The sequence below is a fragment of the Hevea brasiliensis genome, chromosome 17, assembly GCF_030052815.1.
Source record: "Hevea brasiliensis isolate MT/VB/25A 57/8 chromosome 17, ASM3005281v1, whole genome shotgun sequence".
Lineage (NCBI taxonomy): Eukaryota > Viridiplantae > Streptophyta > Magnoliopsida > Malpighiales > Euphorbiaceae > Hevea > Hevea brasiliensis.
The window spans coordinates 17,422,510-17,494,598 of record NC_079509.1 but is presented as its reverse complement, the minus strand read 5'-3'; the positions used below and the strand labels follow the sequence as shown (position 1 = coordinate 17,494,598).

The 72,089-nt window shown below is 33.7% G+C and overlaps 7 protein-coding genes and 3 pseudogenes across 9 annotated transcripts in view; 5 read left to right on the top strand and 5 right to left on the bottom strand.

Annotated features, from left to right (window-relative positions):
- Positions 1 to 18,121: 18,121 nt before the first annotated feature.
- Positions 18,122 to 20,182, bottom strand: LOC110642767 (uncharacterized). The gene has a single exon (XM_021794903.2). The coding sequence runs from the start codon at positions 19,918 to 19,920 to the stop codon at positions 18,370 to 18,372; it is 1,551 nt and encodes a 516-aa protein (XP_021650595.2). The 5' UTR covers positions 19,921 to 20,182; the 3' UTR covers positions 18,122 to 18,369.
- Positions 20,183 to 26,562: 6,380 nt separating this feature from the next.
- LOC110650542 (tubulin beta chain) lies at positions 26,563 to 30,330 on the top strand. Its single transcript, XM_058140297.1, has 3 exons — positions 26,563 to 27,189; positions 28,536 to 28,805; positions 29,468 to 30,330. Exons 1-3 carry the CDS (start codon positions 26,796 to 26,798, stop codon positions 30,136 to 30,138), a joined length of 1,335 nt encoding a protein of 444 aa, XP_057996280.1. The 5' UTR covers positions 26,563 to 26,795; the 3' UTR covers positions 30,139 to 30,330.
- A 3,252-nt stretch (positions 30,331 to 33,582) lies between these two features.
- LOC110650546 (putative germin-like protein 2-1) lies at positions 33,583 to 34,342 on the top strand. The gene is made up of 2 exons (XM_021805551.2): positions 33,583 to 33,694; positions 33,775 to 34,342. The coding sequence occupies exons 1-2, from the start codon at positions 33,583 to 33,585 to the stop codon at positions 34,308 to 34,310; spliced, it is 648 nt and encodes a 215-aa protein (XP_021661243.1). The 3' UTR covers positions 34,311 to 34,342.
- A 1,374-nt stretch (positions 34,343 to 35,716) lies between these two features.
- Positions 35,717 to 36,720, bottom strand: LOC110650544 (putative germin-like protein 2-1). Its single transcript, XM_021805550.2, has 2 exons — positions 36,557 to 36,720; positions 35,717 to 36,400 (listed from the first exon to the last, which is right to left on the bottom strand). The coding sequence occupies exons 1-2, from the start codon at positions 36,666 to 36,668 to the stop codon at positions 35,865 to 35,867; spliced, it is 648 nt and encodes a 215-aa protein (XP_021661242.2). The 5' UTR covers positions 36,669 to 36,720; the 3' UTR covers positions 35,717 to 35,864.
- Positions 36,721 to 37,179: 459 nt separating this feature from the next.
- LOC110650543 (probable hexosyltransferase MUCI70) lies at positions 37,180 to 41,422 on the top strand. Its single transcript, XM_021805549.2, has 6 exons — positions 37,180 to 37,883; positions 38,428 to 38,642; positions 38,802 to 38,978; positions 39,061 to 39,216; positions 40,340 to 40,616; positions 40,957 to 41,422. The coding sequence occupies exons 1-6, from the start codon at positions 37,340 to 37,342 to the stop codon at positions 41,187 to 41,189; spliced, it is 1,602 nt and encodes a 533-aa protein (XP_021661241.2). The 5' UTR covers positions 37,180 to 37,339; the 3' UTR covers positions 41,190 to 41,422.
- Positions 41,423 to 42,187: 765 nt separating this feature from the next.
- On the top strand, positions 42,188 to 44,254 carry LOC110650540 (probable protein phosphatase 2C 58; annotated as a pseudogene).
- Positions 44,114 to 45,218, top strand: LOC110653172 (probable protein phosphatase 2C 28; annotated as a pseudogene).
- Positions 45,219 to 54,659: 9,441 nt separating this feature from the next.
- Positions 54,660 to 61,655, bottom strand: LOC110650541 (histidinol dehydrogenase, chloroplastic-like; annotated as a pseudogene).
- A 1,713-nt stretch (positions 61,656 to 63,368) lies between these two features.
- Positions 63,369 to 70,097, bottom strand: LOC110650570 (uncharacterized). Its single transcript, XM_021805600.2, has 5 exons — positions 69,479 to 70,097; positions 67,831 to 68,043; positions 65,596 to 65,744; positions 65,431 to 65,499; positions 63,369 to 65,331 (listed from the first exon to the last, which is right to left on the bottom strand). The coding sequence occupies exons 1-5, from the start codon at positions 69,677 to 69,679 to the stop codon at positions 63,606 to 63,608; spliced, it is 2,358 nt and encodes a 785-aa protein (XP_021661292.2). The 5' UTR covers positions 69,680 to 70,097; the 3' UTR covers positions 63,369 to 63,605.
- A 1,144-nt stretch (positions 70,098 to 71,241) lies between these two features.
- The window catches only part of LOC110650572 (probable 3-hydroxyisobutyrate dehydrogenase, mitochondrial), a 12,333-nt gene continuing 11,485 nt past the window's right edge, over positions 71,242 to 72,089 (bottom strand). For all 3 annotated transcript variants that reach the window (XR_002493995.2, XM_021805602.2, XM_021805603.2), the window contains exon 10: positions 71,242 to 71,647. Coding sequence is in view for 2 of the 3 variants with exons in the window: in XM_021805602.2 (XP_021661294.2) it covers positions 71,560 to 71,647 (88 nt within the window). In the remaining variant the exon portion in view is untranslated. The remainder of the gene's footprint in view (positions 71,648 to 72,089) is intronic.

Sequence of the window (72,089 nt, the reverse complement as noted above, 5' to 3'; positions counted from 1 at the left end):
CTCATAGTCAGTTGCTTTTCCCTCTGAGATTTTGCTCATAATAGCCATTAATTTTTCATCTGCCTTTTGCCCATCTAAAATCTGTATGTGAGTTTGGCCTCACTTGCAACTCGGCCAAAATAGCTCCATCTCGAACCAAAGATAGACGGGCATTCAATGATCTCAAAGCTGTGATGGATTTTCTGCTCAAAGCATCAGCAACTACATTTGCCTTCCCAGGATGGTAGTCAATTACACAATCATAGTCCTTCAGGAACTCAATCCATCGTCTCTGTCTAAGGTTGAGCTCCTTCTGGGTTGGCAAGTATTTCAGGTTTTTGTGGTCTGTGTAAATGTAGAACTTTTCACCATACAAGTAATGCCTCCATATCTTCAATGCGAAAATAATTGCTGCAAGCTCTAGATCATGGGTAGGGTAATTTTGTTCATGTGGCCTTAGCTGCCTGGAAGCATAAGTGACCACCTTCCCCTCTTGCATCAATACACACCCTAACCCATTATGAGAGGCATTACTGTAGACCACAAAGTCCTTTCACGACCTTTGTGCTGCTGGTGCCTCTGTCAACATAGCCTTCAACTTCTCAAAACTGGTCTAACACTTGTCATTCCAGTCAAATCTGACATTCTTGTGTAACAACTTGGTCATTGGAGCAGCTATTAAGGAAAATCCCTTCACAAATCTTCTATAATACCCAGCTAGCCCCAAGAAGCTTCTGACCTCAGTTGTATTCCTGGGAGGCTTCCATTCCATCACTGCTTCTATTTTCTTGGGATCCACCCTAATCCCATCCAAGGAATGCAATCTCATTCAACCAGAAGTCACACTTAGACAACTTAGCATACAGCTTTTTTTCTCTCAGGGTTTGCAAAATAATTCTCAAATGTTCATCATGTTCTTCCCTGGTCTTGGAATACACCAAAATTACGAACCGATCTAAGTATGGATGGAAGATACAGTTCATAAGGTCCATGAATGCTGCTGGTGCATTTGTTAGGCCAAAGGGCATCACTAGGAACTCATAATGCCCATACCGGGTCCTGAATGCAGTCTTTGGCACTTCTACATCCTTCACCCTCAACTGATGATACCCTGATCTGAGGTCAATCTTAGAAAATATTCCTGCTCCCTTTAACTGATCAAACAGATCATCAATTCTAGGCAACGGATATTTGTTCTTCACAGTCACTTTATTCAACTGCCGGTAATCAATGCAAAGCCTCAAAGTCCCATCCTTCTTCTTTACAAACAGCACTGGAGCTCCCCATGGTGACACACTGGGGCGTATGAACCCCTTATCAAGCAACTCTTGCAACTGAGTTTTTAACTCCCTCAATTCAGTGGGTGCCATCCTATAAGGAGCAATAGAAATGGGTCTTTGTGCAGCGGTGTCTCAATAGCAAATTCGACTTCCCTTTACGGTGGCAAACCGGGCAATTCTTCAGAAATACATGCAGGAAGTCTCTTCACGTGGGTATGTCACGGATCCGGCTTAGCTTGCCTAGTATCCACCACATGAGCTAGGTAGGCTTCACGACCTTTCGTCATTCTTCTTGCAATCGTGGTTGAGATAACATTGGACAAGAAATCTGTCCTTTCCCCCACAACTGTGATCTCATTACCCTCAGAAGTTTTCAGAGAAATTCTCTTCAATTTGCAATCAACTATTACCTGATGACGTGACAATCAGTCCATTCCCAAAATCACGTCAAACTCATGGAAAGGCAACTCAATCAGGTCTGCCAAGAATTCATACCCCTGAATCCTTAACGGGCAACCCTTGTACACTTTGTTCACTATCACACTATGGCCCAATGGATTAGTGACCAGAATGTCTTGGTCACTCTCCCCTACTAGTATCCCCCTTTCTACGGGTAGATTGATGCAGATGTATGAATGAGTGGATCCTGGATCCACCAATGCATGCACAGGTGTATTGTAGAGGGAGAACGTACCCCTGATGACGTTCGGGGCATCTTGCTTTTCCTGAGTTCTCATGGCATAAGCTCAGGCGGTGTGGTGCATTATCGGGCCTCTCTGGCTCGGTGCGAGCCTCTGTGATGGTCCCATCTGCGTCAGTTGCGATTTCCTACCCCTTTGTGGTGCGGGAGGCAGTGCATGCTTGTGTTTGGCGGTGTAGTAGTTCTGTGTGGACAGTTCTTCAACTGATGCTCTGTTGACCCACACCTTAAGCAGGCACCAGTCACTCTCCAACACTCCCCCTTATGCCATTTTAAACAATGTGGACACGCAGAAGATGCTGGGGCTGGTCCCCTGAACCCCATCCCTGGAGAGCTGCCCACTGATGGTGTGGACTGACCTCTCCTAGGGGTAAACTGTGGCCTGGGCCCCTGAGACTGACCCTGACCTTGTGGTTGACCTGAACTCTATGCAGGTGGACCTTTGAACTTCTTCCCAAATGTAGGAGATGAACTAGACTGACCTGGGCCCCTCTTCTGCTGTCTTTCCCTTCTAGTTTGCTCACTGATTCTTACTTTTTCAACCTTTATTGCAGCTTCCACTAACTTAGTGAAGTCGGTAATTCCCAAGGCAGTGATCATGATCTTTATGTTGTCATTTAGTCCCTCTTCAAATCTCTTACACCTTTCAGCCTCATTAGGGACTATCTCCCTTCCGTAGCGGCTCAATCCAACAAATTCCTTTTCATACTCGGCAACTGACAGCTGTCTCTGCCTCATATTAATGAACTCTCTTCTTCTCTCTTCCAGGTATACACTACCCACATATTTCTTCTTAAATTCGGAGAGAAAGAAGTCCCAAGTTACTATTTCTGGCTGTACTTCACTGGACACAGTATCCCACCATTCATATGCATCATCTTGTAATAGAGATATGGCAGCTTCTAGATTTTGCTCTGGAGTGCAGTGGAGTTGTTTTAAAACTCTACATTACATTCAACCAATTCTACCGCAGAATCATCATCTTCTCTCTTGCCAAAGAAGTCCACTGCTCCAAACTTTCTCAATTTTTCTAGATGTGATTTTGGTTGTGGAGGTGGTGGTGGTAGTGGCATTACCCCAGCCATTTGTTTGAAGAATTCGGCCATTTGTTGGAACACGGCCTGTGGAGGCTGAGCGGACTCTGCTTGAGCTGGCGGAGCAGGTTCTCCCATACCCTCAGTCTCAGCTGCTGCAGGTGGAGCATGACTCTCCACTTCCTCCTCAACTACCCTCTGAGATGTAGGGTCCATATCCTATTCAAAATAACAAAGACAAACAGATCTGCATTAGTGTCACCTCGACTCTTACAAATGCAATGCATGGTATGGACTCAATCTAGGCCCAGAAACGCCTAAACCGTGCTCTGATACCACTAAATGTGACACCCCTTACCCGTCTACAGTATATCCGAGTAAGTTATATCACACGGTGTACCGGAACACTCTATTCTATCTTAATTAATTTTTATCATAGTTTTGAATATAAGTTGTGAAATATAATTCATTTAAGTCATTTATTGAAATTATAATTTATTTGAGGTTCCAAAAATTTTATAGAAAATCCGGCAGAGTACCGGCTAAAAATGGAGAAAATAGTTCTTCGGAACCTATGAAAAACACTTCCAAAAATCATATTCAATCATCTCAAGCTCCAATATCAAAATCTCAACATTTTTCAATTTCATTTCTCAATCATTCATCTCATGTGATAATCATGTATAAATCACAGATAAACATTCAATTTTCCATTCACAAACACAATTCTCATTATTTACATGAACATCAAAATACATTTCATAAGTTCAATTACATATGAGAAAATAAAAATTAGTTACAAAATATCAAAATGAAACCTAGTGTCCTACCAATGTACTGAAGATGGTGAGGTGACACGGACACTATGTAGAGCTGCAAGATGGACTCACCCAGTCTATGGTCTACTGGGCTCTCGATCAGTATCTCCAGAACCTACGCGTGGCAAAAGCAACGCGCTAAGCAATAATGCTTAGTGGTGTAATAATAAAATAACAGGAAATAATAGAAAATAAATATGTATTTAATGTATATGTCTTATTTGTTTGTGTTTGTTATATTCATTTATTTCGTTAACTTTGTCCACTTTCATTCTTTTGGTTGCCCAAGTAACCTATACTGAATGACTGGACTGGATAAACGAGTATACTGGCGCTGGGTATCTAGTACCTCGGGCCGTCACACCATCGGTCACATGTGCATCTCCCGGTGTGCAACAGAACAGCGGATAAGCTGTAATGACAATAGGCACAAGGCCAAATATCAACACAAAGTCAGAATGGCTAAAAGCCATGAAATCACAGAATGGCATAATGCCATGTGCAGTACTGCTAACTGAACCCTATTGGCATGCCAAACTATCCAAACCAATCTTGTTAGGTATACTAGGGCATTTGATACTTTTGAATTCTTCAATTTTTGAATTTCAAGTTTTTGTGTCACTATTCACCTCATTGGTTAACAAAAATGTTGATTTTTGGATAGAAAATAGGTACATTGGTTTTGGCACTCCCAACATACCACATTTTGCATTCAAAACTTGTTGGCATTAATCACCAATACCATTTCTAAGCTTAAACTAAGGGAGCAAAACTTTCAGTTTTTGTACCCTAACTTTACTGTTTCATTAGTGACTGTTAAAGTGGAAATTTGAGGAAATGGTAAACATGAAAGTTGTTCCTTATTTTGTCTAGTTGAATTTCTTTTTTTGAATCACTCCATTTGGAGTTTTGTAGCTCCAGATATGGTCCAAAAACCACAGCTGGCCGGATTGTAAAACTGCAGAATTGACCATATCTACAGTGCAGTGAACAGTGACTGCCACTGCCTTGTTGGATAGGTTCTGATCATAATTTGGGGTAGGTTTCTTCATGAAAGTTGTTTGTCTATATCTTAACTTGTTGCTGTAAAAATTTCAGGTCAATTGACCCATTCTAAAATGAGTTATGGCCAAATGAACAATTACTGTTCATTTAGTCATTCTGCAGATTCTGGTTGCAGGGTATCCAGATTGGGGTCAGTTTTTGGTCCACTTGCTTTGGTCTTTTGGGCATGGTTTCTTTAGCAAAATTGTGCCATTATGTGTCTAGTTTCATGTCCAATTGGCCAAATACCAATTGAACCTACACAGCCAAAGATATAGCAGTCCAAACAGGCTGGACTCACAGTCTTACCTGCTGCTGTCACTAGGCAGCCTACCAATTTGGTTTGTAACACTCTAGTTCACTTCAAATTATGGTCAACTTACCTCAAATGGTCACTAATTGACCATTATAATGTTCACTTATCATTTCCCAAGCCAAGTCCAAATTTCACTCCCAAAACCTTAATTTCCCATTTTGATTCGCACCACACACCTTAGTTAACACTTTCATTCCTTATATATATATATATATATATATATATATATATATATACACTTTAAACACCCTCTCTAATCCACTCTAAGCCCATCTAAACCATCAAAGTCATAACCCTCACTAGGCAGCCGAATTCCATGGTATACACACACATGAGTTTTAGTCCATTTAATTCACAATTTCATATTAATTTCAAGTCCCTAACATGGAATAAAAGAAATATATGCATAAATAAGCACTAACCTCTTGTAGGGCAGAATTTTCCAAACTTAAACTTCACTTTCTTTCCTTTTCTAGGCTACCAAACACTTTCCCAAGAGGTATGGACAAGTTTTAATGAAAGGTGTCTAGGGTTTAGTAGTGAAACAAAGAGAGAAAGGGAGCTTTGGTTGAGAATCAATGGAGGGAGAGGGGAGAAGGGTTTCGGCTGGCTGAAGGAGAAGAAGAAGACCAGAATTTTTTTTGTCTATTTTGACTCTTTTAAGTGTTTTAAGAATGCTTGCTAACTTGTGATTGGTTGGGAGTAAGATAATGACATCATGTGATGTCATTATCCCTAATTTTCTTTATTTTTCTTTTCTTTTCATCTCTACTCATTTTCAATTTAATTTTTAGTAAAGTTTATTCATATTTTATGTCATAATAATTATTTACTCAACTGTACAAGTCGGCCAAAAATCGTCTCTGAAGGCGAAATGACCAAAATGCCCTCCGTTTGGCTTAACGGGTCTAAATTGTCTGTACCGATTGAAAAATTTTTCTAAATATTTTCTTGGCATTCTAATGCCATAGGGACCTCAATGACCCTTCTCTGGAGTCCCAAAAATTATTTTATGAATTTTTCCCCGGGTCTAGGGCTCCTAGTTGCGAGAACCGCAACTTCCCTCTGGATTACCCATCGCTTGGGCACCGGCTCATTTAACTTGATTGTATTTTATTTCTAAAATTTTTTATAAATTTTTCTTATTAATATTTGAGTTAATTATGGTCCCTCACTTTAGTTTAAATATTTTTCCGGACGTTCTAGTTGTCCGGACCGACACTGGTCACTGGAATAGCAGAATGTACGGAGTTGCTACATGGAGGGTGTTACAAAATATAAGTAGAATTGACAATTTTAAATTTATATTAACTTTAAAATTAAGAGTTTTAAAGTTATATAAACTTTAAAATTAATTTAAATAATAAAAATATAATTGTAACTAATTTTAAGTATGAAGGGCAATTTTGGCAAAACTAATATTCTCTCCCCTCCTTCATATATTTCCATATAAAAAATAATATAGATGTAGATAAAACAATTTTTGCTTAATTATAGGAAGTTGGGTTTTAATTTACTAATACATAAAAATCGTAATCAAATCTCACCATTTTTTTTTTTACAATTTCTCATTGATACTTAAACTCAAGACTTTAGTTTTAGAGATAACTTAAATACTATTGAAACTCATTGGTGAAATCTCATTATTAAAAAGGTGAGTTGGTGATGCATTACTAATTCTGTCTGCTTTTATATTTCACTTTTCAAAAATTATTTTTTTAAAAATATTTTTAAATTATCTTTTAGTTTGAGAAGATTACGATGTAGTAATTAATTTTTTTTAAATTTTATCTTTATTTTTACTAAGTACGTAATTATCTCTGTAATATTTTGTAACTCATCTTATCTCTCATTCTTTCGTAATTAAGTGAGATAAAAGATAATTTAGTTAAATTATAAAGAATTTTGTTATAATTTAAATAATTTAGTTATTTTCTTAACTATTATGTAAAAATCTTAAACCACAAATAAAAGAGAATGAGATAGTATTAGAAGAATAAAAAAATAGGAATATATATTATGAAAGAGAAAAGAAAGAAGAAAATGGCAGGCCGATAATTATCATTTGGAGAGGAGTAAGCTATTGTAATATGTATTACAGCCGGCTTACAGCCGGCTAAACCTGAATAAGCCAAACCCTCTTTCCTATGCAAATTATGATTTTCTTGGCCGGCAAACACCTTCATTAAAATGACTTGGCATAGGCCTAGCATCACCAAATTGGTTCTGCAATCCACAAACACAGAGCTTATTTCTCAACTGTTAATTCTCTTCAAAAGCTATATAATATCATGATACTTTCCAATATTTTCTTCTGCTTCTTCGTCATTTTCTTCCTTTTTATTCACAACTAAGATGATCTAATTAGATAGAGAGGGCAGATCTAGGGTAATGGAAATCCCCATTTCTCTATTGAGCTCACAGCCAATTGCCTTGCCCTTTAGGGTTGGCACTTACTTTTGGGACTCTACAGATTCAGGTATTTTCACTGTAATATATCGCCATTTTTTTTTTTGTTTCAATAGATTTGTATGTAATTCGATGTGTGTTTCAATGCTTCATCTTTGCAGTGGAGCTCCAATTCCTGCTATATACATGGTTTTTGCAATGGGCATTAATATTGTCACTGATGCCAATGCTGCTTTGAATCCAGTGAATCAATGATCAAGGGCATAATGTAATCACCATGACAGAACTTATTGGGAGAAATTGTTCTTTGGTGTGGCCATGCAATTTTGGGTTAAAATTTTGTTTACTGTACTGAATAAAATTTCACCTCTCTACCAATGTGTTTGTGCTTGATGGAGTTGTCTCGAATAAAATACGACATTGAATACAATTTAAAATGTCTGATAAATTATTTCATGGATCATATTCTACCAGAAATCTGAATGCTGAATGCCTAGATTGATACATAACCAGTATTAGATAGAGGTGTATTTTTGTAGAGATAAACGTTAAGTGTTGTTACAATAGCTGTATCATAACAAATCTTATCTTGTAAGGGTTATTTATACCCAAGATCACAGTTTAATGAAATACCTTTTCTGAGATTGCCTTTATGCGTATTTTTGTAGAGATAAACGTTAAGTGTTGTTACAATAGCTGTATCATAACAAATCTTATCTTGTAAGGGTTATTTATACCCAAGATCACAGTTTAATGAAATACCTTTTCTGAGATTGCCTTTATGGTATCAGAGCACTCCTAGGGTTTAAACACCTTTCTTGTTAATTCTTTCTTTCTTTTTTTTTTTTTTTTTTCGTTTTTCATCATGTCTACAGAGTCTGCTCTTGATGAGTCTCCTTCTCCTGCTGTTATTTCTTCTTCTTCTTCTTCGATTATCTCAAATTCTTTGACTACTATTCCCAATGTTTCCAATCAGATTCATGTTAAGCTTACTCCTCTCAATTATGTTATTTGGAACACACAGATGCTACCATTATTGCGTGGCTATAATCTTGATAAACATATCGACAAAAATTATGTTCCACCGAATCCTACCCTGCCTGATTCTAATCCCAATCCAGCTTATACTATCTGGTTTTGTGAGGATCAGATCGTCATGAGTTGGATTCACGCTTCTCTTTCTGAAGCTTTGTTATCGAGTTCAGTTGGTGCTACATCTGCATTGGAGATTTGGACGCAATTAGAGCAGAGTTTTGCGGCTGGGAATACTGCCCAGGTGCGTCATTTAAAACACGCAATTCATCATTTGGAACGTGTCTGACTCGATTGAAGTCTATATGCAGCGAGCAAAATCCCTTAGTAATCAACTTCTTGCACTTAATAATCCGATTTCAAGTGATGATCTTGTTGGAGCGATTCTTGATGGGTTGGGACAGGACTATCGTCCTTTTGTGCGTTCCATTGAAGCATGCCCTCTTATGAAGAATTGTATGGTTTATTGTTGTCTCAAGAATTGCGGCAAAAAAATATGAAAATTCTAGTTCTCCAATGCGATGGGGTTTTCTAATTCGAATGGTCGTGGAAGGCGTGGTGGTCGAGGTAATCGAGGCGGTAAGAGTGGTGGTCGGTTTCAGAATTATCAGATGCCTACTGTTCAACCACAGCAATCTCGAGGCCGCTTTTTTTCTTACTTGTTATAAGCGTAATGGTTCGGTCATATTGCGGACAATGTCCAAGTCAACGCCGAACGGGTTTGCCACCACCACAAGCTTATCATACGTTCTGTTGGTTCGGCTCACGCTTGGAATGCCGAGTTCACGGATATCTTGGATTGTTGATGTGCTACACACCATCTTACAGATCTCTTGGAAACTTAACGATTGATTCGAATATACGAGACCGTATGAAGTTAAGCAATGGTAATACAATTCCCATCTCACATGTAAATATTGAACAATAATCATGATTTTCGTTTGAACAATATTTTGTTTTCTGCTCAATCTCCATTTAGTTTTCTAAATTTTACAAATGATAATCAAGTCTCACTTGAGTTCTTTCTTTCTTATCAAGGATATCCCCACGAGGAAGGTTCTTCACAAAAGTCCAGTTGAACAAGGTCTTTATAAACTTTATCTAGTCTTCTATGCATCATATATCTTTCCGTCTTGGCATTCTACTTTGGTCATGCTCATGATGGAGTTATCAACCTTGAAGCATAATAAAATTATTTTTCTTCCAATAAAAAGAACTATGTTCATCTTCTTGTGTTAGTAAATCACATCGTTTACCATTTTCATTGTCTACTTTTAATCTCCACTTGAACTTATTTGTTACGATGTATGGGTCCTTCCTGTTCCTTCTATTAATGGTAATCGTTATTATGTTCTTTTTATGATCATTTCAAATATTCATGGTTATATTGTCTCAAACGAAAATCGATGTAATCTACATTTATTAAGTTTCAAAATTTGTTGAGACTTTCTTTGATCGCAAAATAAAAATGTTTCAATGTGATTGGGGAGGCGAATTTCTCTTGCTACATACTTGGTGATAATGGGATTTCACCGTTTGTCTTGTCCTTATACGCCAAATGGTTGTCAAGCATAGGCACATTGTGGAAACTGGTTTGGCTATGTTGAATTTTGCTACTTTACCATTGGATTACTAGGATTTTGCTTTTGAAATATGTGATTAATAGGATAGTAACTCCTTTAATACATAAATCGCCTTATGAAAAATTGTTTGGAGCTTTGCTGATTTGTCCATCTTCGTACTTTTGGATGTCTTTGCTATCCTTATTTGCGTCCGTACAATAAACATAAGTGGAAAATAGGTCTTCACCATGTATTTTTCTGATTTGGTGCACAAGGGTACAAGTGCTATGATTTTTGGCAAAACGGTTGTATATATCCGGACATGTGGTATTTGATGAGCATAATTTTCCTTTTAAATCTCTTAAAGTGTAGGATAATAATGTTGCACTCAAGCGCGCGTATTCTTGGGCCACCACGGTACATTTACTTCCAAAAGTGTCTTCTCAACGTGAACCGAATGTTGTTTCTAATCGAGATTATTTCTGCATCGAGTTCCTACCGCTCCTATTTCGAATTTGTCGACACGCAATCTCCAATGGTACAACCAGATCGTCGGTTATAGTTCTTCCTCTAGGAATACTCATCCTATGCTTACAAGGTCAAAGACAGTCATTCAAAGCCTAGGACATTGTCGATTACACCACCTCTACAACAAAGCGCTTTAAAGAATGGCGTGAGGCACTTGATAATGAGATTAACTCATTAATTCAGCTTGGGACTTGGGAGCTTGTTGAAAAACCACCACATGCTAATGTAATCCAAATGGGTGTTTAAAGTCAAGGAAAATTCAGATGGTTCTTTGGAACGCTACAAGGCACGCTTGTTGCAAAGGGGTTTCACCAACGACCGGTGTAGATTTTGGTGAAACTTTCTCACCGATTGTTAAACTTAGATTGATCTTGAGTCTTGTAGTCTCTCAAAAATGGTTTGTTAAACAATATGATGTTTCTAATGCCTTTTACATGGTCAATTAGACGAACCGTCTACATGCAAGCTTTATTGATGATACAAAGCCAAACCATGTTTGCATGGTTTAAAACAAGCGCGTCAATGGAATACTTAAAGAAGCTCTTCTTCACTTTGGCAAGCTTGATACCTCTCTATTTATTTTTCGGCAAGGCGTGATGTGCTTTATTGCTTGACATATGTTGATGATTTTCTCATGACGGAACTAGTGAAATGTTGGAAAAGGAGTTGCCTTGAGGTCGAAATTTTTGCTCAAAGACTTGGGACGTCTACACTATTTCGAATACAGCGCATTGGCGTAATGGTTCGTTACTCTTGACTCAAAAAAAATATATTCGATTTATTGAAGAAATGCAAAATGGAAAACTCCAAATCTGTTACACCGTAAGCACCAAGTTCCATTACAATGTTCTTCTTACGGTTTTGGAGATCCCATGCTATACCAAGTACCATTGGCACTTATTGTATCTTCTCTTCACTAGATTTCATTAAATAGATTAGCTATGCATCGACCAACCGAGGAACATTGGCAAGCGGTGAAGCGTGTACTTCGTTATTATATGGCCTACTTCTTCGACCATCATCTGCTTATGAAATCTCTGCATATAGTGATTCGATTGGGCGGCATAGAGGATCGCAAGTCTGATTTGCTATTTATCTTGGAATCTAGTCTCTGGCCCAAGAAAAGTGTTTCGCGTTCATCAACCGCCATTGCAAACACAACTTCTGAGGTACTTTGGATTCGAAACTTGCTACAAGAATTGGGGGTACAAACTAAAATCCCTGTTCTTTGGAGTGATAACTTGGGTGCTACAAACCTTACGGTAAATCCAGTTTATCACAGCAGAATGAAACATGTGCAGATAGATGTACATTTTGTTCGTGATAAAGTTCAGTCTAATGATATTCAGGTTCGATACATCTCTACAAAGGATCAAATCGCTGATGTTTTAACAAAGCCGTTGACTAAAGCTGCGTTCAACAATTACGAACCAAGTTGACTATCTTCCCATATCGATAGTTCAACTTGAGAGGGTGTATTAGATAGAGGTGTATTTTTGTAGAGATAAACGTTAAGTGTTGTTACAATAGCTGTATCATAACAAATCTTATCTTGTAAGGGTTATTTATACCCAAGATCACAGTTTAATGAAATACCTTTTCTGAGATTGCCTTTAACCAGCTGAAGCTCAAAGATTACAATTTCTTCGTCAATGGAACTCAGCTCTACATATAGTCCTGAATTCCCTTCATGTGAACTATTTTCATATGTATCAAATCGATTCCCTTGTGGCATGCGCACTGTAAGATGGTTATAAGTACTTTTCTGGATGATTGAAAAGCCTTTTGCAATATTATCCTTTTGAAACTTACCACAAAATATCAATGGATGAATAATATATTACTAAACTCCATTAATAAGATACAAAGTCTCCAATCAAAAGAAATCAATAATCCACACTCTATTTAGAATTGTCAAAGAGTTCATTTCAAATACTATAAAAAAAATAAACAGAATTTCACTAGGGGAAGAAGAAAAAAAAAACTGAAAGAACAAGACCCCAGTATTGATGGAAAAAACTCAGATTCGTTGTTAACGAACATGAATCGGAGAAGAGCAATCTAGATCTATTCCAAACCTAGATCACTAGCTGCTGTTCAAGAAAAAAAAAATGAGAGGAGAAGAGAAAAAGGAGAGATAGGAAAGTAAATAAGTTAAAATAGTTATTCAGGAATCCTTCCAGAGAGCTTTATTTTGAGAAAGGTCCAATGACTCGAGCAGTGTTAAATTGCTGATGGGTGATGATGGAGTGTGACCAAAAAGAACATTATTGGAAAGATTTAACCTGTGAAGCCCCTGAAATTTTCCAATAGCCTATGAAATTTCTCCTTCAAATTTCTCTTTCAAATTTCTCCTTCAAGTATTATATATAATCTCTTTATATATTGAATTACATTAATTATTTAGTACTTACCCTTTTTTTTTAATTTCAATAAAATCAGAATCCTTTATATTTCTATTTTTACTTTTATTAGTTTTATTATATTATATATATGTATATATTTAAAAGAGAGCAAACTTTCACTATTCTTAAAAATAATGAAAATGCCCCTTTATCCCTATGTATCTTTTGTTCAATTGGTAATTATAAAAGCCTGCACTTTTTTTTTTCTTAATTGCGTCTACACTTTCACCATCAATTTTATGGACTAAACTAAAAATGATGATTAGATGATGGACAAGCGTTTTTTTTACTTTCATTTTTTTATCTATTATCAGTTTTTCTTTTTCTTTTTTATAATAGTTTAAGGTGATAATAAAAATATTATTTTATAAAATTGTAGAGTTTACAAAATTATAATTAATTTTTTTAATTTAAAAAATATATATATATAATTAAAAAATAAAAAATTTATCATATTAGAATATTGAATTCAAAAATTTTCTTCTAGGGTCTCATGCATCATGTAAGATTCATTATGTACCTAATTGATTTCAATGTTCAATTACATATTAAAACACTTTTAATATGTATTAGGATCTATATTTGCCATTTAAGATTTTAGAATTAACAAATTAATTCATTAGAACCCTAGATTAATACAAGAATATGTGCATTAACCTTTTGATGCACTGTAGATGTGATTGGTATCTTTGTGAAGCACCTAGAACTCTAAATATTGTCCCTCTAGCTTGTCCACACCAAAATCATCAATTGCAACCCTTTGAACAGCTTCTCAAGTCTTGCCAACCAATTAGAAATTAGTGATTTGCCTTTAGGAAGGTTGTAGATGTATATAGGACACTAGAAACAATTTCTAGCAATTTTAATTCAAGAGAATATGGGCAATTCTCTTTTGAATTGATGAGAGAAGAAGAAGAGAGGAAGAAGGCCCTATGGGTGGTGGCACCTTTGAGAGAAAATCAGAATGTTATATTTTAGTTTTCATTCTTTCCCTTTTATAATTAGGTCATCACTCAAAACTTTTGCCACATGTCATCTTCTGATTGTATCTTAGTTTAATTGACCTAATCACATTAAGCCAGATGTCAAAGCTAAATTTAATATTGACTTTGATTATCATGCATGATTGGAAGACAAATGGCAACCTTATATGGTGTCATGTGTCACCATCTCATGGTGCCACATGTCACCCTGTGAAATGACCAAATTACCCTTGCGTTGTAATTTTGAGTTCTCAACTCAAAATAATTATTTGTCCTCTTCTAATCAATTTATATCAAATATAAATTAATTACTTAATCTCTATTAATTAATTTCTCATAATTAAGTTCATATTTAAACACTTTAAATATAAATTTAACTTATACTATATATCCAATAACCTATATTTGGTTTCAAGTAATGCTAGGGACTTTGCAATCTTATTGCAAACCAAACCTATTTAATTAATCAATTAAACTCTTTAACTAATTAATTAAATCATATTTAACTGGGTGATTACTTGTGTATGTGTATGACTCACTAGGCTCTCACTAATTAGCAATGAAATATGATATCAACTCTTAATATCATTAGAACTTTTTCTTACCATAAATGATTTCTCTAAATCATTTTAGGCACCTCATAGACCATGGTTAACACCTAGCATAGCAAGCCATGGCCACCCAATCAGTAATAAGGAATACCTTAAAAGAACCTATAATCATATGTTACGATGCACTAGAATCTCTCTGTTACAAAATCCCAATTCGAGCTGGAGTCATGGTTTATGTCAAACCCCATTTGCTATGAATATTATGTTCTCTTTTAATTCTAATTCTTGATTAAAAAAAATTTCTCTTCAGAAACTCTTTTCTGATTAAATCTGTCTGTCCTGGCCCGGAACTTGAAACATCAAGAATAATTAAATGAACATAGGATTTTATCCCTGTTTACTTAGGGTAACAGATTCCATCTTGATCAACACCTACCTCCATATATAACTAGTAGGAGCTAACACATGCCCATATACCCATACACAATATAAGTATGAAAGTTGTATCAAAATCAACCACCTATATACAAGATAATTGTGTTATCTCAGGTCTAAAGATTATATGCACTAATATGATTTATGATAATGTATTGACAAGAGTAAACTCCACGTGCTTGTCATAAGTATTACTAGTTCGGCCTATTTATTATGTATAAGTGCCTATCATGTTTATTATATGGCATGAGACTCACAATTTCATCTTATTTATATCTCATATAAATACCTTGGGAATAAACATAAATATAATTTTTTTGGATAAGTCATGTCCTGTGTGAAGTATCTTCAATTATGAACCAATTTATGATACTTTATGCTAGAAATACTGTCACTCATATTCTTAACAATTTAAGAATAAAAGTTCTAACAAAATATCAATGGACATTTTCTATTACACATAAATATATTATGTAAATGGAAAAATGAAATTGCCTTTTATTAATAAAATATGTACTAGATACATACTAAATGATATGATCTAGAGCATACTACTAACACATGACTCATTGACAATAATCTTGTGATTTTCAAAAGATGGCCACCGGATAAATCAATCAAATAGATCGATTTCATAACAGATGGCTTCTGGTTTCAAGTACATGGCTTATTTCCGAGTATTTGCAATGAAGAAAGTGTTAGAAAGATAGGAAGTTTATTTGAAGGATTGATTAAAATTTATGATTTTAACAAGCCTAATGATTGGCAAGTGTTTTTTAGAATCAAAGTGTGGGTGAATATGTTGAAGTCGGGTTTCATATGGATAAGGCAGATGGGGGAAAGAGTGGATTAGGATTAAATATGAAAAAAATCCCTTCTGTGATAGAATAAGGCAAATTCTTAAAACTTGTTATATACCTAAATATAATTAATTTTAATATGAAACAAGTAAATATCTTTTTAATTTAACTAATTTTTTTTCAATATGTTTCAATTTATCCATTTTGAGAAATTTTATCCAAAAACAAACAGCCAAAGACAGTGAGAGAGTAGAATCAAATAGTTCAAATTAGGGCTATGCAGTTTTTAGTGTGAATTGAAAAACTGAACCAAATCGAGCAATTTTGGTTTAATAGGTTCGATTTTTTAGTTCTATCAGTTCGGTTCGGTTTGAAAATTTTATTATGTTCGTTTTTTGTTCAGTTTGATTTTTTATCGGTTAAAACCTATAAAACCGATTAAACCGAATAGTAAAATGGCCCAAATAATTTTTCAGTCCAAGATGCATAACCCGGTCCAAGATGCATAACCCGGCCCAAAGAATAATATTTTCGGTTTAATGCAACGGAACCGAACTGAATCGATATTTTTCGATTTGGTTTGATTCGGTTATCCTTATATGATCGGTTCGGTTCAGTTTATATTTTTAAGAGATTCGATTTTTCTATTTTTAATATTCGATTCAATTCGGAATCGAACCGACCAAATGCTCTCCCCTAATTCAAATAATAAAAAAAAATACATAACATAGCAAAGAATACCCAACATCAACAGCAGGCTTAAAATATGGAAAAATTAATCGACTGTTTCATCTGCATTTCACAAAAAGATGATTCGGCTTGGCATGGGCATTAACCTTGCCATGATCTTTCATCTCATGATGACTGAAGTTGGGCATGAAGCCAGAGAAGACGTGTCCCTGGGCAGTGAATGAATTTCGCATTAATATTTCCCAATGCCGCGTATCTCCCAATACCCCAACAGCCATCAAAATCATGATATGCCCCATATGCAATCGGCACTTTCACAATATTCCTCAAACAGAGAACCCATAACGTCAAATTTTTTCTACCAAGTCCGCGCCTAAACCATCACAACTGGTCTCACATTCCCATGCCCATGCCCCCCTCACATGGAACTGTCTTGTTAGAGCTTCCTCCAAAAAGCCCCACGCCCATCAAAGCCCCCCTCTTGTATTCTACAACAGTAATACAGGATCAACACTAACCGATAATTATACCTACCCACTTCGCACTAGCTCTATTCAAGGCTTGTTCGCGTTTACGTTGGATTCCCAAGGGTAAACAGTTGATGCCCATGTGATAAAAACTGGCTTAGACTGATGCACGCCTCTTGTTCGGTACGATGTCCAACAGACGCATTGCTTGCTGGAAATCGCTCACGGGTGCTTACTGTACCGTACCAGTTCCAATTCACTTGCTGAAACTATGGTTTTGTTCAACAAATAAGTAGATATATGAATGTGTTAAGAGAAAAATAAGATCACTTCGGTGATTCTATTGGCAGCTTGTGCACAATTCCAAACAGATAAGCCACTAGATTTTGCTGGCAACATCTCTGAGCAGATCGTTGAAAAGGATGTTGTCAAGTGGAACTTGATGATGCATGCTTATGTCAAGGCAAAAACGTCCAAAAGGATGCCTTGGAACTTTTCAAGAAGAAGAGGGGGGTGATGATGCCAGATGAAGATACATACATAAAGATGGTTAATGGGTACAAAAACACAACGAACAGCATTGATTGTACCTAAGGCAGAGAAAATTTGACCTATCATGAGAACCATACAGATAAAAAGGCTTGAAAGCTTGTCCCTTTCTTTTTCCGACTTTAAGGGATAAAATCATGTTTCATGTGCACAAAGCGTGAATTGCCCCCTCCAGGAAGAACCATGGGAATTAAATATCAAAGGTCAAAATTTATGATGGAGTCTGCAACAAAGTTTGCATGAGAAATCTAGATACTTTTATACAGGAATATCTTTTAACAGTTTATATGTGGATTTGCAAACTCCATGATTATATAATAAGGCACAACTGAAAATCAAAGGTGCCTTGTCAAATTTGTAGAAATGATTGCAGTTCAAGGTTACCTTATTCAGGTTTTAGCATAATGGGTTTCATTCCCATGCCCTGCTTAGGTTATGCAATCAAACAGAAAGTTCAAGGCTAAAAACGGCTAGAAAGAATAGTCATGAATTTCATTGGAGTCTAGCAGAGTAGTGCTGCATACACAGGATTGCAAGGATTGATTCGCTAAGTCGATCAGTGAAGTACTTATAATTTGTGAATATGTGTAAAATTTACATTTCAGGATATAACCCTTCAGGTTTGGAATGCCAACAAGACGATTGGAATTCCATACAATTACCGCATGGAGAACAACCCTCCCGTATGCAGTAGCAAATACCACAACAACACTCAAAAAAGAAGAAAGAAATATCCTCTCTGAACAAATCCTAGCTTGATTCTGATGCAGGGGAAACATTTGCAGGCTTATTTTTTGCATTTCCTACGTCTCCAGACCAACTTTAGCATGGAAAATGATGCAACTGTAATAACAAGGGCTAGCACTCGACCCCCGACAAGTCCAGCAAGAACGATAAGAAAGAGGATCGGATAACCTGAATTGCCTCCCTTTTCAATATCCACCCTTTCCTCCACCACAATCATCCCTGGCTTAGTGTGCAATGTCTGAGTAGAAGTAGAACTTCTAAGTTCAGTCTGCAATGCCTGAGTAGAAGTAGAACTTCTAAGTTCAGTCTGCAATGCCTGAGTAGATATAGAACTTCTATGCTCAAATTCTTCCTTTCCTCCTGTTCTTAATCTTTCTCTTTCTTCTTTTTCTTCTTCCATCAACTGCCATAGCGTTAATTTGCCTTCGCAACCTAAATCTTGTAGATCAAAATTACATTGCCCTTCTGTGTCTTCACCCCTCCATAATTTATCCTCTCCCCAGCAACTAGACTGATCACTGATGAAATTTGCTTCCCTCTCCTTCCCCTCTTTCCCTTTCTTTACAGTACGCAATTTCTTTGGCACCAGTTTCTTGATGAATTTTCTTCTGATTTTATCATTACTCCGTCTATGCTCTTCTGCACAAATCAAAACTCCACCTTCAGAGTCCTCTGCCACCACATCTCCAGCCACACTATCCCATCTCTTATCATAATTCAAAAAATCATAAATAGTTTGACTTTCTGTTCTCTCATTTGCTTCAACTCGTCCAGCCATATTAACTGTTGGATCCACAACTTGAATTTCCTTGACAGGAGTGTTGGATTCAAGACTCTCAACCAAATCAAAGGCATCAGAAGCACTATCATCTTCCTCTACATTGATCAATCCTTTCTTGGAATCTCTCCTAAGTGGAAACAATGAAAACACTCTTCGGATTAAACGTGGAAAGGGCAATAAGCATGTTTTCAACAAACAAAAGGGACGTTGCCCGACATGTTCAAGAAATAAGAGAATAAAAGCGGACATTGTTATCCCAACAGCAATTCTTGTCGTGCTCAAAGCCAAAGCCAACACAACAAACATCTTCAAAACTGAAAATAACAAGCGTTTCTCTTGTGTATTCGAGCCAGGATTACCATCATCAACAACAACAGCACACCCCTTAAGACCCTGATTAGAATCAAGAAATCGATCTTCGCCCGCTAAAACTTCACATCTATCAAAATTTTTATGTTGACGCTCCACATTCTCCGGGCTTTCACACTTTTTATCGATATTAACAGGCTCCACAGTCAATTCTCTATAGTTCGAGAAGCGTACGGGATCGGAGATTGCAACCTCCTCAACCACGCGCGGCTGAATAAACTGTTGCTGCCGATGACTATGGTGTCGTTGCTGTTGCTGCTGCTGCTGCTGCTTCCTCTTTTTGATGGGTTTCTTTAATCGTTCATGGTTCTTGACGAAAAGATCAACAAGAGAAGTAGGGAATCCGGTCTCGACAACAAGTGAATTGGGTTTGGGTGGCTGGAGATCCGCAACAATACGAGAAATTCTTGAAACTTTGGCCTTCTTCCACGGCCAAGGCATGATTGGTTATTGATTGAACAACCCAAAAAACAGGGGGAATATGAGAAAGAATGAGAGATGGGTAAATTTTGTTGGAAGCGAAGGGCGAAGAAGAAGGTGTACAGATATTTGATGGCGTTCGAAAGGAGAAGAGAGTCATTACAAAAGCGAGAAAGAAAGGAAAAGGGCGAGAAGTTTACAGGCAATTGTGGGGAGATGGTGATGGCAATAAATGCGAACAAATTACGGTCAAACGCGTGCGTGAGCTGGTAGGGTGGTTGTAACCCTGAAGCTGGGGAAGATGTGGAGAAATTGCAAGATTTTTTTTTTTTTTTTTGAGGGAGGGAAATTTGTGGGTGAATATGTTTTAACTGTGTTTTCTGTTTTTACCCACCCGGATGTGGCGAGATGTGGTCAATTCAAAGTAAAAAATTACTGTTGGAGAATTGACCTACTTTATCTTTTATATATTAAACCATGGATCAAATAGACAAATTAAAGATTGAAGGATAAATTCATTATATTTTTATCTCATATTCAATTTATTATAATAAAATATCTAATTTTAAAATTTATATATTTTAATCCTTAAATTTTCAAATTATTATTACTAAACATATTTTAATAATCAATATCTAATCATAATAATTAATAAAATAATTAATAATTACTATAACAACTAATTGCTATAGGTCCTTATAGTATAATTGATTAAATGTCATTATGTCCTTATTTTTTAAGCATCAAAACCATGTGTCACACAGTAAATTCCTTAAGGTAAAATCATTTAATAATTAGATATTTTTTGAACTTTGATTAGGCTACCAAAAAAAGGATAGGGAAGATTTTTGGTCATTAATCCATAATATTTGAAATTTCTCAAATAATTGGGAAATAAAAATAAAAAAAAAAGTAGAAAATGACATTACTATAGTTAATTAATTGAATTAATGCGCGCAACTGTGAGAGCGAGTTACGGCAGTCAAGAGTGGGACCCGCGTGGGTTTATTTTTTAAAATTAATAAAATAATAAATTAATAGTAAATTATTAAATATTAATTATTTAATGGAATGTTTATTAATTAACTTGTCTGCCTTTTAATTATCATTATATTTAAATTTTTTTTAAAAAAATCAACGAAAAATCTCGCTCCCTCCCACTTTCGGATAAAGAAGTTATCTTCTCAACCCTAATCTCATGAAGCAATGAGTAAACCTAACTAACTTTTTATTTTTTTTTTTAATTGCATATTTCATTGCGTTAAAATCCAAAGTATATATTATATAAGAAAGGTCATGGCCTAAAACTCAAATATACTTCCCCTATCCAAACAGCAAGCCCAAAAATACAAGCCTGTATCCTAACATCAACCCTAGCTAGCTGAATCTTCCAAGCAAAGAGACCCAAACCACTGTGTCGCCTTCACAGGAACCGAGCAAGAGCAACCCACCATAGCCGGACATTGAGTGACCTTCCTTCAACAGATAGCTGTTATAACAAAACTAGGCTCACCACCAACGCCATACTTACAAATCCAACTCAAAATTTTTATTTTCAGGAAAATTAAGCACAAATGTTCAAATGGCTAAACTCTACAAATCTTACTTTACAAATCCAACTCAAAATTTTTAAAATATATATAAGAGTACTTATATTAACACTAAAAATTAAGACATATATGTCACTAATTTTAAATTATAATATATGTATGATTCAAACTACTAATCTCTGTCTCTAAAAAAAAAAACACTATTCCTCTCTGAAAGTGCTACAAATTTAAATTTTTAATGGTATTTGAAAAAATTAATCATGTAATTAACTAATCCTATCTCCATGTATTGCCCAAATTATTATTATTATTATTATTATTATTATTATTATATATATATATATATATATATATTTTTTTTTTAATGCTGTCTTGAATATTGCTATTATATAAAATGAAAAAACAAATATATATAATTTTTAAATATCGAAGAAATATAACTGAATGATGCGTTTTAGACTGTTAAGTAGAAATTTGATTTATCGAGTAAGAAATGAACTCATTTTTTATTTAAGTGGGAGGAGTTCTCTAAACATAAATGAAATCAATTACAACTCTAAAGTATCACCTCAACGAGTTGTTAAAGTGTAGAGCACTCACTACGCTACCGGACTATGCAACCAGACTTAGTAGTCAACCTATCATTTATTTTATTAGTATTTAATTTTAATTTATATATATATATTTTTTAAATTTTTATAAATAAAAATATTATAATATTTTAAATTTTTATTAATTATTTTAAATTTTATTTTTATTATTTTTACCTCATAAATTTTTTAATAAAAATTTCATAATAAAAATAATTAAAATCTTTTTATATAATAATAATATAAATATATATATTAATATATTATAAGTTGTATTATAATAATGACTGTTTATTATAATATTATAAGAGGTAACTATTAAATAATTTATAACTTAAATTTAATATGAAATATTATATAGTAATACTATGAAAGAGAATGTCACGTATTAGTTATGTGATAATATTATAAAAAAGAATATCATGATTCAAACGAAAATTATCCATATTAATATACGTGGCTATTAATAATTTTAATTTTAATATATAAAATTAATAAAATATTTTGAATTTTTTATTAATTATTTCAAATTTTATTTTTATTACTTTTATCTCTCAAATTTCTTAAAAATATTTCATAATAAAAATAATTAAAATATATATAATATAAATATAAATATAAATATATGTAATTTACGTTATAATAATAGTTATTTATTATAACATTAATAATTAATAGAATTTAGTAGGGTTTTATAAGTAATTTTTAAATAATTAATATAATATATTTTAATTTATTATTATATAAAATTTAATAAAACTGTATTTAGTAGGTCCAATTCTCACAATCATTTATTATAAAATTCAATTGTATAATTCATATGATATACTCAATATAATATATATATATATATATATATATAATTTTTTTTTTTTCAATAACAACTTAAACGGCGATAACTCCAACGGCGGTGTCCACTCGTCTTTGATGATAATTAGTCTCCGATAGCGTGTGTGCGTGTCGCTTGAGTTCATTGACCTTTTAAAAGGGTTTAATCTCACGAATTCAAAAATAGAATTTAGATAAAAATTTATAAATTTTAATTTTATCTTTTTTGTTAATTCGGTTGAATTATTATTTATATAACATTTATTTAGTTTAAATTAATTATTTTTATTAAAAATTAAAAAAATAATCCCTTTATTAGTTGCTTAAAGTTAAGATGAAGAAATAATCCATAAAAAAAAAACTTGTAAATATTGTGAAAATTTTAATTTCCAATTAATTGTTAATTTTTGGGAAAAAAATTTATTTTTTGAATTTTTTTTTCTTCACAGTGAAAAACTAGTTTAATTTATTTTAGAAAAGCATTGTGAGCTTTTTTAAGATTGTTATTGAAATTATTATTGACAAATATATTAAATAATATTAAAATTATATTTAAAATATCTTAATTATAAAATTTTTAGCTCAATTAAACTAAACCTTTATCTAAAAAATTTGAGATCGGCTATACAGATTCGCTTTCTCCACTCTAAACGATTTTGGATTAAATCCTCAGAAATGTGTAATGCTTCTGGTCATATTATACTAGTCTCCTCCAAATCAATTTAGGTCTATCATTTTTTTCTTATATCTTCTAACCTAACCTAATGTGTTCTACTTGTTTAACTGGAGCCTCCGTAATTATAAAATTTTCAATAATATTAAAATTAAATGATATTAAATTTCATATTTTGTATATTTTAATTACAATACTAAAATTAAGTTTAATATATTTTATATTTTGAATTATGAATCAACCAATAATTTCAGAAAAAAAAATTTTTCATTTAATCATTTCCATTTTTATTTTATTGAAACATAAATTTGAAATTTAATTTAAAATAGTGAAATATCATTAATTCATTTTTTATTGAAAATATGTTTTTGGACTCCCCACTTGGAACAATATTAGAAATGTTGATTTTTGCGCTTTTAATTAGAAAAGGGATGGCTAATATATAATAAGAAAAATAACTCTAATATGGATATGGATGTAAGCCCAAGGCCCACTCCAAAAGTTAGCACAATTCTTGGTTGTTCACAACAATTAATTAGCCATTAGTGAATGAATAACACCCTTTCATTGAGCTAATTGTTTTTTCCTTGAGTTAATTTTTTAATAATAAAATAACTTTACATATTAATTATTAAATTTATTATTGTTATCATATATATTACATATGTCTAATTTTAAGTAATTCAAATAATCTGCTTAAAAAAAATAACTACAATAAATACTATATGTTTATTTCATTAGGCCAATGAATTAATTCTCAAATATTTGTCTTGTAGTGCAAGAAATTCAAATATTAATAATATATATAAATAATAATAATAATAATAATAATAAAATAATTTTGCATATTAATTATTAAATTTATTATTGTTATCATATATATATTGCATATAAAAAATATTCTTTAACACTTGCAGTTGCATTATATAATATTAACATCAATTTGATAACCAATAAATTAATTATTAATTTATGATAAAAGAGATAAAATTAATTAGATGGTTATGCCACGTGTATTCTCCATTAATAAAGTAGTTAGACTCAAGTTATACTTTTTGCCTGCATGGATTGCTAATGTTAATTTATTACTGTTATTATTATTATTAAACTATTAAATTTATTTTTTTAGAGAATTAAGTTCTTAAATTTTAATTAACCTCCATGATATGCAAGTATGTGTTATATTTATATATAGGATTAAATTATATTTATATTGAATATAATTCAACTTTATCCCAATCCCATAATTGAAATTTGAATAATTATATATTCTACATATAAGGCAAGGCTGAGCAGAATTTGGTTTAAATTAAAAAATTGAACCGAATCGAGTTAATTCAGTTCAATCGGTTTGATTTTAAAATTAAATCGGTTCGGTTTGATTTTACATTATAAAAATTTCGATTATTTCGGTTCGGTTTAGTTTTAAAGAGAAAAAATTAGGTTAAACCGAACCGAACCGAATAGTAATTTATATAGTCAAATCAAACTAAATCGAACCGAATCGATTTTTAAATTGATTTATTTTTATGAAAAATTTATTAATTATATTTAATTATATATATATTAATTATTTAATTTCATTGATTAATGGTTATTAGGTTAAAACTAAAGTTAAAATTAGACCAAATAATTTAAAAATCAAATCTAAATTAAAAAATCAATAAAAAAATCAAACCGATTGATTTAAACCTAATCGAACTGAAATAGAACGGTTTCGTTTGATTCTGTTTGTCACCCATTTCGGTTCGGTTCGATTTCTAAAATTTACAATTCGATTTTTATAATTTAATTTAATTCGGTTTGGTTTGATTTGGTTTGAACCGAATGCTAAATTTTACATATAAGGTATATATTATGTTTAAGATATTTTTTTAATAATAGTTTCATGAACGTGTTTCTTCCCATATTATATATCCTTTCTTTTTTAGAAAAAAAATAATTATATCGAAGTAATCGTGTGACATCGTAAACGTTTGTTGTGTTTTCATGATGTAAATCTATTGATATTTGTTTGATCATTAATATCCTTTCCTTGGCTGTATAGAAAACCAAAAGCAATTCTCCTTGTTCGTCTGTTTAATTGGATTTAGACTGACCATGTGGATTTCAATTTTTCAAATTTATTTTGTATATTAATTTACATTTTTAATCTAAATTTGAGTTATATTACTATTTTATTTAATTTTCATGTGAAAATATTCATATGATATTTTCTTTTTAAATTTAAAATATTATAATAAATTTATTTTTATACCACTCATAATTACACTATTTGATTGAAAAAACCCATTGACAAAGGAGCTTATGATCCCTGTTGAAAACGGTCGAGGACAATAAAAAAGGACTTCTCTTGAAACTTGAAAGGGAGGGGAAAAAAGCCAAAGAAAAAGCTCCCTTGATTCTTGAATTAAGATAATTAAGACTTGAATTTAAATTTATTAACTGAATGATATATTTTCGATTACTAAATAAGTCAAATTTTAAATTTGTTTATAAATTTAAAAAATAAATTAATTTATTTATTTATAATATTTTTTAAATTTATAAGAAAATTTTTTTGAAGAGGTTAATTTTTTATTTTAATATTTATAAATTAATTTAATTAAATATTACACCACTCTTATTTGATTTTAAAATTTTATGACGTATCTTATTTAATATTATTTTTAATAATTTTAATAATAAATTTTTATATATTTATAAAATATTAATATTTATAAATAAATTTTCATAAATTAAATAAGACTCTTGTAAATGATTAATAGAATTATAATTATTGAGGTAATCATTTATTAAAAAAAAAAAAAGAGATAATCAAATATAGTCAATAATTTGTTTTGTTTTATCTAGTTGTTTGCACTATGATCAATAGATATCAAAAACTCATCATGCAAACCCAAAAATAATTATAATTTTATTGTCCTTGCAAACAAAAAAAATCCCTATCCACAAAACAATCAAGTTCAAATGTTGGGTCTAACATTAGACAATTTGATCCCATAAAAGCCCAAACTCAGATACTTCCTTTCTTCCAGAATCCTCTTTTACAACTCACTGCCCCAAAATTATTTCATTTTACAGGTAGACGCCCAAAAAAAAATTCCACCTTTTATATACCATCCATTCCCTCTTTCTTTCCCCCACCCTTCTATTCTACTCGATTCCTCCATCTCCTCACTTTCCCTCGCTTTCCCAGGAAATTAAGGGAGAACCCAATTCGAGAACACAAGAAAACATACTTCCCAGGTGGAAATGAGAGAAATTCTTCACATCCAGGGCGGCCAATGCGGCAACCAGATTGGAGCTAAGTTCTGGGAGGTGATATGCGACGAGCATGGTATTGATAACACCGGAAAGTATAGCGGTGACTCTGAACTCCAGCTTGAGCGTATCAATGTCTATTACAACGAGGCCAGTGGTGGCAGATACGTGCCTCGTGCTGTTCTTATGGATCTGGAGCCTGGTACCATGGATTCCGTTAGATCTGGACCGTTTGGGCAGATCTTTAGGCCTGATAACTTCGTTTTCGGCCAGTCTGGCGCTGGGAATAACTGGGCTAAAGGCCATTACACTGAAGGAGCTGAATTGATCGATTCTGTGCTTGATGTTGTCAGGAAAGAGGCTGAGAATTGTGATTGCTTACAGGGTAATGATTGAGTTTTGGTATTTTCGTGTTATTTGCTTAATTCGTTTGGTTTGACCCTGATGGCTTTGGTGTGGGTTAAGTATATTTGGTTTTGTTATTAATTTTATCTTTGCATTGGCTGGGGTATGAGGTTTGTTTCTTACATGGGTTTTCGTTGTTTTCTGAAAATGTTCAAGGGTTTGATTAAATTCCTTTTATTAAGGACCAACTTTATTCTTTTTCCTTTACTTTTTTTATGTATATCTTGTGGAATTTGTGTCTACATAGATTTTGTCTGGTGTTAGAAATTTGCTGTTTGTTTTATCAAATCCTGCAGTGTGTGACAAATTAATGTAGAATCTGTTCATTTACTTATATACGGTGCAGCTAAATGCATACGTAGATCGATGAATTTTTTTTGAACTCTATTTTGGTTTTGGTACTCTTAGTTGCAGGGTTTTGACGGCATTTATATGAATTGAGTTCACGTTGTTGGATTCGTTTCTCTGTTTATGAATCTTTCATAACATTTTGGTCCATTGCTTGGTAATGTCCTTGTTTTAATTGTTCTTTACAAATCATTCCTTCACTTCGGATTGGTTGATTTTTAGCTGTGCACCTTCGTTATCTTTCTCTTAGTTTCTAATGGCTTATTTGGGAGTTTCAAAAGGATTCCAATTTCATATGTTATTTGTTAGTCTATGGTGTAGGCTTATGGATTCAAGGCCTTTCTTGCTGAATCATTTTGGTTCTGATTCTTGTTTGTCTTTCTATTTAAAGAATTTGGGTTTATATTCATTTTGATAATACTACAAATTGTTGTTAAAGTTTGATTCATTGTAGCCTGCAATTCATTTTCTTTGTATCTTCCACAAGCTTTCTTCACGTGAGATCCAGACATTTGTGGATAACCTTTTAAAATTGAATTCTATAAGGGAACATACATATTGAGCGCTTATGCCAGGTTTTCCAATAAACTTTTTTGACTTGAAACTTGAGTTTTGTAATTTTCAAAAATTGGTGACAATATGAAGTAAAATATATTCTGAGACTTTTATAAGTATCTAGAATAATCTGATGAGGCCGAAACTATAATCTAATGTTCACTTTTAAAGTTGGAGTTTCTTTGCTTTTGTTGATCCTGGTTTTTCCCTTGCTATTTTATTGCACATCTCTCAGTTCATTATTTTTTATCATTTAATTGGATTAATGTTTTTACTTGGTGCTTCCAAAGGAGTTTTTCACCTTAAGCAATCATGTAGCAGAATATTTTCACAGTTTCTATTTCTTAAATTCTTTCTGACTATTAGTGCTATGATTTTAATATTCCTATCTGTTTCAATTATCGTTATTATATTTTTTACCAGGATTTCAAGTTTGTCATTCATTGGGTGGAGGCACTGGTTCTGGCATGGGAACTCTTCTTATTTCCAAGATTAGGGAGGAGTATCCTGATCGGATGATGTTGACATTTTCGGTCTTTCCTTCTCCTAAGGTATCTGACACAGTTGTTGAACCATACAATGCCACTCTATCTGTTCATCAGCTTGTGGAAAATGCCGATGAATGTATGGTTTTGGACAATGAGGCTTTGTATGACATCTGCTTCCGCACTCTGAAGCTTGCTACTCCAACTTGTAAGTTGACTCAAAATGCTTATTTAATATTTGGAATATTTGTCCAGTTAGTTCTAGATATTGTTTATCTTTGAATTTAAGAAATAAAAAAAGAGTGGGGTTTTCCGTCCATTAAGGTTAAGAATGAAAATTGATAAAAATAATAAAATTTTCTGCCAGCCTGTTTGATATAGATTGATGAGATGTGTGATCTAACTTTGGTTGGTCATTAGTCTTTCTCATTGGTGGCTAACAGTGGTTATCTTGTGTTGCTTTTTTACACTCATTGGTTATTGGTGGCATTCACATGCGCTAGTATGGTTGCAAATGCACACAGACACAAATTGACACATCTAGACAAATGAACAATTTGCTTCGGCCCCTACAATAAATATGACAATGACATGTATTCTGAATGGTACTGTTCACTACATATATATCCATCTTTTTGGTGAATATATAACCCCTCTCTCTCTCTCTCTCTCTCTCTCTCGTGTCTTGATTTAGATTACATTCTTACAACACGTACGTGGATATTTATATTTATATCAATATGACAACATACATGTTCACACATCACAAGTGCCCATATATACATATATATACATATGATGTGGAATTTTTTTTGAAGGACATTATCTGACCATCGTCTTATATGTTTCTTTGTTTTGTCATGTTCCCAGTTGGTGATCTTAACCACCTCATATCTGCTACAATGAGTGGTGTTACTTGCTGCCTCCGGTTCCCTGGACAGCTTAACTCTGATCTTCGAAAGCTTGCAGTTAATCTTATTCCATTTCCTCGCCTGCATTTCTTCATGGTTGGGTTTGCACCTTTGACTTCTAGAGGATCACAACAGTATCGGGCTTTGACTGTCCCTGAACTAACCCAGCAGATGTGGGATGCCAAGAACATGATGTGTGCTGCTGACCCACGTCATGGTCGCTATCTAACTGCTTCAGCCATGTTCCGTGGTAAAATGAGCACTAAAGAGGTTGATGAGCAAATGATAAATGTCCAGAACAAGAACTCTTCATACTTTGTTGAGTGGATACCCAACAATGTTAAATCCAGTGTCTGTGATATCCCACCTAAGGGTCTCAAGATGGCATCGACTTTTATTGGGAATTCAACTTCAATCCAAGAAATGTTCAGGCGTGTCAGCGAGCAATTCACAGCAATGTTCAGGCGCAAGGCTTTCTTGCACTGGTATACTGGTGAGGGTATGGATGAAATGGAATTTACTGAGGCAGAGAGTAACATGAATGATCTGGTGGCCGAGTACCAGCAGTATCAAGATGCAACAGCTGATGATGAGTATGAAGAAGAAGAAGAAGAGGAGATTGCTGGTTGAAGTGGGTTTAAAATCTTTTTCAGTTTGTCTGAAGTTTTTATTGTGTTGGCTCTGGAAATGAGTGATTCTATTTCTGTTGTTGAAGTGTAAAACCAGATTGACATGTTGATATGTATTATTGTGGGTCCTTGTATCAGAAATGGGTACTTTTGTTTTAAATTTAAAATTATGGATGGATGTTTTTGTATCTAATAGATGAATATGTGAATTGAAACTATTGATGTTGAAAACGATTTTTTAAGTGGAATGGGCATAGCTTTGTGATTGTGGTGACCATGCGGGTTTTTTGTTTTTTTAATCATCAACATTATTACGAGGTAATGCTAGTGATTCTGAACTCGTGGCTCAGTTTCTCAAATTCAACGATTAAGGTTGTTTTTAAAATTCTTAATTAAAAAGGAAAAATGCACAACCCCAGATATGTTCTTCCTTAAAATAAAATTTACCCAGATGCAGAGGAGCAAACCCAGGATAGTGTGTGTGTTTAAAATTTTAATTAAGAAAAAAAATCAAACACAGGCACTAACTGTTCTTTCTAAGCACAGTAGATCCAAGCATGCATGCAGAGGAAAAGAGGGGAATAGTTGAATGCAATTGTGTAACGCGATTGTCCCGGTTGCAGGTTGACGGCAGGCGGATCCCAGCTCCTCTTCCTCCTATTCTTAGTTCTACATCTTCTATGTTCTATCAGCATTCATACCCAATTTTTTTTTCTGAAAGATAAAAGGGGCTTTAGGCCCAGATACAAAAGTTTACGAAAAGCTTGATCATAAAAGGCCTATGGCCCAAAAAAACAAAACCCCAAAACTAATTTATAACCTAAATTCATAAAATTAAATCCATGACAAATATTTAACCCTAATTTAAAAGGATAAATATCAATAGTTCATCGTCACTGCCATTCAATATTTCAGCACAACTAGAATTGATCACCGGTTGTAAGTAAAGTAGGAAGTCATCTTCATAATAAAACAGAGAGTCATAGATTGAGCATTCATACCCAATCGACAAAACATGGGCAGATTATGCACATTATCATATGGAAAAATGACCAAAACCAAAATTAAAGCAATATTTACCCACAATTAATGAACAAAATTTCCTTAATTTTTATTAATTATATTATTATTATTAATTGAAAGTTTTTTCTTTGGTCAGACTTCATTTAATTTCATTACAAATACAATTAACAAAAAAATTTTCTTAATTAATTTAGTTATTTTTTAATTATTTTATGATTAAAGAAAATTTTTCTAAATATTATACAATTAATTTGATGAAAAACTTTTTCCCTTCAATAATGTAATTAGATTTTCTTAATTGTGTTATTATAATTAATTAAAAACTTTCTTCGAACAATTTACTCAAAAATTTAAATTATTTTATAATTATAATAAAAATTTCTTAAATAGTTTGATTAAATTTTCTTAATTTTTTTTTTAATTTTGACAATTGATTCGAGTCGAATTGATCAACGATTTTTATTTTTATTTTTTTAAATTGATTTAAGAAAAGACAGAACATGAACTGTGGAGAGCAATGTCATTAAACTCGGTTTGGCCCGTCAGATTGACTTGGTGAATCGGGTTCTAAATCAAACTAGATTTTCAATTGAATTGATTAAGAAAGTGAATGATCCAACCAATTAAACTAGTAATCCATGTGACCTAACCAGTTGAAGTGTTGAACCATTGATTCGGTCCATGCAAAGTGAACTGGATCATAATTTATAGGCCATAAATCAAACCCAATCCTTATACAATGAACTAATTTATGAAATAATTGAGCCCAAAAGTAAATAACATATTAAAACCTTTTTATTTATATGATAAATTTTATAAAATAATATATTTATTTATTTTAATATATTTTTAATATTTTATAAAAATCAAAATAATTATTATTTAATAGAAATATTTTTATGCATTAATTATTAATATTAGGAGATATTTAATAATAATATTTAAAATTTGAATACTTTTATATATAAAATTTAAAAACACAAAATAATATCTAATTAATACTAAAAGTTTAATTTTAAATAATTGAAAATTAGTAAATTAAATTTATTTATTTTATATTATTAAATGTTATATATAATTAATTTTATATTTTAATAATTCATTAACTGAATTACTAATTCATTTAGCTAAACTTGTAGAATTCATTTTGAGTTTGAGTTCAACCGGCCCATTTCTAATTTAATTTCAATTTTAGATGTGGTCTACCTCCAATTGAATAACTAAAGATTTTTCTTATTTAAATTTAATTTGTCATAAATTCAAAATACATTATATATGATGAGACCAACCACCATGATTTCAAAACATATAATATATAATGCGATCCTTTATATCTTGAGTCTAAGGGTGCCCAGTTCTATTTCAATTTAGGATCTATCTATAAATTGGAACTAAACCAAAATTTCAATATAATTCTAGTTTAGTTATTCATTGTTTTGATTCCAGTTCAGTATGGTTTTTAATTCTTCAATTTCAGTTCAATTTGGTATAATTTCGATCATTTTCTCGATTCTTAAAATAATTTTATATAATTATTTCTTAAAAAAATCATATTTCAATTAATATTTAAGTTATAAATTGAGTTATTAATATATAATATATCAATTCATATATATATATATATATATATATATATATATATATTACATTTATAATTAAAAATTATAAGGTGATTTACTATATTTATAATTAAAATTATTAAGAAAATATAAAAAATAAAATATAATATTAGGTTGTATTTAATTAATAATTAAATATACATATATAAATATATATAATTATATTAAAAATATATAATACATCTAAAAAACTATATATATATAAATTCGATTTTCAGTTCAGTTTTGATTTTGTACGGTTTTAGTTTGGTTTTAGTATAATCTTGATTTTATTCTTATTAAAAAATTAGAACCGAATCAAAATATCAAATAACTTCTTGATTTTATTCTTATTAAAAAATTAGAATCGAATCAAAATATCAAATAACTTCGATTTAATACGATTTCTATTAGTTTGATACGGTTTTTTAGTTCAATTGGAGACTCATAGTGGACTGAGTATAGGTTTCCTACTTTCAAACCCTCCATAAGTACTGACAAAGGATTCTTCTAAACGGCAGAAGAAAAAAGAAATTAAAGAAAATGATGAAGGTATACCAAGTCAATCATATTTAAATACCTTGGAAGCTTTTATTTTTTTAAAGAACCCAACAGAAGAGTCGGCAATGCACTTCTGGTCATCGATATTGTGACAAGGATATATAAGATGATGAATCTTTGAACTCCATGGACGGCTGCCTCCTATTTCTCTCACTATAAAAGAATAAAATGCACACGAATGATTCCCCATCAATCTCTGAACATAAATATTAGAATCTTTTCCCTTCTTATGAAAGAAGACTGCATTTAGATAATTTGAAATAATGGCTTCTAATAAAATTCTTCTATTAGGGCTTCTTGCATTCGCCTGCTCTCTTGCCATGGCTGATCATAGTCCTCTTCAAGATTTCTGTGTGGCTGACCCCAGCAACGCAGGTATAGTACTACTAATATATATGAGTACAAATCACTCTAATATATAGTGTGGTGACTTTTGTTTCTTGCTTCAATGGCAGTTGTAGTGAATGGCTTGGCATGCAAGGACCCAAAGCAGGTTCAAGCCAGTGATTTCTTCTTTAGTGGGCTTCACCTAACAGGCGACACATCGAACCCCGTGGGTTCAAAGGTGACCCCAGTCACAGTAGCTCAATTACCAGGGCTAAACACTCTAGGCATCTCCATGGCTCGCATAGACTTTGCACCATGGGGTATCAATCCTCCACACACTCACCCAAGGGCTACTGAAATCTTGACTGTTCTGGAGGGTAGCCTTGAAGTGGGGTTTGTGACTTCTAACCCAGAAAATCGTCTCATTACAAAAGTAGTTAATAAGGGTGATGTGTTTGTGTTCCCTGTGGGTCTCATTCACTTCCAGAGAAACGTTGGCTATGGGAAAGCTGTTGCCATTGCTGGACTCAGCAGCCAAAACCCTGGTGTCATCACCATTGCCAATGCGGTGTTTGGGTCGAAGCCTGACATTTCCGGTGATATTCTTGCCAAGGCTTTCCAAGTTGATAACAATGTTATTTCTCAAATCCAAGCTAAGTTCTAAACAGTCTTCTAGATGACAAATTCAAAGAATCAATTGATCTCGAATTGTGATTGATTAATTTGAGTATGCACGTCGTTGTTTTCTTATGGTGCCTATTGTGTATTCACCAGGGTACGCATCAATGAATTAGTTATTTCATGTTGAATATTGGGTATAATTGTGCTTATTTTGTCAACTCTCATCGCTTTCAGAGAATATATATATATATATAACATCACAACACACCACATATTGTTTCTTCACTGTACAGTCAATACAACACGAAGTGTGTCTTCGTTACATTGGCAATAATCCCTAAGGGTATATTTCTCAAGGAATTATTAGGTGTACCCAATGCACATATACCTTCTCTCACAATCACGTGGGACTCACTTTCTATATAATAAGAAGGACTCACTTCCTATATAATAAAAAAGACCCACTTTCTGTGAGAGAGGGAGCACTATTTTTTAGTGCTGCTAGTGTACCTAATAATTAGCCATATTTCTCTTGAGCCCTATGATCTTTTTTTATAAATAAGCTAAAACCGAATAATCTCTGCTACAATGTTCTTATTATAATTCTTTAAACAATTGAACGATATTTCTGCAAGTCAAATTAGGAAAAATCATTCCAAATTCAAAGTGATTTTGAGTTATACTCTACCAAATCTCCATAATAACTCAAAATTTATTAACCATACATATCTTAAATTTTTTAATGTCTTTATTAATCAAATCTTCTTTATCTTTAACCTTCAATCCTCAACTCATCTTGGCTGTATTTACTTTTTCCTTTAAATTAATTTTCACTTTATCAACTTGTTTGATTTTGGATCTATAGTTTCTCCTCAATTTCAACTCTCCATAAAGCCTTGAGATTAAATCATTAATATTGCACGTGTGACTTTCTTCATGTTACAATAACATCACCTTTGACTAAATAACTGGGATCATCTCTACAACTCTAATATCAATTGTTATGACTAAAATCCATATTATCTATTTTAACCATACAAAATGATTGGTAATTTGATAATAAGTATTAAGTAAGGATTATAATTATTGCCTATCCTGAATTGATCCATTTCACATCTGATATATATATATTTTTTAAAAGTTGCTTCACCTTCGATATTGCTTGGGGTAGAGACGAAGAGAAAGTCTCCCAACCCCAAATTCCCCATATCCACCTCAGTAATAATATATTATTATTTTATTAAAAAATTAATTTATTTTTATATATTTAAGTATTATAATTTTGAGAAAAAAAAAATATATATATATATATTATTAAGATTATGTTTCAAATTTATATTTCTAATTTTAATTTTTATTTTCAATAAATAAATTTATATTTTATAATGATAAATTAAAATAAAAATAAAAGAAAAATAATTCTTGCTGATAAATTATATATTGAACAGAGAAAAATTTGTATTATCAAAATAAGAATGACAATGAATATACCAATCCATTAACACAGCCATGAAAAGAGACAGATGGAACAACAGACTAATGGGTTGAGTGGCAATTTATTGTTCCAATTAGGTTAAATTATTTCATTGAATGTCATCTAGAATTTAGTTTGCAGATAATTGATGACACTCTTGTCTACTTGGAAAGCCTTCGCAAGAATATCACTAGGAATCTCTGGGGTAGACCCAAACACAGCATTTGCAATCGTCATAACACCTGGATTTTGGCTGCTTAGACTTGATATGGCAACTGCATGACCATTTCCCAAATTTCTTTGGAAGTGGATGAGACCAACTGGGAATACAAACACATCGCCTTGGTGCAGAATTTTTGTAATGAAACGATTTTCAGGGTTAGATGTAACAAATCCAACTGCGAGACTGCCTTGTATGACTGTGAAGATTTCAGAGGCACGAGGGTGAAAGTGTGGAGGGTTTATACCCCAAGGTGCATAGTCGATGCGGGCAAGAGAGATACCAAGAGTGTTGAGTCCTGCTATTTTGGCTACATTAATTAGGGTGACCTTAGAACCCACTGGATTTGATGTATTGCCCGGCAAGTGAAGTCCACTGAAGGAGAAATCATCAGCTTGAACCATCTTGGGATCTTTGCAAGCAAAACCATTCACAAGAGCTGCCATGAAATACAAATTAAATGTATCAGAAATGATATCAGTATTGTATTTGTGGTAAACTGGCTAATAATTAACAATGAAAAAGAGATACAAGCGATAACCACCAACTAGCCACAGCTAGCTTTAGGAGATTCATGCAGAGGGTGCAAACGTACCAGTGTTATTATCTGCCACACAGAAATCTTGAAGTGAGCTTGGATCAGAGGCAAGTACAGAAGATAAGGAAAAGACCAGAAATGATAAGAAAAGAATAATGCGAGAAGCCATTTCGTCAAAATCCCAAATCAATGTATATAGTATAGCTTTCAAACAAGTTGAGAAGGAGTTTTCTGAATTGTGGAGGAAATGTAGGACACGCCTTCAGTATAAATACACACGGGCAAAAGAGAGGTGACAGGCAACAAGCCATAGCTGTAGAGCACAAGTATAAAATTAAGCCGTCCAATTTGAAAGGGTCATGGTGACCAGGGGAGGGGAGTTACGTAGTCGCATGTACGCCGGCCGTAATTTGTTAATGGAGGAGGAGAATGACACAAAGAACCAGTCAATATATATATATAGTCTTTAGTTTTCCCAATCCATTATTTGTTACAATTAGAAGATATTTATTAATCTTATTCATCATTTAATATAATAATAAGATGATTTTTAATTATAACGATAAAATTACTCCGTTTATGACCACTTACTTATAGCTGAAATAAGATTATATACATCAATTATATTCAGATACCTATAACAGCATAATCAAAATCAGAAAACCAAACATGCTTAGTCATCTTATCATGTATATGTAAAAAGAAATGCATCCAAGTGGCCATTTCAAATAAAGATGACATCTGCAAGCAGATCATTTCAACGATAGGCCGTTCAAGCCGAAAATTTTATTATTATTATTATTTTTTAGATATTAGCCGAAAATTTTATTTGATGGAACGATGTCGTTTTACTCATGCTCCACCATCGTTCTTACCCCGCAGACTAACCATGGGAAGGAGCGGAACATGAACACCACATCAAAGGCAGCGTCTGATTGCTCATCACTGCTTCCTCCAACCCCTAATTTCCCTGAATCGCAATTTCTCATTTCATACATATTTATTCAATTCCATTTTCTGATAAATTATTTCTCAATGTCTTCTTCTACATTCAGCAACAACAGTATTGCTATCACCGTCTCAGATGAGGAGTCTGATGAACTTAGTCGGATGCGGGCGCGAGTCCGTAGAAAGAGCAAGAAACAGCGGGGGCTCCGAGTTAAGAACAAGCTGTCTCAGCGTGTTCCAAGGTTTCTCTTGAAATATTGGATGGTTTTGATTTTCCTGCCCGCTGCTGGGTTACTCGTGTTCGAAGCATCGAGCATTGGTAAAAAACCGAGCTTGGATTTGGGATTGGAACGGGATGGAAGCTACACATCGGATTTGAAAGTTAACCAGACAATTGGTGAATCAAACAAGAATTTGGATCGGCTTGATCCACCACGTGAGTGATTGACGAAAAGCTCAAAAGAATTAGCCTGGTGATGTGTGTTTTTACATCATTGCTATACACATTTGCATTAGATCTTTACGTAATCTCTGTTTAAGAGACCAGTCATTTGATTCTCAAAAACAATAAGCATATGATATATATATGTATATATATATATGTGTGTGTGTGTGCGCGTGTTTTTTTTTTTTTGGTGTTTAGTGATGTTTGGTTAAGTTTCTTGAGGCTTTGAGTGGTGAGTATTGGAGTGTCTGAATGAGAGAAATGGAAGATAGCTCTTTTATCATTTTATTGAGCATGCTTAGTGGAAATATGTTTCCTGTAAGCACTTTAAAGTTGCATATCACCTGAAACTCAATTGTGTACTGGTTGTGAAATTTGGTTTTTTGTAATTTTGAGCAGCTGTGTGGGGTATTCAATATTTAATCATGTGTGTGTGTGTGTGTGTGTGTGTGTGTGTGTGTATAAATCTAGTGGATGTGAAACTGTGGAACTGAAAATCCATCAATATGTGATATGCATTTGTGGATGGTATCAGGTTGCTTGAAGCTACTACCTCCTGAAGAACTTCAACGTCTGGAAATTCCTATGCATGATGAATCTAGTCCTGTTAAAAATGTATTATACATATCAGAGAAAGATGCACAACATAGAGGAGGGAATGGTATCCTCTCTCAACGGCGCACAGAGGGTACACGATTTAATTTATTTACTGGACACCAAACCGTTGGCCAAAGAGATAAAAGTTTTAAGGTTATAAGCTGCATCTTCTTATCATTGGGCGGATGTAGGATGACAAGAAGATTTTTAAAATTAATATGAGGATGCAACTATGGAGTGTGAAGATTTATAAGCCCTTGGTTTCTAATATGTTGGTTCTTGCTCATATTGTGTGGAAATTGTGTCTTTCAGGTGAACGAAACGGCTGAAATACATTGTGGTTTTTATAGTGAAAATGGTGGGTTTAAGATTTCTGATGAGGACAAACTTTACATGCAAACCTGCGAAGTTGTGGTGTCTACTTGTGCATTTGGGGGTGGAGATGACCTTTATCAACCTATTGGAGTGTTAGACACATCACTTCAAAAGGTTAGCTTTAGGGATGTTGAAATCTTACTTTGTTGCTTAGGCATCAACATGCTCTATGTGTGTTTTGACCACACTGGTGTAGGTCTGCTTTCTTGCATTTTGGGATGAAATTACTCTAGCAGCACAGGAATTGAAGGGGCGAACAATTGGTGAGGACCATTTTATTGGGAAATGGCGGATTGTGGTTGCAAGGGATCTTCCTTTCATGGACCAAAGTTTAAATGGTAAAATCCCAAAGGTATCAAAGTTATACATTATAATTATTTTTTATATGATGTTGAAAGAATTTGTACATTTATATGTATTTGTTGTGTGTGTGTTTGACATACAGCTGCTCTTTTTTTGCTTCCAACTTTATGTCAAATTTGATTTCCTGAGTTACTTTTGGTTGTCATCATCCGTCTATTTCACGTCTCAAACAGGTTTGACTTATTCCATGTAGAGCTTGTGTATCCTGTGAATGTATAAACGGATGAAGTTAATATAGTGTTTAATCCACTTACAGTTGGGGAATAATGGAAGGAATCACTATAATGGTAGTAGCTTCTCATATTCTTGTAATTATGTAAATTGTGCATCAAATCATCCTATTTCCTGTACTATTTAGTAACTGGGAAATATTTCAAACTTGATTGTATTCATGGAATTTTTTTTTTTTCTGGTCTACTGTCAGAATTTCTGAAAGGTTCCCTTTTCACATTTGTAAATGGTGTGAGCCTTTTATCAATTATGATTTGCCATTTCTTGCGATAGCATATGTAGAAATATGGTGGAATTTTAGCCAATCCAGATCTTTGGATCCTCAGCCAGAAAATGATTGATCATACAACAACAAAAATTGAGCCTTATTTCCAAATTAATTGGAGTCGGCTGTATGGATACTTATTCACTTTTCAACTCTGTTAGATACCAGGTCTGCATCAATATCCTAAACTTATAAATCCTTTGATATTCCTGTATGTTTATTGCACTAACTAGGAAGAGTTTCCTCGTTCTTTTATCAAATGGACTTGATATATAAGAATATAGTAATCTAGTGCAGAAAACAAGTGTAGGGAAAAACTGAATTGTTGCCTTTATCAGGGTCATTATCTTGTACTGATTGCTGCTTGAGTTTGCCTATATTTTTCAACATGGTGTAGTTATTACAGTACTAAATTATCATGATTAGATGTGAGGATGGTCATCACTGATTCTCATTTTCATCAAAGTCATGCATGTTCCTTGGTTATTCTTTTCTGTAAGATGGCATCACCTAATCTGCTTTTCTTTCTACTGTGTCTGTGCATGCTTGTAAATTTGCATCCATGTCACTATTTGAATGTTTTTTTGAGGATTTATATAACTTCTGCTGCTATCAGATGTTGGGACATCGTCTCTTTCCTCATGCCAAGTACTCTATTTGGGTAGACTCAAAATCCCAAGTTAGGAGAGACCCTGTTGGTGTTCTGGAAGCCCTTCTTTGGCGTTCAAATTCTGTATTAGCAATTTCACAACATGGAGCACGCAGCAATGTGTACGAGGAGGCTACAGCTGTTGTAAATAAACACAAAGCCACACCAGAAGATGTTGAGGTGCAGTTGACTAGATATCGACAAGATGGCTTGCCTGAAGACAAGAGATTTAATGGAAAGAAGGGTAAATTGTTTTTTCTTTCGATATTATCATGTGCAACTATGGCATTAAAACAAAAGCACATTGTGGCCATCTTTATGGTCTAATGTTGGTAGCGTGTTCCTTGTACATATTTAGGCACAGCTGTTTATTGACTGAAAATTTGTGCTAATAGGAGAGATTAGACTTTGAGAAAGTCTCAGCTTTCTGAAAGGAAAATCCCATTAAGAAATGAGATGAGATCTACAGTGTAAAAGCTTGGAACCACATTTACTTTGGCAGAATTCACTAGTATCATAGAAGCATAGAAAATTGTGGTGGGTTATTATCGATCTGGTTATCAACAAAATATTAATCATTGCAGCTTTAAATGAAGCTTCAGTCATTGTGAGGGAGCATACACCATTGACTAATCTGTTTATGTGCCTCTGGTTTAACGAAGTGGTTCGCTTCACTTCAAGGGATCAGTTGAGTTTCCCATATGTACTTTGGCGGTTGAAATGGCTTAAGGACATCAATGTCTTCCCTGTTTGCATCCGAAAAGATCTGGTTAATAGCATGGGCCACATACGCAAGGCTAAGCCATTAATGAGTTGATGCTATGGTACCTCATTCACAATTTGTTTGAAGTCAAATGTAAGGGAGAAATTGATGAGAAGAGGAATTTTTCCATGGTTCCTCTTTTTTCTGTTTTCTTGATCAGCTCCTTGCATTGTTATGGTCATCATGATGTAGATAGATGGCTAGAGTCTAGAGATCTTGTATTTTTAACTTCGAATTCCAATTATTAGAAAAATGAATGAATCGATTTACCTGTATTTGGTTCTGTATCTAGCCCACTTGAATTGGAGCAAAATTATGCACCACACTATTAACTATGAGTTAATAGAATTTAGTTGGTGGAAGATTGATCCAATTGAGAGATTAGGTTAATGGGGCAACGATTTAATTAATGGATATTAAAATATTAATTGAAATATGTTAATTAAATATTACATTTATTAACATAATTAAATAATTTTTATCAACTAAATTTTATTTTTTAAAATTAATACTTCAACATTTATTATATTATATTTACATATATTTATATATTTACAAATATCTTAATAATATTATTAAAATTTATAAGAAAATATCAAAAATATTTAAATTTTAATTATTTTTATTTTGAATATATATAATTAATATTTAAAATAAAAATGTTATTAATATTTATAAAATATAATTATATATTAAAACTAAAAATGAATATATCATTTTAACAAATATTTTATTTCTATAAATAAAAGAATTATATTTAAGTAATATCTTATTTATTTATTATAAATATAAATTTAAATATAAATTTAAACATCAACATAACTTATATTTTTAAAAATTTTTAAATTAAAAAATTTTAAATTTGTAGAGTCATTATATAAATGAGTCATCAGCTCAACTGCTGCATCATTTTAATTTTTCCGAATTTAACCCTTTATCTGATTTAATAAAAAAATCGAGTCAATTTTATATAAGATCACTGATCCATCGAGTTAATACATCAGATTAAACCGAGTTTAATAACTATTCATTTAACGGCCAAGACTAATCGGTCAATTTTTGAAAATATCAATGCAAAATCCAGAAAAAGGAAATACAATTTGAGTGAAAAAAAAAAAAAAAAAAAAAAGTCTTGACGAAGGAAAAGATGGTTCAATAAGCTCCGGGTGCCACTAGTCATATCCCGGGATTACGGTGGTTGTGACGGTGGCGGCGACAGTCTGATGGAGGCGCCGATGGTAGGCAAATGAACACTGTCTCTCACGAGAGCAGCGGAGCAGACACCTGTATCCTAATCCTATAGCTATTGCTATATAACAGTGTCAAGGGCTTCAACTCTTCTCATCTATTCCAGTGAATGCCAACATAAACACCATGAAGGTATGAAACCAACAGTAGCCACATTTAATTTGCCCCCTTTTTTAATGCTATTATTATATTGATTGATTTACTTACATTTATTTCAAATTCAAACCTTCTATTCAAGTTTAATCTTTCGAATGAGTTTTAAATTTCTTTACGAACTTAACAATTTAAATATAATCAAATAATTTTGTTGGGTATATTTGCATCCGCAGAAAAGAGCATCGATCTTGAGAAGTGATATGAATTCCATTGTAACAAAGGTATTATGCTATTAAGATCTTGTCTGGTTTCGTTTTTTGAGTGCATGGAATGCAATTCATGGCCACTAGGAAATTTGAAATTGGCTTTCTTTTACTCTTGTGTTCTTAGAATAAGAAGAAGAAGAAATTAGTTCCAGTACATCATGTGGACGACGATCTCTTCACCAGGAAGGTATATATGAATCTTTACCTTCTCACTAATTGCAAATTATTTACCAGAATTGATTTTTCATTAAATGGAAGTTAATTCTGGTGCATAATTATTCTAGGAAGAAACTAGAGATGACTCTTATTCAACTGAAGATGAAAATGATGAACAGGCGGCTGCTTCAAGTAGAAATATAAGCCACGGATACCATAAGGTGAGAGGAAAAATGGAACATGGGATGGAAGATTATGTGGTGGCAGAAAATAGAAAAATCAATGGCCATCACTTAGGTTTATATGCAATTTTTGATAGCCACTCTGGTCGTCATGTTGCAAAATACTTGCAATCCCATCTATTTGATAACATATTGAGCGAGGTATGGAAAGAATTCTGGCATTCACCATCCTTTCTGAAAATCTTTACGCAGGCATTCGACCGCGGGAGTTTTAGACTCATGGTTTGTTTCTTTGATCTCATGCTCATTCCGAATTCTGGAAGAACCCAAAAAGGGCAATCAAGAAAGCATACAAGGTGACTGACAACGAGATTCTGGATAATATAGTTGGTTCTCCAGGAGGCTCAATGGCAGTCACTGCAATTCTGATCGACCAAAGAAGGCTAATTGTGGCCAATGTTGGCGATTCCCAGGCAGTCTTGTGTAGAAACGGTGTAGCAAAGCCACTATCAGTAGATCATGAACCCGAGAAGGCGAGAGAACTTGTTGAGAGCAAGGGTGGTTTTGTATCCAAAATGCCAGGTAGAGGTTTATATAGTGTTCGTGTTTAGTTCAAACATTCAAGTTATTGCATAAATATATGGTGGTCTAATCCTTTCCTGATCAAATCAGGAAATGTTCCTCGAGTTGATGGGCAGTTAGCAACGACAAGGGCATTTGGAGATGGGAAGCTGAAGGAACATATCACTTCTGAACCTGATTTGACAAGCAAGATGATTGATGAGGATGATGAATTCCTTGTTTTAGCAAGTGATGGCTTGTGGAAAGTAGAGATTGGAAATGAATTACGAATCAAGGGGCCTTCTTCAAATGGATATATGGTTATCCACAAGTTACACAGCTAGTGATACATGCATTTATGCAGGTGATGTCAAACCAAGAAGCTTATGATTGCATTGAAGACATCCAAGACGCCCAAGAAGCATCAGAGAAGTTGATCGCAGAGGCATTAGTTGCAGAAGTTATATAGTGTTCTGGTCGTCATGTTGCAAAATACTTGCAATCCCATCTATTTGATAACATATTGAGCGAGGTATGGAAAGAATTCTGGCATTCACCATCCTTTCTGAAAATCTTTACGCAGGCATTCGACCGCGGGAGTTTTGGACTCATGGTTTGTTTCTTTTAGCTCATGCTCAGTCCGAGTTCTGGAAGAACCCAAAAAGGGCAATCAAGAAAGCATACAAGGTTACTGACGACGAGATTCTGGATAATATAGTTGGTTCTCGAGGAGGCTCAACGGCAGTCACTGCAATTCTGATCGACCAAAGAAGGCTAATTGTGGCCAATGTTGGCGATTCCTGGGCAGTCTTGTGTAGAAACGGTGTAGCAAAGCCACTATCAGTCGATCATGAACCCGAGAAGGCGAAAGAACTTGTTGAGAGCAAGGGTGGTTTTGTATCCAAAATCCCAGGTAGAGGTTTATATAGTGTTCGTGTTTAGTTCAAACATTCAGGTTATTGCATAAATATATGGTGGTCTAATCCTTTCCTGATCAAATCAGGAAATGTTCCTCGAGTTGATGGGCAGTTAGCAACGACAAGGGCATTTGGAGATGGGAAGCTGAAGGAACATATCACTTCTGAACCTGATTTGACAAGTAAGATGATTGATGAGGATGATGAATTCCTTGTTTTAGCAAGTGATGGCTTGTGGAAAGTAGAGATTGGAAATGAATTACGAATTAAGGGGCCTTCTTCAAATGGATATATGGTTATCCACAAGTTACACAGCTAGTGATACATGCATTTATGCAGGTGATGTCAAACCAAGAAGCTTATGATTGCATTGAAGACATCCAAGACGCCCAAGAAGCATCAGAGAAGTTGATCGCAGAGGCATTAGCTGCAGGAAGTGAGGATGACGTCTCATGTATAGTTGTGATTTTTCGGTGATTTGTACATATTCTGGTTAATAAGCTTTGGATAATACTTTGAGAACAAATTTAGATTTCCTTTCTGTGGGAGGGAATTGTCTCGTCTTTGATAGGGGTGTAAATGAGATGAGTCAGAGCTAGAGTTCTAAGACTTCAATGGCTCGTTAAATTTATACCAACTTTTGAGCATTCAAATGAACTCGGCTCTAACACAACTCGTATTTAGTTCAGCTCATGTATCAAGCTCGTAAACTTGGCTCAAGAGTTCGAGTTGGGTAAAACTCCAAGAAAAATAATTTTTAATATTATTATTTAAAAACCATTCAATAATAAAATTATCATGACCCAACTTATGGGCCGGACCGGCATTAGGATCTAGGTCAGCCTAAAGTCCCTAAGGCCTGTAGTAAGTCTAACTATTCCTTAATCAAATCCTAAGGCCTATTTGGGTCCAATTTTAAAAATTCAACTGGACAAAGTCTGGCTATAAAATGGACCGTTCAACGGAGAGTTTTTAACTCGTCCGATCTATAAACACAATATATAATAAATTGGGGAGCTCAGCTTATCCTCTACATGCTCATAATATCAAAAGTCCAATGGGAGCTCAGCTCCCTCATCCCATCCAGTCATACATACAAATAATAATTTTACAGGTCCAACATAACTTTTATAATATAGGTCCAAAATAAAAATAAGTACTTCTAACACATGCGGAGTCTAAAATTTAACTCGATTGTACAAAATACATTAAATACTATCAATGGACATGCGAAGAAGAAGAACAGGTTAGCCACAATAAATAATCCTCCTGTAGCCTGGAAAAATAGATGAATAGGAGTTAGCGTTCGACTCAAAGAGTAAAATATCAATTTTAAGTAAAATTTCTATAGCTATCTAAAACTAATGTACCCTATGGAATGAAATGCAATATCATCATAATTTTCATACAATTTACATCATAACAGCAAAAAAGCAATTTGAAGCACTCACACACCCAACACTGTCAAGCAATACATATATGGAAGTTGATCCTCTATACAGCCATCTTAATCCAACCTCTGCCAGCGAGTGTCTCTCAAGCTGGACTTTCGCTTAATAAACCAAATGTGGGATTCCAACGAGTATCTCTCAAGCCTTGTCTACCCTGAAGGACCGGGTCCCAGCGACTGTCTCTCAAGCTGTGTCTATCCGTCCTGTCCATATCCAATATCATACCACACGCACGTCAACGCACACACACTGCTCCAAATTACCACAAACATCCATGGCACTTCATTAATTATGAATGCAATATAAAACGTGCCTAGTGTTTAACTACATAGATACATATTTATAAGTGATGCATGGGCATGCTTGAATATATAATAATATCGAAATTACAATTAAAATTAATATTTTACTCACAGTACACCAAAGGCTATCGCGGCTGTTGGGTAGGAGAAAATAGATGTCCTCAATCACCTAGATAATTATATTATGGATTTATTAGCACTAATTCAAAATAAGACTCTAAAGAGACAATAGACAGCCTAATTCATGCTGAAAATCTAACAGAGTTTCTCCTATACCTGAGACCTACCCAACCTACAAAACGGTTCAAATAACACTTTTAAACTCAACCCATATCTCATCATCATAATATGGCCCCTCATGGGCCCTCCAAACCAGGCAATAATCACAATATCAGATAACTCAATTATAGGACTTCAAAACTAATATTTTTTAAAAACTATCCAAACTAACTTTAAAAATTCTATAAACCTGCCCCGCGGTCCTTAACAATATTATAAGGCTATTGCAATAGGAATCGTAATTTTCTTATCATCCACGAATATTTTATAAATTTTATTCTAACCCAGTACAAGACAAAAATTGAGTAATGTAGAGTTCGAGTTTACCTATGCCAAATTTGACAACTGGAACGCGTCCAGAATATCTGAAAACGATGGGGTAGCCTATAATCTTGACCCGATTCTGAAATGGTTCCAGCAGCTTATCTGCTCGGCCCGAAATTGCAGATCCGGGCGACAATCGAATTTCTACGAAATGAAAGTACATACGCGAAGTCTACAATACCAGGGTTAGAATAATATATATATATATATATATATATATATATATATATATATATATATATATATATAATTATTTGAAAATTAGGGATGTTACATTCTTCCCCCCTTATAGAAAATTCGTTCTCGAATTTTACACAAGGCAAAACAATAACACATAGTTGCATATCAAACTTATGAGTACTTGCTGTGCATATCCTGCTCTAACTTCCAAATGCATTCCTCCATAGATTAACTCCTCCAGAGGACTAACCATAGGGATTTGCCTTGACCAAAGTTGTCTCATCTGATAGTCTACTATGACTACTAGTTACTCCTTAAAGATCAAATTCTCATTTAACTCCACTGTGTCTGGTCGCAGCATATGAGAAGGATCAGGAACATACTTTCTAAGTATGAAAATGTGGAATACTGGGTGGACATGAGAAAGGTTTGGTGGCAACTCTAACTGATAGGCAACTGCTCCTACTCTGTCCATGATCTTAAAAGGTCCTATATAACGGAGTGCCAATTTGCCTTTTCTTTCCAAATCTCATAACCCTTTTCATAGGAGAAACCTTCAAGAACACGGTCACCCATTGCAAATTTTACATCTTTCCGCCTTGGATCTGCATGGATGGTTAAAATTTTTATGTCTATCTGCCCCTGTCGTAGTATGCCAGCTACTATCCTCCTTCTAAGTCTAAACCATCACATCTGACTACTCGTTTACCCCTCTTTTTTTTTTGTCATCTCTAGTACTCATTATAACTCCACTACTCTCGACTTGATATCTGATAACTTTAATCAACTTTGGCGCTTACCTCACTTTTATTACGCCCTAACGTGTCTTTTGGTGACTTCAGTCCTCATTTCTTGTTTCAATAATCTCTGTTTCCCAAAAACATGACTTATATTCCTTACTCTATAGTATCCTATGAAATGTTTTCCTGTAGCACCTATCATATACATCTCGTTCGAAACCTTTACTTGTCCTATGACCTCAATGGTCAATACCTATAAATCTTCTCACTCCCATGATACTTCAAATTTTCAATCTCTTTTTTGTCATTACTAACATCCTTAGACCAGCTCCTGTCCATCTTATGTAACTAGTTATGTAGAGCTCCATCCAAGTATCAAGCGTACCCTACACCACTTATCAATATTGGAAAGTGAACTGGGTCTTTTCTCTTATAGGACAAATGTATTTGTATTCCCTGACAACCCAGTTAATGCAACTTTATCGTTTTCCACTCCTTCTCTAGAATGAAAATATCTAGACTTCTTCCTAAAGCTTCTTAGTATGTGGCCTACTTCTGACACATTGGCACTTAGATCGAGGCTCTACTACTCCTTTAATCTATCATCTCATAATAACTTGTTTCAAACATCTCTTAGTGTGTTCCTAGCATACCTATTCCTTCTTATCCTCACCATTATAACTAGCTCTACCGAGCTTTCTTCATGTCCTTTGGATCTTATCCACTTTTTTTTTCCTATTTCTGCTATCGTTGATATCTTTTCAACATGTTGTACTTATTCCTTAATCTTAGTCCTATCTCACCCTTACACCTTTTCCTTCAAGGATGTCCATCCCATCATCAACTTTAACTTTTTTTTTTTTTATTTCTTAGTCTTATCTTGATTACTAGTTCCATCACTTCAAGAATTCTAACTTTACGATTGACTCCTACCAGCACATTCTTCACATCACGTAACACTTGTAATTAACCATAGAAAATTCTTTTTGTATCCCCTTTCCCAACTTACCTATCAAAATATTATCATTCCCTACCAGCCTTAGTAGGAAATTGCTCATCCTGGATGGATAGGAGCCTCAGAAATTATAAATTCCATCTGAACTAACACGGCTGTGGAAAATATGTGTCATGCCTTAATTCTGAACAAGATACTTCATGTGTTCATTCTCCTTAATATGATCACATATACTGCCCATAGCTTTCCAAACTTCAGCCTCAACTTTTCCCATTAGCAACAATTTCATTTGCTGTAACTCATTAGCAAATAGCACTTTCTCCAGCTTATAGTTCAAAAGGGTTGTAAGTCCTAGTAACTAGCTCGATTTAACTCCTGTGAACTCTCTGATCATTCTTTCATACTTAACATTAGGTACACCATTATCGTCATTTTTGCCTCAAAAGATTGGATATGTATTAACGCCCATCAAATTTTCAATTAATTGGATCACTTTGACACGACCTCTCTTCTTAACATAATCTCCTAGAATCGAAACACGAGCCAATTTAAAAAGAAGTAGAAATGTTCTCCCACTATTTATGGTATACCATTGTTTGATAAACAAGATTTAGCTCATACCCCTTAGTCTCCCTTTTTAGTTTTATTATTTTTGTAATTATTGTGCGTTATTATAAGATATCAGTTGCATCTACCATTTGTTATACTGTTGTCCTGCCTGACATATTATCTTAGAATTTACTATTTCCTTTTTACTCTTCATTTATCTTCCATACTTATAATTATTTGTCCAATGCTCCTTATACTTAGTTATATTCTAGAAGATAAAAGCACTCACAGATTCTTTCAGATCTACTCTAATCCTACCAACAATCACTCCTCTAATCCATGTACTTCTCAATATCTTATAACTACAACTATACCTATCTTGTCCTATTCTGACCGTTATTAGCGTTCTGCTACATATTATCATACTATTATTTATTTATTTATTTATTTATTATTACTCTTTTTTTTACATAATTATTCTATCGATCACACTGAAAATATATGTCTAACTCTAATTTTTGACTCTAGGTCTCACCACTCTAAATTTTAATATCAAGCCTCTGTGACATTATCCCTCATCTTGCATATTTATATCCCTTATGTTGACTTTTATCCAACTTACTTCTACTCTTCTTTATCTGACAATACAATTCAAGTTACTACAGCACGCTCAACAGTTATTACCTACTTTGGTCGCACACCTCACCTAATTTCCATTATACTGTCAACAACCAAAAGGGTTCTTATGTTATTGCCCCATTATCCTACCTTGGGGGTAAAAAACAGATAAGGTCTAATTCAGATCCTGTAACTCTAAGCTCTAGGCTCAGGCTCCTAACACTACATCAATTATAACCTGCTCTAAGTCCTGTACTTCTGGGTTGCATAATTTAACAATGTTCTTCCTAATGCTATCCTTTTCTACGCTCTCTATCCTTTTTTTTTTTTTTTTTATCTCGTTCACCCTTCCTAGAACCACATTCACCTCCTTGGTATTTTGGCTCTATTCTTCCTAATCTTATCCTAATCTGTTTTTCCATTTTATTCTTTAGCCAACTCTTTTTATCTTACCCAAATTCGAACTTTCACTCTTCCATCCTTTAGCTCTATTTTTTTTTTTTGAACCTGATTGTCATATCAGAAGCTTATACCTTTCCACTATCCCTACCACGTCATCTATACCTCAATGTTACTCAGAATTGATCCTCTAGCTACCCTAGCTAGACTTCTACTGGCATTCAGGCTATCTCTCCTACTGCATTTGAATCGCACTCCATATATATATATATATATATATATATATATATATATATATATATACACACACATATTCTATGATATATCGATGCTAACTTTTGTCCTTTTTCTTTTACTTTATTTGGAGTATACTTTAGTCTTAAGCATTAAGAAGCTAAGGATGAACTTAGGGAATAGCAGTCATACTTCTCCTGTGTGATCTCTATTCTTACCCTTTTGGACTATATACTACCCCCTACTACCTTAGGGAGGGGATCTGTAGCAACTCTAATTTTTCATATCCATTTAATTAGCTGAAACTTAAAATACTAGGTATCTAAACCCGTCATTCAATTTAAAGGCTTACATACATCTTGATCTTACATCTTATAATTCCTACATGGAACTTGTACCCTCTCTAGAACATCTGAGCTAACAACTCTCTATCTCACGCTACAATCCCATCTGGGACACTACTCCATAAGTCATCATTATCAGTAATAACCTTCGATCCCTTCTGAAAAGATAGGACTATACCCTAACTTACTGCAACAAAGGTACTACATTTACCACCTTGCCAAAACCATGTCAAATTAATGACTCTCTTATCATATCATAGCTCTGTAAATCATCAATTCATAGTTTCGATCTTCCTTAGGTAGTAGGGTTGTACTTTACACGTTACTGATACACACAAGGTATACTACTCTTATTAAGCTCTAAGCAAAATGTCTGTTGTATTGCAAAAACCATCCAAAATTCCATACCGAAGACCAGATTATTTCACTCTATAGATGTCACCTTTACTTTGCAAATAATCTGCAACCTCTAGTCTGATGGCAACTCTTGATGTAACTCGAGCTCATGATAGGGTAACCGAGTTACTGACTCTAGTTACCACCCAACTGTGACATTTCGATATTCTAGCTCTAGATCCCTTAACTAGGAGTTCCCAACTACTCTACAGATATAGAACTCTGTTCTGGCATAATTGTACCAAAATAGAGGCAATCCGCAAACACCCTCATTATGGAGCACCACGGGGATGCGCACAGCTATGCACAATAATCTCATGTCGGTACTGTAATTTGCAGCTTACAGAGCAGACATCGAGAACATTGTATAGTTACTACGGTACGTCCCACATACTAGATTTCCCGAATATCTTATCTCTCTTGAACTCACTAATACTATACACTTACTTTGACGGAGTTATCCACTAATTACTACTAGCAGTGGTATCCTTACTCTCGTATGAAGCAACTATATTGTCAAAAATCACCTTTATGTGCTCATGTCTTACACCATATAGGCACGACACTTAAACCCATACTGACAGAAACATAACATTTCTTGGAGTAAGTATCCTCATGACAAACCTCAACATGTCTGCTAACTCTATTTTACATTTCTATGTACTCCACGAAAATCAAGATACAAACTGAGGCACTTTTATATTTTTCGAGGTATAACCCAAAATCTAGAAACAAAGAATTACAGAAAAAAACAAAACAGAATCCTATACTCCGCATCTAACATCCTAACAAGACTCCTTTTACACTCCCAAGTATATTCTTTCCCATGAATCTGGAACCAAGCTCTTATACCACATTTGTTACGACCCAACCTATGGGCCGGACTGGCACTAGGACCTGGGCCAACCTAAAGCCCTCGAGGCCCGTAGCAAGCCTAACTATTCCTCAACCCAATCTTAAGGCCCATTTGGGCCCAATTTTAAGAATTCAATCGAACAGAGTCCGGCCATAAAATGGACGATTCAACAGGGAGTTTTTAATTCGCTCGACCTGTAAACACAATATATAATAAATTGGGGAGCTCAGCTCATCCTCTACATGCTCATAATATCAAAAGTCCAATGGGAGCTCAGCTCCCTCATCCCATCCAGTCATACATACAGTTAATAATTTTACAGATCTAACATAACTTTTATAATATAGGCCCAAAATAAAAATAAGTACTTCTAACACATGCAGAGTCTAAAATTTAACTCGATTATACAAAATACATTAAATACTATCAATGGACCTGCGAAGAAGAAGAACAGGTTAGCCACAACAAATAATCCTCCTGTAGCCTGGAAAAATAGATGAATAGGAGTGAACATTCGACTCAGAGAGTAAAATACTAATTTTAAGTACAATTTCTATAGCTATCTAAAGCTAATACACCGTGTGGAATAAAATGCAACATCATCATAATTTTCATACAATTTATATCATAACAACAAAAAGGCAATTTGGAGCACTCACACACCCAACACTGTCAAGCAATACATATATGAGAGTTGATCCCCTATACAGTCATCTTAATCCAACCTCCGCCAACGAGTATCTCTCAAGCCAGACTTTCACTTAATAAACTAAATACGGGGTCCTAGAGAGTGTCTCTCAAGCCGTGTCTACCCATCCTATCCATATCCAATACCATACCACACGCACGCCAATGCACACACATTACTCCAAATTACCACAAACATCCATGGTACTTCAACAATTATGAATGCAATATAAAACGTGCCTAGTGTTTAACTATATAGATACATATTTATAAGTGATCCATGGGCATACTTGAATATATAATAATATCGAAATTACAATTAAAATTGATATTTTACTCACAGTACACCAAAGGTTATCGCAGCTATTGGGTAGGAGAAAATAGTTGTCCTCAATCACCTAGATAATTATATTATAGATTTATTAGCACTAATTCAGAATAAGACTCTAAAGAGACAATAGACAGCCTAATTCATGTCGAAAATCTAGCAGAATTTTCTCTATATCTGGGATCTACCCAATCTGCAAAACGATTCAAATAACACTTCTAAACTCAACCCATATCTCATCATCATTATATAGCTTCTCCAAACTAGGCAATAATCACAACATCAGACAACTCAATCATAGGACTTCAAAACTAATATTTTTCAAAAACTATCTAAACTAACTTTAAAAATTCTATAAAGCTGCCCCGCAGTCCTTAACAATATTATAAGGCTATTGCAATAGGAATCGTAATTTTCTTATCATCCACGAATATTTTATAAATTTTATTCTAACTCAGTACAAGGCAAAAATTGAGTAATGTAGAGTTTTAGTTTACCTATATCAAATCTAACAACTGGAACGCGTCCAGAACGTCTGAAAACGGTGGGGTAACCTATAATCTTGATCCGGTTCTGAAATTGTCTAGCAGCTTATCTGCTCGGCCAGAAATTACAGATCCGGGCGACAATCGAATTTTCACGAAATGAAAGTACATATGCGAAGTCCACAATATTAGGGTTAGAATATATATATATATATATATATATATATATATATATATATATATATATATATATATAATTATTTAAAAATTAAGAATATTACAAAAATTAATAAATTTAATGATAAAATAAATTTTCTCTTTAATACGAGAGAATTTTACTAATAAATTTAATCATAAAATAATTCTCCTTTTTTTTTTTCTTTATCTAAGACTTGATATGTGAGAATTTTTTTTCTCGACCTTTTCCTGATGGGACGGGGCGGAAAGCTCCTATGGCCAAAAAATAAACTAATATACCGTAAACTTCTAAGCACTTGTCCAAAGCCAAAAGCCAAAAGCCAGGTGGGGTTTGAACTCCTCAAATGTAAACATACCTCTCAGCATAGCAGTAAGCAACTGTGGTCTTTCCGATACCAGGTTTTTTGTTCTTCTGGATAATATCTCGAATTTCATCATTAATTGAAAAAAAAAATTGAAAAAAAGAACAACCCTTGACTCAGCAGCAGATATAGATTTCCAGAGGGTATACCACAGGACCTTAAGCTTAAGGTAACAGTTGTAGCACACAATACAAATTCAAGTCCTTCACATTTTTCGTAACGTCTATCACGCGGTCTTGAATGCAAGTGGTCATAGAATGATTGAATGTTTTCTGAAGGAAATGGAAAAAACAGAACTTTGATCAATCACCCTTTCACTTGACTTCCAAGAACTGCTTGATGGCATCCTTGAAATCCTTCGCTACAAACAACTTGATTCCCCTACGAAATATTAATGACTAAGCAAAAAGCAAAAAGAAACAACGAAAATGATGAATTAGCTAACCGAAACAGGGAATAAACATTATGTCCCAGCCTTAAATCATTGATAAAGAGCACCAATTCCAGTGAAACATTCGGTTGGCAAGAATTCTATTCCTGAAATTTTTCTTGAATATTACAATTGGGAGCAGGCTCAATAATTATCTCACATTGTGATCTTGTCTGGATTCAATATCCTGAAGTCTGAGAGTTACTGCTCTCTTGTGGGCTTCCAGCCCTTCAACTTCAGCCATCGTTGCAACATATGGACCTAGCTTTCTCAGACCTTCCTTCGTCAAAGATTGTACAGTCATGTGTTTAAGGAAAGAATCCAAGGACACTCCACCATACATCCTTGCATATACATATGTTGGGAGGACATGGTTTGTCCCGCTTGCATAATTCTCCTACACTTTCTGCCGTCCACTGGCCCAAGAAAACAGAACCTGCATTGGCAATCATTAATGTTTTAATTTTTAATTTGTTTGTTTTATGATGCTTGATTGCACATATATGGCTTGGTTTTATGTTCCCTCTTTTCTCCAAGGGCCTCAAAGGTGTTGGAGCATAGACTTTAGGACTGAACCAAAGCATAAAACTGAAAAGACAAATAAGTTTGATGCCGTTGATTTTCATCATAACTTCAATAAAAATATAATAACATGTTTCACATTTATATTTTTGACTTAAATAACATATATGATAGAAATTTATTTTTATCCTTAAGAAGTAAGCATAATCTGACAATTTAACTGAGCACTTTAATTAAATATTGTGCAGTTCCACTACAGTTTAATGCAGGTCTTGTGGTTTCTTGCATCTACAGTTCTATATGTGAAGTGTGAACAACTATTTTTAGTCACGGGTCACAATTCAACAGTTGAACTGACAGTGGAAGGTCAGTTTGAATAATATGGTTCAGAGAATAGGGAAATAAGATTTTGAGAAGAAATTTGCTCTCATTATGATAGGAGTAAGCATTATTCAATTGAAACCAAAAAAACCGAACTCCACTGCCTCAATTCAGTTTTTTTGGCTTGGTTTTTGAAAATATCCTGTAACATCTAGGGCATGTTAAAATGATCACTTGCATGAATCCAAATAGTCACAGTAGAAAGTACCATAAAGCAAAAAATGAAGAAATTTGGGCCAATCCCAGTTGGCAGTACCAGTATTGATAATTAACAGGAAAGGATGATAACAAATACCGGTGTCCATCTCACTTTATGCAACCTTACTAAAGCCATCAAGAAAAATTATAAATTCTATGTTGAAATGACCTAAAATTCAACTCGGTTACCAGGGAAAAAATATACTTACATTGAAGGGGAAATGAAGTTTGGGGGAAAAATATTATCTTGCAGCAATAGTTACAAGATCTAAAAGGCCACTATTGAGGTAGAAATTGATGGTCATAATGGAATCAAACACAGTAATAGCAGTGATGAAAAATACAAGAAAAAAACAGAATTCAGTATACAAACAGCATTGTAGGACCATACCTTTATTATCTTGCAGCAATAGTTACAAGATCTAAAAGGCCACTATTGAGGTAGAAATTGATGGTCATAATAGAATCAAATACAGTAATAGCAGTGATTACAAGAAAATAACAGAATTCAGTATACAAACAGCATTGTAGGTTTGTACCATACCTGCATTCTCAATAAAACTCTCCCACTTTTCTGAATCTTTTACATTAACAATCAGATGCTCAGGTGCATATAAGTTTTGAAAAGGAGATGGCCTGCAGAACCCAATACAGCAATTTCACAGTTAAACAACTAGAAAAGCAGAATTAATCAAAGCTTTGAGGTGGCAATCACCAAAGAGACTGTCATCCATAAAATTAATTTGAGGGTAATAGATATGGGCAGGGTTTGTGACAGACATTTTTCATTTTTAACTTAATCAGCAGAGCCTGCCAACATCAGCAACCGAAAGTGCAAACTATTATGGCTGCAGTAACTACCATCAATCCTATTCTACAAAAATTTGGATTCCAATAATACAGATAATGCAACTATAAGTAGGTTTGAAGCTGTGAAAACTTGAGGCAGGAGCAGAGAACTAACCTCAACCATATCACGAGCGAAGACAGTGAAACTATGGCTCAGTGCTTTTGAAGCATATTCTCCTCTTGGTAAGCTTTGACATTGCTTAATGATTTCCTCTTCAATAGCTTTCAGATCCACGCCATTCCCAACAATTACAGGAACAACCTGGCTATCAGGGCCATGCTCAGCCTGAAAAATATAAATAATGTTTTTTTTATCAAAACATCAAGTATGATAGAGCCATGAATAAATCATGAAAGCCATAAGCAATTTTCGTACAGTAACAATTCATGTTCTGTAGAAATGGCTAATCAAGGCTTGAAGAATGATCTAAAAGGCAAGATTTCATTTAATAATATCAATGAGAGATCGTAAGCCAAAATTCAACAACAAAAAGAGAAGCAATGTTAGTGTTTCATGTTGAACTGATGAAACATGGTCGCCACATCTTTTAATCAGTGACAATAGGGTTTCTAGTGTCCTGCAGCCCATAAAAAACTCAATGTACATGTTATGTCTATGGTAAAATAAATATGATGCAGCACACACTTCATATTATAAAAAAAGTGTATCATTTAAGGCAGGTAAAAACAGCTAAATATAATTGCATCTTGTTTCTTCTTCAAAGTAAGTTTCATTTTGATTGGCTTTTAGTTACAATCAAGTCTATTTACAATCAAGTCTATGACAATGTATAATTTCATTACAATTCACAAAGAAGGATCAGATGCAAACATGATAACAGGTCCTATGTATGTGGTTCACCAGAAATGAGCATATTTTGGAAGAATAATGTAATACTAGTAAAAAAAAGGTTAAGCACCTGGGATAGTAAATCTGCAGCTATATGAACAGGACTGGCATGTCTTTCAGCAATGACTAAAACTTCTGAAGGTCCAGCTGGCATGTCAATTGAGATCATTGCTTCACTGTTCTATCAAAGAAATAAAAGCAACAAGAGTAAGAGTTTTCCAGCCTCCCGTACTTAAGGTAATTCATTAACATAGTATGATCAAACTTTGAATAATATATTTTTAAAGGCAGCACAGCTGCTTCATGTAAAAAATGCTGAAGGGTGGTGCTGTCCATATTTATTCACCTGTTCCCTCTTCTCCCACTCCCCCCGCCACACCACCCCCCACCCCCCCCGGGTTGCACGACCCAGATTGAGTGTTTTGCATACCAGATTGTGTTGCTTGGGGACATGATCTGGATCGCCTAATTAAGCAATCCGATTCACTTGGCACATAATAAAAGGAAAAGCGAACATGAGGGAAGAAGTTTAAGGAATTAAAGAATTGTAACTGAAATTGTTCATTTGTTCTCAGTTTTTCTTCTCTTTTCTTTTCTTTTCTTTAATAAAATAACAGTACCAGTAATGTTCATAGACATCACATGAAGAGTTCTTACTTCTCAGAAGAAAGGGGATGAAGAAGATTAGTCTTTGTGATAGACAAAGAAAAGAAGAAACGACCAAGAAAAAAATTTTGAGACAGTTTAAACAAAAGGTGATGAAGAAGAAGAAGATTAAGAGATGAAACAAATGGAGTTGAAAAAAGGGAGCTTGGTTGGTGTAGGTGCAATTAAAGTTGTATATCCACCACTCAGTTGGAAGATTTAAAGTTTGTCAGTGAGCATTTTTACAATTATTTTTTTAAATGTACAACAAGACATAATTCTTTGAATTATCTAGCCCATCAAGAAACTGGAAGCTTATGGCCCTAAAAGCCTTTTAAAATTTGAAGTCATCTTTGATATTTTGGGTTCTCTAGATTATTGTTTATTGTGTTTTACTGTTATTGGCCCAAAAACAACTAATTAAAAGATCACAACTATTTTGAAGGACAACAAATTGAAACATTTTCAAATACAACTAAATAAATTGGCACCAGATTATTATTACGATTTCCAAAATGTTATTTTAATTATTATTAGTTGCTTTATCTAAAATTATACATAAATAATCTTATTTTAATAATAGTTTACAGATTTTATAGATCTTATGTCATATTTATATCTATCAAATATATCAAGAACTAAGAAATTTTCCAAAAAACTAAGAAACTCACCATTAATACAAAATTCTTTGAAAAAGGTTCTTTTATCATGTGGCATTTTCTTTTTTTTTTTTTTAATTTCTATTTTACTTCTTCAAAACCAGTCTAATTTAATAATTTAAAAAAAAAATGAAATTAGTTATTGTATGAAATTTATAATTTCATATTTTATTTTATTATATTTTTACTTTTAATTTTTATTTCATCACAAACTTATAAAAAAATTACATTAATCATACCACATCATCAAGAGCGAACCAGTTAAGCCTACCCCAAAGTAGCCGGTATATAACCAAGAAGCGCACCACACTCCCATCCCCATACCACAACCTGCTGCATTCCACATAACTACGGTACTATCACCAATCTCTCCTTCCCAACACCCTTGTACTTCAGAAGGATCATAACTGGCTCTAGGCATTTTTGGCCTTTTCTGTGGCATGCATGCAGCCAATATAAAATAGTTCTACAAGTGAGAAACATGTACATACTTGGAGAATCATTTTGGCAGCTGTGACATACTGATTTCCTGGTCCAAAAATCTTCTCAACCTGCAAGTTGCAATAATCAAATAGATTGCCTTCTTTTGAAAATTCAAACTTCAAATTTTCTATTAAAACTTTTTTTTTTCCAGATAGTTTGTAATGAAGGTTGAAATTTGACAACAGACTTATTGAATTATTAAGAGTTTTTTGATAATAAAATATTTTTAATAATCCAAAATTTATGTTAAATTTATTTTCCATAAGCAAAATTATTAACAAACTGACCAACGTGTGATGATCTCCCCCTTCTCTATGGCATGTAACCATCCCATATCCAAAAAGAAGATTATCAATTAATACATCAAACTTCAATATATAGGCCTTCTAATTAAAATTTCAATTATTTTGAAATTTTTCATAATATTTTCTGTTGGAATTAGAAATTTACAATATCTTACACATAAATGGCATTAATGAAAACAATTTAAGAGAGACAAAATTAATCAATTCAATAATAAGCAAAATATTTCTGAGATTAATTTACAACGAAATTATCAAATTTGAGTTCTGTTGGCTTTCTTATTCATATTAGAGCTAGTTTTGCAGATTTTTCATAATGTTTCAGTTGGAATCTGACATTTATAATTAATAAACAAATATGGCATAAATGAACAATAGAGGGAGAAGGCCACATTTTTTTTATCCATCAATTTAATAGCAAGCAAAATACTTCCTAAATTAGTAAACTATAAAAAGAATAAACAAGCACACACACACAAATAAGTTGATGAAAAGAATTACCTTAGGGCATGATTCCGTACCCCAAGCCATGGCTGATATAGCCTGCAAATTAACAAATTCATGATAACATAAAGTTGATAAACACATAAAAGATCCAAATGCACAACTAAATATGGTCATAAGTTCAATGTTTTGAAACCTGAGCTCCACCAGCTTTAAGGACGTGAGTGACACCAGCCTTCTTCTTGGCACTGTACAGTACCTCCTAGAGGACATAAAATCAAATCAGTAAGTATATTAGCCTTCATTTTATCTCTGTGCCCTCTTCTCTCTTCAAATTTCGAACAACATTAGGGGGAAAATACTCTCAATAGACAAAATCTTTATAGCATATTTCAAATGGAAAAGTACCCTGCATATGCTGCCATCCTCAGTTGGAGGAGTTGCATGAACAATGGTTTTACATCTAGCAATCTGCGCAGGCTGGTTTATGGAATGAACAAAAACGTCAACCAAATGTCCTCTCGTAGAAATTGGAAATTAATAATGAAGTCTATAGACCCTTGAACCAGTCGAAGTAATTTAACAATACATCTAATCAACTTGCAACTGAAAGCATCAGAGCCGTTGAAGGTAAAACTGCAGTTCCCCCTGGAACATAAAGGCCTACAGAAGAAATGCTCCTGGCCACCCGTTTGCATCTAACACCCTGAAATATTTCGTAACACAATAAACTTTATATCTATAAAAATTAAGGTAAAACCAAGAACCAACCACTAAAATTGACTTACTTTCATGTTTTCAACACTTTTTTCAGTTGCTTTTTGAGCAAGATGAAATGCATATATGTTGTCATATGCCACATCAAATGCTTCCCTAACAGCTGCATCTAGCTGTAATGGGAAAAATGAACCACTGGATTACAACAAATGAAAAATTTGACATGACTCCAAGGATTAAGGTCTAAAGAAGGTAAATTATATAAATGACTCGCCATAACAAACTAGAAGATAAAAGAAAATTTCTAGCCTTCAAGGACATGTTTAAGAAAATTACCTCCAGGTCAGGAAGCTCAGATACATTCTCAACGGTCCTCTCCAACTTGACTTTGCCAAATCTTGTAGTATAACTTCATATAAACAATCAAGAGGCTGATCTTATAACTAAGAGAATTGTGCTCGTGAAATAAAAGAGTTCTCGCTACATAAAGTCTTTGGGAGACATTAAAAGGGGGATATGGCTAGAAAATAGAAAGGAAAGAAAGCTTATATAACAACAACGACAATAATAAGAACAGTAATAATAAGGAGCACCAACTCTTTAACAGCAGCATCACCTCTGCTGCGTACATCATCAACAATGGGGTTGACCTGAAAACATTTTTTTTTGAAAAAAAAAAGAAAGAAAATCATCGATCAAGGATGTATGAAAAATTGTGGAAATGATATTTATTTTTTTGGAGAAAAAAATACCTCAAGAAGAACAAACGTCCCTTTAGGAGATGAAACGAAGGCTTACCTTGTTGAAAATTGAAGAGCAATCAATTCGAGGACAAGCTTTCAGGCTTTCAACCTCTGTACGACTAAGTTCAGATAACTGATAAGATTTCATTGCACACCTTACTCTGTTCGAAGTTAATCCTGTCAAGACAACACATCATAGAAATTCACTTTCCTTCACATCAAGCATCCCGTCAAGACACTTTCCTTCACATCAAGCATCCTGTCAAGACAACACATCATAGAAATTCACTTTCCTTCACATCAAGCAACACAACGTAAAAGCCAAAAGCTTTTGTTATGATTAAAACTAACCCCCAAAATACGGTTATTTATGCAGCATTTCATACCCATAAGCAACAATATATCATGAATATCACCATTACTATGAAACTTCTACTAAATCAGTACCATTCTCTCGAACTAAACTCCTGATTTTTAGCTGTATAGTTTCTTTGCCGCCAAAAATCTTTTTCCTCAAATGCAAATGTAAATACTCTGTCAAATGTCAAGAGACAGGAAAAATGATGAAAACAGCCATACCTACAGGAAAATGAAGATTTGAAGGTCGGTATTTGTGCAGTGGAACACCAACCAATCGAAATTGAAGAGGTCAGTATGGCTTAATGAAGGAGTTGGTCCGGTTAAAGCATAGAAGCTGGGAATCCATCACCACACCTTCAATCGTATTAATCCGAAGTATACGTAAAAATGCAACTATAAATTCTAACCTTAATTAACAAATGGAAAAGTTATTATAATCAGTAATTGATTTCAAGAGGTCAACATGATCAGTGAGCGATGACGACTGTGGCGGCGAATAGGGTAGGGCTAATGGAGTTGTTCTTTGAGCTGCTGCTTCTCTCTTGATGACAGCCAGTAAACTGGGCACTGAGCAGAGAGCATTTTATCATTCGCACTCACTACTAACATGCAAATATCTTATGAGAATTTATATTTATTTTTTATATATAAATAGGTGACCATATTAGACTAGATAAAGTCCGCAAGTATTAGAGAAAAGGTAGGAGTGGTGCCAATTGAAGATAAGTTGAGAGAAGGTAGATTGAGGTGGTTTGGTAATGTGAAGCGTAGACATACGGGAGGCTCCAGTTAGACAAGTAGAGCACATTAGGCTAGGCTAGGCTAGAGGATAGAAAGAAAAAAAGGGGTAGACCTAAATTGATTTGGAGGAGAGTAGTACAGCATGACTTAGAAGCATTACACATTTCTGAGGATTTAACCCAAAATCGTTCAGAGTGGAAAAAGCGAATCCATATAGCCGACCCCAAATTTTTGGGATAAAGGCTTAGTTGAGTTGAGTTGAGTATATAAATAGGTTCGGAATTCGAAATCCAGATTGCATTGTTATAGAAAGGACTCCAATATTAATTAAAATTAATTGTAATAAATGCATTTAAGTTGGCTCAAAATATACTCTCTCAATTTTTAAAAGTAAAGAGGTTAATTTTTCATAAACTCTTCTCTTAAACTCTAAATATTATTATAAACCCTATACATACTATATCACCGAAATTACCGCTGAGTGCAGTGGCTTAATAAACCTTTAGACTTAGAGGTGTCTGGTTCAAATCTTTGCCCTAGTGTTGAAAGACTAAATATTGTCTCTGCCCTATGGAATGGATATAGAGCAAGTTAAATCAGGAGCTATGAAACCGTCTAACTGCAAACTCTGGCCCTAGGGATTATGACCGTCACATAAGGGAGCTCTTTTTTTGCAATTAAAAAAAAAAAAAGAAAAAGCTCACCAACTCCTCTCCAAAAGGGATTTGGATAGACACTTTGATTTGTCAGTCTTTAAGAGGAAATGCTAATATGGATTATATCATATATAGCAGAATTGAATCAATGAAACACAATCGTATCATATAATTTCAATGACAAACCTCTCTTTTTTACAATGTACTAATTACTAAGTGATGAATATTGAATATACATACAAGGCTTGACAACAGGGACTCTCTCACCAGGCAAGAATATGATGTAGAAGAAAGAGTAGGACCCTCTACTCAAAACTGATTCCAAACGCATTAGTTCTATTCACAGGATATTGAGGAGTTGAGCCTTATCTCCAAGCTCATGGGCTATCCGGAGAAGGGGTTATGTCCCTGAAAACCTGCAACCTGTGTTTCTTCCTCATATTGAAGCCATTCTTGCCATCAAAACATAAAGATCGCCGCACTGTTGGATTCCTTGGTGAAACAGCATTGCTGAATGTATCGTAGCCATCCTTCAGATCAAATGCTTCCAACTTTTGGTTTATAGCTTCTACTGGACTCTTAGGACAAGTAGTTTGATGAACTATATTGGAATCCTGATTTTCATCATTAGATTCTTCTTCATAATTCCAATCATCATCAAAATAAGGGCTCAGATCTTTTCCAGTTAATAATTTCTCTTCTTCTTCTTCAACCATATCTGCCCAACTTTTATTAGCAGATTTGGTTGAGCTGTTCTTTCCAAGACTCACCTTTCCAGAATCATTCATACCAAAACTCTGACCCCATTTGCCATCAATGGAAGTTTCTGATTGTCTTCTTGCATCATCAACAACTATGGTTTGCTCCAGGTGAAATTTAGGACTGATATCACTTTCTTCATCTGTAGATCCCATCTGGCTACCACTTTCGATGGCATTCCTTCTCCAGCTTGCCTGCTGTGAATCAGACTTTATCACATTTTTATCTTTCACATGGGTGTCATCATATCCACTAAAGGTCCTTATCCTGGGTTGTGAAAACTGATGCAGCACTGTTACATCAGTTTCTTCATCTGTAGATCCCATCTGGCTACCACTTTCCATGGCATTCCTTCTCCAGCTTGCCTGCTGTGAATCAGACTTGATCACATTTTTATCTTTCACATGGGTGTCATCATATCCACTAAAGGTCCTTATCCTGGGTTGTGAAAACTGATGTAGCACTGTTACTCCTGTGATCTTCCCATGGGCAACCTCTGTCCTTGACTTTGATAGTTCAGCTTCTGAATTCTCATCTGTTGAATCTAGTTCTCCATCAAGATTCTGGACAGTACAACTACAAGCTAACAAATTTTCGGATGGTTTCTCAACTGTATACTCTTCCCATCCTACCCTTCTCTGTTCTCCTTCAGCAAACCTCCCCGAAACTCTTTTTGGTTGCGTATATAGAACAGCTGCAGGGGAATCTAGCATTTTCTTGTTTGCTGAACCTAGTCCTTTTCCACTGGAACCAATTGAATTTTCTTTCATTTTGTTGGAAAAGGTAGACCTTTCACCCGGGCTTTCAAAATAATGACCTTTCCTCCATTCACTGTCAACTCCATTTTGTTGAGAAGACAATGAACTACCTGTCAGTCCAGATGATAAGCATTTTGAACTCCTGTTATTAAATTCAAAGAAGTTTCCCTGGTTCTCAGGGTGGATTCCAAAATAAGATCCTCTATTATGGTTATCTGATAGCAAAGGTTCAATAATCTGTCCATCTGTCCACCTTCTGGAGTCCATGAAACCAGAAACGTAACCACGACCTCCTTCAGTAGAGCTAGTAACTTCTTTCAGCTTTCTGGTGATAGGCGATGTCAAAGATCTTTGGTTCTCTTTGTCCTCTTCAGTTGGTTTTAACATTGATTTTGACTCTAATTCAGTCAGCATCTCAACAGCACGCTCGAAGGATTTAGCATAGGAATCGTCCATCTGTCTGCTTCCACAGGAGTCACTTATGGCCTGAATCAGAGATTTTGCTTCAGGAATTCTGTTCATGTGCATCAAGCAGATTGCCAAGTTGCACTGCTTGTTCTTATCTGGCTCCAAAGACAGAGCTTTCCTGCACAGCAAAAAAAATGAAATGGAAATAAGCCTATTACCTTTAGGTAAATTTAATATTTTTCTGTCAAATATATATATTTGAACGAAGAATACTTACCTGTAATGCTGTTCAGCCAAACCATAATCATGATGCTGCAAGTAAGCCCAGGCCAAATTCCCTAATATCCTGCATCATTTAAGGTACAAGGTGAAATAAGTAAAGTCCGGAGATACATGCCAAAAACAAGAGATAAGAACAATCTACTAGAGAATTTATATCTGCCTTGATCTTTCTTGTTCAACAGTTATTTGAATCTTCTTCCCTTGAGATCTTGCAGTCTTTGTCCTCTTCCCACCGAAAGCTATACCTTCTTCTATGTTCTTCAGTTTGCGTTGAAGCATTTCAATCTCCTCATCAATTCTTCCAGACCTCTGAGATATCAGAAAAATAAGAAGATAATATACATTACAACTCCATATAGCAACATTGGAAGACATAATTTTTTTTTTTACGTACTGTAAACCATCTCCTCACTGCTGCACACAAAAGATGGAATCATTTTCCTATGACGTAAACAGGAAACTAGTCACACATGCATCATGAAAAAAACTCATACATTTCCAGTGCATATAACAACTTAATGTGACTACAATGTCAAATAAATTGCTCAGTTTCTAGTGACTAGCAGTTTACATGCAGATATGACTCTTATAAACTTCTTGTATCTTGTGAGATTGGTCTAACCAAATTTGAGCTCCATTCTTCTTAAAAGTGCCATCAAAACACTTGAATAGTCACACATGCATCATGAAAAAAACTCTTGCATTTCCAGTGCATATAACAACTTAATGCGACTACAATGTCAAATAAATTGCTCAGTTTCTAGTGACTAGCAGTTTACATGCAGATACGGCTCTTATAAACTTCTTGTATCTTGTGAGATTGGTCTAACCAAATTTGAGCTCCATTCTTCTTAAAAGTGCCATCAAAACACTTGAATAGCTCACCAGTAGCATAGTAAAACATTGAAAAAAAAGTCAGCAAACACGGAAGTAAAATTCATAATCTTTGATTCCTTGCAAATTATACGTACATTTTTTTAATCTACGAAATTGTAAAGAAATTCATTCCCAAACCATTGCAATTCATAATTGATTATGGCCAAAATTTTAGAGGAAAACATTGGGACATTGCAATTCATAATAGAACAACTGGGACGAGAAAAAAATTCTCGATTCTCAAATGAATTCTAAATCATAAAAGGTCTAACAAAATACTTGGAGGACATAGGTATAAGAACTATTAATCCCACTAGTATTAGAATTTGGAAAACAAGAAAATACTAAGCAGATTCAAACCAATTCAAACATCCTAAACAGAAAAATAGTAAAACTTTCTAATAATAATAAAATTTTTAAACTTCATAATACTAAAAATCTAAATTACAGATCTTAATTTTACAATTAAAAATTAAATGAAAATAATTCATAATAAAATCTTCCTTGACTGCATCGTTCTCCCTTGGTTGGAGAAAACTCAAGTTTCCCAAGTGCAGAAGAATCAAAAACTAAATTCTGAGAACAAACAACTCTATCTTCTTGGTTGGTGGCAATAAGATTGAAATGAAGAACATTCTTTCGTTCACATCCTTGCAAACATGTGAACAGATAATCGGCTGCAATTAAAGTTGACATGCTCTTCAATGCACTAGAAACAAAAGAATTACGTAAATTTTCAATTTCCATTACCTTCTCAACAGTTTGTCTTTCTTCTTTCCCTAAGATCAGATCCCTAGGCTCATGTTGATTCTTATTAGCTTCTTTCTTCAGAATAGATTACTCAAATTTTTCAGTCTCAGTCTCAGCCTTATCGTTGTGGATTTTAGCACATGAAGGCTCAAAAATCAACTTCAGATTCGACAAGTTGAAAATAAAAAATTTTGAAGAGAAAACAATTCCCAATTTTATCCATTCTCAAATTAATTGTTGATCATAGAAAAGTCTACCAAATCAAACTTCCAAAATAAAATAAAATGCCACTTCCTAAATAATAATAGAATTTTTACACTTTCTAATGCTAAACCCTAAATTAAAGATCTTAATTTAGAAATTAAATAAAAATAATTCATAAATTGAATCTTTCTTGGCTGCATTAGACATCCATTAGGTGAAAGTTTTTACCTATTATCTAATACCATTGAAAACTGTAAAATAAATATATGGAATACGCCACCATAGCTTTTCTCCTTTTTCCACTTCTTTATTTCACAAAGTACATTATTTAGTAAAACCATCTTAAGAAAACACAAACCAAATAAATTTAAGATATTAATCACTCATTCTTCAATTGCCACCAAATAATGAAAGTATCTTTAGAAACATGGAACTAATTCCCTGTGTTTTTGTTACACTCATTTAAAATGATCAATCTTTAGTTGATTAGTCAAAATTCTAACATGACCACAAGATGATCTTATCAAGACAATGAAAAAAAAACTGAAGAGAATTGTGCTTTTACCTTGTAGAGTTCAACTAGCACATTATCCAAAGATTCCTGAGAATCATAAGGGCAGAGATGACGAAAAGATTTGATTGCCTCAATTGCTTCATCAGATCGATTCAACTGTTTCATCACCACTGCCATGTCTTTCAAGGCACTATCAATCCGATCCCCAGAATTTATAGCAGCCCAGAACAAGGAAACAGCCCTGCTTGGATCCTTCTCTATCAACTGTAATTAAGGAATCAAATATCAAAAAACACATCAGCAAAATCTAAACTATAACGAAGAATGATAAATCCTATTAAGTTCAAGAACATGCCACGAACAAGAAATCTTCTAACCATTGAAAAACCAGAAGCTTAAAATGGAAATGTTAGAAAATGTGTAATATGAAAGGAAATACAATAAATTGAAGCACGAAGCAAACTCTGAGTTTGGTTTCCGAATGAAATTAATATGGAAGTACCCTGAGGCTATTAGTAACATATGCTAGTTGTATTTTTTCGTCGATCTTTTGGTACTTGAATTATTTAAGGATTCCCAATGTTGATCAAAGCACAACTCTTAAATCCAATTCTCTTTTCCTTTTCAATGAATTCTTCCCCTGCTTCACTAGTTCAAAATTCATATAGAAGTTCAAATAGCACAGACATCAACAACTTGAGAGATAATAGTCTCCTAAAAATTCCATGAAAGAAGAACGTTATACGCCAAAAGATGTTACCTTTGAATTCAACCAAGACCTTAATTCAGAGACCACAAAACGCCCCCCAAAACCCATGCAAGCCAATAACATAAAAAATAATCCAGAAATTACAAAGAAACAAATCAGCAGGCATTCAATAACCTGATATCCCAAAAAAACTAAACTAAAAGAGAAAAAATAAAATCTTATGAAAGAATTTGGCATTTCAATTTAATATTAGGAAGTGACTGCAGCAAACATTGAACTTGTTTATTTTTCTAACAATTTTCATAGTAACCTAACAGATGATTATTGGGTAGCTATCCAATAGAAGAAGCAGTAACAAAAGAAGCAACTTCAATAATGTACAAAGGATTACAACAATTACAAAAATATCCAAAGCCCATCCCTGTAATTAAACAGCATTCAAAAGCTGAAACTCTCAATAATAAGAAAATTATATATGATGAAGTAATTATATTAATAATTGAATCAACACGAACACGAAATCAGACTGAATTACCAGCAAAAACCAAAAAGAACTCATTAAACTATAGTAACTGGTGTATCTATTATCAAAAGAATTAGACAATTATTCAAAGAAAACCTCATTGTGCTAGCTTAAACAGCCAAGAAGATACAATTGAGAAGATGAGGAAAAGAATCCCTAAAACGAGAACCATATAAATCAACGTTCAATAGTAATCAAGAACCACAGCTTTGACAAACAAAAAAAAAAAAAAAAACAAAACAAAACAAGCCCAACAAAATCCAAGAACAAACTAAGAAATCTATGAACTCCAACTACCATTCAAGAGCATATTCATTTGCCAATCAATACTCCTCAAGAACAAAAGCTTCCAAGCAGAAACAAATTCTCAAAAAATTAGCAACAACCGAACAACATAAACAAGGAATAGAACTCAAAAAATTAAAAAAAAAACCCAAGAAACTAAACCACAAAAAGAAATCACTAACCTGAACGTGTTTGGCCCTGACGTAGGGAGAATCACCAGCAGGCACTTTATGAATAACGTGGAAGAGATCACGTTTGCACCCAGATGACACACTCTTCCTCTCGGACATGGGCATAACAGCCGGACAATGCGGCGACTTCCATGACGCCGGTGGCGTCGAAAAGCCCCTCGCCGGGATATTATTCTTGTGGTTGGACCACATTTTCGATATTCTTTAAACCCTTTCCTCGAATTTTCAAGAAAGTGAGGTTCCAGTGATAAAAATTAAAAAGAACCTGTTTTCTATGAAGTGGAATGATCCTTAGTGCGAATGTGAGAGAAAATTAAGAAACTAGAGAAAGAGGTGTGATGATTGAGAACAAGGTCCGAGGAAGGTGAGAGAAGATGTGAAAAAGAACTAGCCGTTTTATAGCAACTAGCCGTTGGGGACGTTGGGCTTTTTGGCACGTGTTCTTGGCACGTGCCGCGTTACCGCCATTTTCTTAAGAACATCTATAAAGATGTTATATTTATGTAAAAAAAAAGTAATAATAATAAATAAATATAGCGATTTAATAAATTAAATTATTTAAAGAAATATAATTATAATTTATTTAACTTATTTTTTTTATGCAACACAATACATAAGATTGATTATTCAAAATAATATATAATATTTAATGCATTTACTAAAAATAATTTATTTTACCAAAATTATTTTTTAAAAATGACAAATTTATAACATGGTATAAAAATGTTGAAGAAAAAGTTATAATTTAAAAAAAAAAATTTAAAGCCATAGTCTGGTATGAGTTTAATTTTATTTTGAACCAATTTGTTGTTATTTTTATATTTTCTAATTTCTATAATATAAAAGCTAGTATTGACAACCGTTGTTTAGAAATTATTTTATAATAATTATTTATCATTTTAAAAAAAATTAAGAAATATCAATTTTTTAAATTTTAATTTTATTATTAATTTTTTAATTTTAATTTTATTTCTATTGAGTACAATAATTATTTGTATAATTTATTAAAACTCATTTTAATTATTTAGGGTGATAAAGAATAATTTAACTAAATTAAAGAATATTATATTATAATTTTAATTATTTTTTTAATTATCGTATAAAAATTTTAAAAGAAAGGAGTAAATTTTATTACTTAATATTTTTATTTGTTTTAATGGTATATTTATTTTTATTGATATATTATTTATGTGTCCAATACATGTAATTTAATGTTCTATATACTTATAATAAATAAAATAGTAAATTTCTTTTTCATCTACTCAACTTCTACTTCATTTCTTGGGTAAAATGTTAGATTTAACTCTTATACTATTGAAAAAGTTTAAGTTAATCAATTTTTAATTTTTTATCTACATTAACTCAAAAGTTTCAATTTAAATTTAATTTAACCTAAAAATTAAAATTTGAGTTAAATTTCTTGATTTAAATAAAAAATTAAGAAATTTAATTTCTCAATTTCTTAATTTAATCCAAAAAATCAAGAAGTTTAATTTTTTTTATTTTCTTAATTTTTAGACTAAATTAAGTTTAAATTAAAACTTTTAACTAAATTGGACAAAAAGTTGAAAATGAGAGGGTATAATTGAACTTAGCCTCATTTCTTGTCTCTGTTTCTCTATCAATCCTCAACTGCAGCTTGCCTCTCTCCTTTATGGATTACTGATTCGGTTTGCCTCCGTGTTGTAGAACAAATTTATAAATGAAAAAACAAATGCATGGATAGATCTCTTTAGAATTAAATTTGTAGAATCTGTGAAAAATCATAATGATTCATTATCATTGCCATCAGGCTATGGAAAATGTTACAGGATTCATTTTAGCATTTATTTATACTGAAAGGACAATACTTGATTCAATTTGCACTAACCAAAAACTCCACTTCAAATTCTATGTACTACAGGAAATGTTGAGAATTGGGTGAAGCTCCAAGTATTTCAATATCTGGCGCAGATAATTTGTTGGCGATTGTCACCCACAAAAAATCTAGGCTAGACTCGGTCCCAAGTAGGAAGCCCTTGCTCCATCCTTGCTTGAGGATCTTATATAATCAGCAACTCTCATTGATCAAGCTACTGCTCATCCTTACCAAAGTAATAATGGCGGAAAGCGCAGGAGAAGTCCTTCATTTCATGACCATCCTTGCACAGCTTTGTGTATCTGCACAAAACAATCAGCTTATCAGAAAGCATGGTCCAGCAAAGCACATTAAGATTGTATTAACACTTCCAAATTTCTTTCTTCTTTTTGCTTGTAATATTCATCAGAATCTGTTATCTTCATTTGAATCAAAAGGGATGGAGAATATCACTATGGAATTTAAAAAATGCTTTGGACTATAGAATTTCACGAAGTTTAGCGCAGAATTGAGAGCTTGTAAAGTTTAATAAATGTTCATCATCCAGTTCAAAAAAAACAGCTGCTTTCCTTGGACAGTTTCTGCAGAAACTGCCATGGCTGCAGGAAGTAGAATTTTAGAAGAGCAAATAGCAGTTCAAATCTTCTTGATATTATCCTAACAAAGAGAAAATATTCCTGGGGGATTATGAACAAAAAGAATTATCGCCTTGTTCAATGAGTGGTTATGTGGCAAAGGCACTTA

Excerpts from the sequence above, each read along its gene's own strand:
- LOC110642767 (XM_021794903.2), bottom strand. The coding sequence starts at position 19,920 with ATGCCTTGGCCGTGGAAGAAGGCCAAAGTTTCAAGAATTTCTCGTATT.
- LOC110650543 (XM_021805549.2), top strand. The coding sequence starts at position 37,340 with ATGTCGTTTTACTCATGCTCCACCATCGTTCTTACCCCGCAGACTAAC. Across the intron at positions 39,217-40,339 it reads TAAATGGTAAAATCCCAAAG|ATGTTGGGACATCGTCTCTT; the intron begins GTATCAAAGTTA and ends TGCTGCTATCAG. Across the intron at positions 40,617-40,956 it reads GAGATTTAATGGAAAGAAGG|CTTTAAATGAAGCTTCAGTC; the intron begins GTAAATTGTTTT and ends TAATCATTGCAG.
- LOC110650542 (XM_058140297.1), top strand. The coding sequence starts at position 26,796 with ATGAGAGAAATTCTTCACATCCAGGGCGGCCAATGCGGCAACCAGATT. Across the intron at positions 27,190-28,535 it reads GAATTGTGATTGCTTACAGG|GATTTCAAGTTTGTCATTCA; the intron begins GTAATGATTGAG and ends ATTTTTTACCAG. Across the intron at positions 28,806-29,467 it reads GAAGCTTGCTACTCCAACTT|TTGGTGATCTTAACCACCTC; the intron begins GTAAGTTGACTC and ends TCATGTTCCCAG.
- LOC110650544 (XM_021805550.2), bottom strand. The coding sequence starts at position 36,668 with ATGGCTTCTCGCATTATTCTTTTCTTATCATTTCTGGTCTTTTCCTTA. Across the intron at positions 36,401-36,556 it reads TGTGGCAGATAATAACACTG|CTCTTGTGAATGGTTTTGCT; the intron begins GTACGTTTGCAC and ends ATTTCATGGCAG.
- LOC110650570 (XM_021805600.2), bottom strand. The coding sequence starts at position 69,679 with ATGTGGTCCAACCACAAGAATAATATCCCGGCGAGGGGCTTTTCGACG. Across the intron at positions 65,745-67,830 it reads TGCTAGTTGAACTCTACAAG|AGGTCTGGAAGAATTGATGA; the intron begins GTAAAAGCACAA and ends CTGATATCTCAG. Across the intron at positions 65,500-65,595 it reads GTTGAACAAGAAAGATCAAG|GATATTAGGGAATTTGGCCT; the intron begins GCAGATATAAAT and ends TAAATGATGCAG.
- LOC110650546 (XM_021805551.2), top strand. The coding sequence starts at position 33,583 with ATGGCTTCTAATAAAATTCTTCTATTAGGGCTTCTTGCATTCGCCTGC. Across the intron at positions 33,695-33,774 it reads GGCTGACCCCAGCAACGCAG|TTGTAGTGAATGGCTTGGCA; the intron begins GTATAGTACTAC and ends CTTCAATGGCAG.